Consider the following 72089-nt stretch of genomic DNA (forward strand, 5'->3'; position numbering starts at 1 on the left):
GATTATTCCTCTGACGGTTCATATGCAGCACATTGCAGATCCTTAACTGTAATGCCGAGAAGTCTTGTGTCCAACAATAGATGGTGGTCAAGACGGGCCTGTAAATTAAAGTACCAAAATATGATCAAGGACTGATTTTCAGACTTTATGTCTTCAATTGGTAAATTTTTTTCCCTGCTGATACCTTCTTGGATTCAGTATTCAAGATCTGTTCACATAAATAATATTAAAAACGAAGGAAAAAGTTTTAGTTCCGAGCAGGTATATTTGCCACTGTTTGGCCATGGTGGCCACCTAGAAGCCATCCTGTCGGTCTTATTTTCAGCCGGCTAAGGCCTCCGATGTAGCAAACTTCGACATGGGCATTTGTCGCTAAGTAACCACTCTTCCAGCAAAGTTATGTTTCAACAACATGGTTTGTAATAATTATATGAATTGAGAGCTTACCTTAGATTAAAGTGTCTTAAAAAAAAGGTGCGAAACAATGCGATATCCTGACTTCTTCAAATGACTATGCGGAACCGACGCAGTTTCCGTACGACTGTAGAAATGACAGGACTCAAAAATTCAAATGTCGTTTATGCCCACACTGGTCATTATATGCCAGTTTCTCCCCTACGTACATGTAGTAACAGACGATACTAAAATTGTTATCTTTTTCGTTTAGAGCTTACGACTATGAAGGTGTTACCTAAATTACTTAAACCGGTCCACATATGAAATGAACTTTAAACGTCTCCGTTATTCGCTATTTTAGGAACAGATAACTACGATGATGTGCGGATAGCACTAGGAAATCCAGAGGAAATTAATGCACGCATTCGTCTGTTCCTATAATAAAGCAATCATGTATGGGGCAACAGATATTCACCTGTGGTATAGGGGGATGTGTCTTTGATTCGTAATCAAATCACGCCCGATCCCGGGTTCAAATCCAACTGCTCCTTACATTTTGATTATTAATCAACTTCCAGCTTGAAGTCACCTCTCATTCTGCCAACGGCCTTGTCAAAGAGGGTGGTGGGGCGGACGTTGGTTCCGAGGACTCCTTTATCCTAGTGGTGGGAAACTGCCCCAAAAGGCAGAAGAATCAGCAATGATGAACAGCATGAGAATGCAGAAGGCAATGGAAACCACGGTATTAAAGACACGTCACGTGTATCCACAGGAAATGTGGCCTGTAATTGAAAGAAGTCTCATGATGATCTCTCCATTGGCAAAAGATTCTGGAACAGTCCCCCTTTCGGAACTCCGGGATGGGACTGCCAAAGGGGAGGTTACCATGACAAATAGATTGAATAATCAACGGAAGGATAACGTACTCTTGTAACGTTCTACGAGTCGGGGGGTGGAATGTCAGAAGCTTGAACTTGGTAGGGAAACTAGAAAATCTGAAAATGGAAATGCAAAGGATTTGTGGTCAGATGAGTATAGGGTAATATCAACAGCAGCAGAAAATGGTATAACGGGGGAAGAATTCGTTATGAATAAGAAGGTAGAAAAGAGAATGTGTTACTGTGAATCAGAATCAACAGCAAACCAACACCGACAACGATAGTTCAGGTATACATGCCGACGTCGCAAGCTGAAGATGAAGAGTTAGAGGAAGTGTATGAGGATATTGAAAGGGTAATGTAGCATGTAGAGCCGTATGAAAATCTAATAGTCATGGGGGCCTGGAATGCAGTTGTAGGGGAAGGTTACAGAATATGGGCTTGGGAAAAGGAGTGAGAGAGGAGAAATACTAATTCAGTTCTGTAACAAGTTTCAGCTAGTAATAGCGAAAACTCTGTTCAAGAATCACAAGAGGAAGAGGTATACTTGGAAAAGGCCGGGTGATACGGGAAAATTTCGGTTAAATTACATCACGGTCAGACAGAGATTCCGAAATCAGATACTGGATCGTAAGGCGTACCCAGGAGCTGACGTAGACTAAGATCACAATATAGTAGTGATGAAGAGTAGGCTGAAGTTTAAGACATTATTCAGGAAGAATCAATACGCAAAGAAGTGGGATACGGAAGTACTAAGGAATGACGAGATACTGTTGAAGATCTCTAGGGCTACGTGAGTCAGGTGACATACCATCCGACTTTCAGAAAAGCATCATCCACACAATTCCGAAGACGGCAAGAGCTGACAATTGCGAGCATTACCGCAGAATCAGCTTAACCTCTCATGTATCCAAGCTGCTTAACCCTGCGGCAGGCGCGCTGAAGATTGTTGCGCCAGCGGGCGCGCGCGGCACTCAGTGTCGCCTACATTTAAATACATAAAAAAGCATTTTTTAAAATTTTTTTGGTGGAATTAATTGTTTATTGTTTATAACATCATTCTTAACAGCAACTTTTAATATGATCTGTATACATATATCCAAGGTGCATGGGAAAATTAAAATTGTTACAGAATATCTGACATCCGTTTCCAGGATATTTCCTAAACGCTACTTTAATAACAAATTCTAATTAAATTATAACCACAAATATGATTCGATTGTTTACCATTGTTAAAGCAAGTTTTAAAAAAACGTGTAATATGTATAAAAACTTTGTAGTAATAATAAAGAATAAGGCAGTCAAGAATCACACTTTCTTACTCTGGAGAAGCTCTGCAATCATTACTTGTGACAACATCGTGGCAATGTTGCTTGCAAACGAATCTTTTGCAGCTATTGAAAGTGGCAGTAGTTTTATTATTTTTTGTACCACCACAAAGATGGCACCTCCCACACCTTCTTACAGTCTCATCGTGATTGACGGGAATTGATTGATGAGGTGACAGAAATCCTTGAATATTTCGTGGTAGAGTAGAGAGCTGAGCCCTTTCTTTCAAATGCCAGTCCATCAGAGCCAAGGCCAGGTTCGTTAGGTAGGTTCTTCTTCTGAATCTTTTCTCTGGATTGTTTGCAAGAAATAAGACCTGTGAATTTATCCCAGCAATATCCAGAAAACGAAAAAACAACGCTAAAGGCCATCTTCTTGTGGTCCTTTGTGTAGAGTAGGATGTACACATATAATCCACAGTATCGAATCCACCTTTCCTTGCATTGTAGTCCAAATTTACAATGGACATGCCTGTAGCGGTGTCGATTTCAGCAATTTCATGCATTGACGACAGGAAAAGCACAGCCTTGTTTCTTTTTGTTTGGCACGAAACAAGACAGAAGTCATCTTGAAATCGGAAAAGACGATTTCCAATTTCTCGCGATCTGTGGGGCAAAAATTCCGGAGGAATTTCCTTCTTGCTCTTTTTCAGTGTTCCAATGAACGTTAGCCTGTTTTCTAAAAGATGATGGGCTACAGGGTAACTACTGTAGTAGTTGTCCGTAGTTACATTCTTGTGAGTTCCCTTGATTGGCTCAACCAATCTCTTCACAATATCCATTGGCTGGTTAGATGCAACATATGGTCCAGGATTCTGTCTGACACAGTATACTTCAAAACTAAAAGTATAAATAGTCCTGCTATCGCACAACGCATACAACTTCAATCCATACTTAGCGTGCTTATTGGGCATGTACTGAACCAAACCACAACGTCCGCGAAATGGGACAAGCATTTCATCTATGGTTGTGAAGTCCCCTGGATTGTAGTTATTTCTGCAGTTGTTCAGAAATGCTGAGTGGAGATTGCGGATGGCAGCAAGTTTATCAGTTGCTAATCGTTCTTTTCTTATAGAAGTATCGCCAAACCTGAGTGACCAGAGCAAGAACAGAAAGCGCTTGTAGCTAAATGCTACCCTTAGAATAATCATTCCTGTTCCATTTGATTCCCACAGTTCTAATACATTTGTGCGTCCTTCTTTTTGTACAGCAATGAGAAACCGTGCTCCTAAAAGAGCCGTTATTTCAGAAGCAGAAGAAGTTTTGCAATCTCTAGCCCTTGAGTAATTCACAGATGATCTCTTGTTATGTACTTGTTTGTGTTTGCAACGACATGATCAATTATCTCAGGAACAAAGAATTTGAGAAAACTTTCAGTTTCAGTTTTTCTACCATTGCGTTTCGGGCCTGGTAGGAATTTGATTATATTCTTACGTTTTGATTTCCCTGGTAGGGCTAACTGATTATTTATCCACAAAGTTTCTTGGTCCTTGCCAATATAAAAATGGCAGTCATCATGTAGCATTCCTTTCACTTCATTGCCGTCAACGCATGACGGCTCAGATTCGCTGGAATGATCTGCGGTATCAATTATTTCTGCTTCCTCATGACTGCAGAAGAAGACGCTCGGATTCTTCTGGTGTTAGTCCTTTCATTTGTGCGGACCAGAGATACAATAAAATAATTATAATGCCAAAGCAGTGTTAATAACTAAATCACCATTCACCCACAGAGTTGTAAAACAAAGCTTCTAATCATCAAAACATTCGACAGTGGTATGGCTACAGTACTTACATTACTGGGCGCGTGCGGTACGCTGTGCTGTCTCGGTGCAGTCGTCCACTTCACGGGTGAGTCACAGCTGTTATGATGGGTATAATGACGGAGAAGTAATGCATTTCGGCGCCTGACTAAGTAATCGAAGCATATGTAGCATCACTGTTGTGTGCTCGGCGCGCTGACGTAATTATTGAACGAAAACAAAATTGGTAGCACTGTATGCCGCCACGCGCCCGCCGCAGGGTTAAAAGAATAATATACAGAAGAATGGAAAAAAGTGAAGATGCGATAGATGACGATCAGTTTGGCTTTAGGAAAAGTAAAGGCACGAGAGAGGCAATTCTGACGTTGCAGGTAATAATGGAAGCAAGACTGAAGAAAAATCAAGAGACGTTCATAGAATTTGTCGACCTGGATGAAGCGTTCGCAATGTAAAATGGTGCAAGATATTCAAAATTCTGAGAAACGTAGGGGTAAGCTATAGGGAGAGAGGGGTCATGTACAATATGTACAACAGCCAAGAGGGAATAATAAGAGTGGACGACCAAGAACGAAATGCTCGTATTATTAAAAAGGGTGTAACACAAGAATGTAGCCTTTCGCCCCTACTGTTTAATCTGTACATCGAGGAAGCAATGATGGAAAAAAAAACGTTCAGGAGTGGAACCAAAATTCAAGATGAAAGGATATCAATGATACGATTCGCTAATGACATTTATATCTTGAATGAAAGTGAAGAAGAATTACATGAACTGCTGACCGGAATGAACAGTCTAATGAGTGCAGAGTATGTACTGAGAGTAAATCGAAGAAAGATGAAGGTAATGAGAAGAAGTAGAAATGAGAACAGCGAGAAACTTAACATCAGGATCGATGGTCACGAAGTAGACGAAGTTAAATAATTCTGCTTCCTAGGTGGTAAAATAACTAATGAGGAACGGAGCAAGAAGGACATCAAAAGCAGACTAGCAATGGCAAAAAGGGTTTTCCTGGCAAAGAGAAGTCTACTAGTATCAAATATCGGCCTTAATTTGGGGAAGAAATTTCTGAGAATATACGTCTGGAGAACAGCATTGTATGGTAGTGAAATGTGGACTGTGGGAAAACCGGAACAGAGGAAAATCGAAGCTCTTGAGATGTGATGCTACAGACGAATGTTGAAAATTATGTGTACTGGTAAGATACTGAATGAGGAGATTCTGCGCAGGATCGGAAAGGAAAGGAATATGTGGAAAACACTGATAGGGAGGAGGCACAGGATGAAAGGATATCTGTTGAGACATGTAATGACTTCCATGGGACTAAAGGGAGCTGTAGAGGGCAAAAACTATAGAGGAATGCAGAGGGCGGTATACATCCAGCAAATAATTGAGGACGTAGGTTGCAAGTGCTACTCTCAGATGAAGACGTTAGCGCAGGAGACGAATTCGTGGCGGGCTGCATCAATACAGTCAGAAAGCTGATGATCAAAAAGAAAGAAAAAAAAGAAAAAAGTCATTCAATGTCTACGACATTCGTCTATCGTCCGTTATGTTAAGTCGTAATCTCCCTCCCGCATCTCTCATACGAAGTATGAGATCAGATTACACAGAATACGCCCCGCACACCTATTCCGTATTTCACCCTTAATGCACTGGAATGTAATATGAAAAGAAATAGCCATTATTTGTTATAATCATTCTATTAAATATTGTAAGGCTTTATGTGTATCCTCGAAAATCAGCACCGCATTATGGACATTGAGATACTGTCTTACGTGTCTATAGTTATTTCGGCCATATCTCGTAGGCATAACAATAGAATTGAAAAATGATAGATAGCACTGCAAGATAAGAGGAATTTATAAGAAACGTCCGTTGCGTGATCTGGAGCTGTTCTTCAGGAACGCTTCTGAGATAGTGGATCTCGAATGATTATAGACCCTGAAAAGTGGGCGGAAGCTATAGATACCGGAATCGGATTTTAGGAGCATAGAAATTCGAGATATCCCAAAAATATTTGAATGCTTCACGCTAAGGGGATTTCGACTGGCTGAGTGGCCGCGTCTCGCAACGAAGAACAGCCTTTTCAAAACGAGTCTGAAACATAAAAAAGACGCACAGCCTGCCAAATCTGGGGACGAGTATGTAACGGAATTTAAAATTTTAACAGAAAATGGGTGAGCACTTCACGACAACTAAGAAGAACACCAAGATTTTGTTGACCCACCAAAGGGAAATTGTACAGGCGCACTCTTGAGAACGTTTCGAAGACACTACTAAATCGACAGTGCGATATGCATCTGAGTACTGTCGACAGGATGCTCGAAATGTCAACAAATTGATGATTGGAGAATAGAGGGGCAAGGGAGAAACCTCCCAGGGAGCACTCTCGAAATGAAAAAGCAGAAAATAGAAAATTCCGACGTCCCCTGAAACGATATCCACAAAAGTCGACATAAAGAAAGTTCTTTCAGCACAGGAAACCTATCTTCAAGATAAATCAGAACCAAAATAGACATCTCCCTGAGCGAACTATGACGATTATAAACCTAACCATTGTGCTAATTACAATAAACCAGAGAGACATCGCCGGCAGGAGTGGCCGAGCGGTTAAAGGCGCTACAGTCTGGAACCGCACGACCGCTACGATCGCAGGTTCGAATCCTGCCTCGGGCATGGATGTGTGTGATGTCCTTAGGTTAGTTAGGTTTAAGTAGTTCTAAGTTCTAGGGGACTTATGACCACAGCAGTTGAGTCCCATAGTGCTCAGAGACATTTGAACCATTTGAGCCAGAGAGACATCTCATCGTCAGACTGCTGTGGATATAAATGCAATCAACAGAGAGAGAGACGGAAAAACACACGAAATTCGAGGTATGCGACTGGCTTTTGAAGCACCACAACCGCTAACACGGCGGTGCAACATTCCCTCGACCACATAGGATTGTGGCGCCTGTCGATAAAACCACAAATAATAACATGGAAATACTAACAGTCGAAAGTCGAAAGCTCACAGCCACTTCCATGTACAAATCTCCAAGAGAAAAATTCGCCGAAAGTCGAAAGCTCACAGCCACTTCCATGTACAAATCTCCAAGAGAAAAATTCGCTTTGTCATCGCCAAAAAATTTTAAGAAACAAATTTTCAAATTCGTAGTAGTAGATTTCAATTGCCAAGCGTCAACTGGGGTTACAACTAAAGAGATGAGAACGGATTCCTGCATTACGAGTCGACAGACACAAGTCTCTCTCTGGGCTTCATGACCCAAAACTACCTTGCTCCTTCACAAGTAGAATATCTAAGTGTGGCTGCAACCCCAGTAACTGTATCACTTGTTTTAACATACAAGTCTGCTGTATTAATACAGGATATCACCTCGTTCCTCGAATCCATCACATACAAGTCGGGTACAGGTGTACGCTGCAGTTAAGACCGCTACGGTGCCGTTCTACTGAGGATTTAACTTCAGGAAGCCAAATCGGAATCTTTCCAGGAGGAACTTAACAAAAACATTGTGAAATTCTTCCATATGGAGCGGAAAACTAGGAGGCATCTGTAAAATATCCGGCAAATTAAAATCTCCACCCAGAACTATAACATGGTGGGGAAATCTACACGAAATATTTTCCAAATTATCATTCAGGCGCTCAGCCACAACAGCTGCTGAGCCAGGGGGCGTATAGAGACATCCAATTACCATGTCTGAGCCTGCTTTAACCGTGACTTTCACCTAAATTATTTCACATTTCGGAACTCCGTCAATTTCCTTTGATACTATTACACTTCTTATCGCCATAAACATGCCTCCCCCTTCACTGTCCACCCTGTCTCTGCGATATACATTCCAATCTGAGTTTAGGATTTCATTGCTGTTTACGTCTGGTTTCAGCCAACTCTCTGTCCCTAGTACTACATGGGCATTATGACCGCTTATTAATGAGAGCAGTTCTGGGACCTTTCTATAGACGCTCCTGCAGTTTACTATTAGCACATTAATATTGTTATTCCCTGTTGCATTTCGCCTACTCCTACCTTGCCGCGTCGCAGGAGGCGTCTTGTCGGACCTAAGGAGGGAATTCTCTAACCTAAAAATCCCACATCTGCACTCCACACGTACTCCGCTACCCTTGTAGCCGCTTCCGGCGTGTAGTGCACGCCCGACCTATTCAGGAGGACCCTACATTTCTCCACCCGATAACGGATGTCGAGAAATTTGCACCCCAGATCTCCGCAGGATCGTCTGAGCCTCTAGTTTAAGCCTTCTACTCGGCTCCAAACCAGTTGTGTGTACTTATACGACGTTACACTTATTTTTATCAGGCAGCGTAAGATAACTCCTGCCATCAAAAGAATGTCATAATTGTGCAAAATACGCATTGCCAGAGTGAACTCTTGCGTTGTGCTGTGCGAAACAGCAGCGAGCCTTCTCGTTAGTACGTAGCTCTAAGAAATGTTCTAGTATATTGTTCGCAAAGGGAACTGAAATTAAGACTGTACGGGAAACAAAATCTGCTCAGTTATCCATGTCGCATTAATTGCACATCATACTATTATCTTCCTATCCTGTAGAAGCTCTTGTTGTAAAGAGGGTGTTCAGAACACCAACGCCAATAGCTCTACGAACTCATGTATCCAGATTGTGTAGCCCTGCATCATAAGAACAAAGGAGCATTTTAAGGCTAATCCCTGTATCGTCCACAGAGAACAGTAGCCAATAGCACTAATGATATAAGGCCCCAGTTTCAGTTTATGCACAACCTGGAAAGCAGATGCTGAAGACACACACATCTGAACTGCCAAATTTTCTCATACTTCTTTCTAAGGCCGTATTCTAGCTCTTTCTCGATTAAAATCGATATGTCACCTGTCAAATCCAAGGAACGGGTCGGCTCTCACGCGTTGGTAGGATTTACCATCCGCAGTATTGGTTCGAGCTGAAAGCCCATCTGTGTGCTTGCACAGTCCGTGAAACAACCTATACTACTCGTAAACATACCGTAGCACAAATGAAGTGATATCGGATTCTGGGGTGTACCCATATGACGAGGTTGTTATGAGGAGGTCATTGGAGGGCATTACACTAATCTGAAAAAAGTGCAACAACATTGTCAAATATCACTGTTGAATTGAGTTTTGTCTACATTCGACAAAATCCTCAACATTTTGAATCCTCAAGTAATGCAAGATAAGGATGCATCTCCTTAGAGAAGGAATTTCACAAAGTCTCTGTAGCATCCGGAACTTCATTAGCGTTATTCTCTGCTTGATCTGTCAGGCTCGTCCTTGGCACTGAGGATCCACTGCAAGAGTTGATAGCGAAGAAGTTACCAGGTTATAATGGACACAAGTGCGGTTTTTGCAGGGAGTACTCTTCGTTTTGCGTCCCTTGCATAGCTTGTATTTAACGTAATCCTCTCAGTCAGAACCAAGTCATAAGCGTTTGGAAGAAAGCGGAGTCAGCACATGTACAGGGTGAACGTTAATAAATCCGACAAACTACAGCGACAGATTCTTGCTTGGAAACGGAGGAAGAAAAGGACCTATGAACATGTATCCGGAAATCGATGGTATCTACGATAGCTGGAGCTGACGAGAGGAAGTTTCTCTGACCACGTACAGTGGGTTCCTTGAGTATGACTGGCGCAGCGTAATTTAAGCAGCAGAATAGTCCATGCTTCATGTCAGTAACAAGCCGAGATGGTGTTTGTGTACGGCCAAGCCGATGGAAACGGTCGAGAGGTAGCAGAACTACACCGAAACAAGTACATTGACAAACACCAACCACACCATGAAACATTTCAAGCCTTTTTGGGCGTTTGTGTGACCATGGGTCGTTTAAGACAGACGAACGTGAAGGGAGGTTGCGATCTGTGACTGTGTTCTACAGGATATTGGGACGAACACTAATACAAGCTCCAGGCAAGTGGCCCGCCAACTTGGGGTAAGCCGCAAGTATGATTATGTATATCCGTTCTGGCGCTTACAGCACGATGGGTCAATCACACAGCTTGCAACACACAAGGAACACACGGCACCTGGTCAGAGGAAATTTCATTCGTCAGCGCTATCCACCGATGCAATGATGCATTTACAAACACTTGTTCGTAGAACCAATTTTTCCTCCATTTCCAATCAGCAATTCATCCCTGTCAGTTTTTCTAAATTTCACCCTGCTTATAACAAGCATGCAAGAACGGACCTGTAAAGTTATAGACCAAAAATCATTGACATCAGTTTTCTGCCGAGTTCTTGAGTATATTTTAAATTGAAAAAAAATTAATTTCCTAAGACTGAACAGCATTTGTCCACGAACTAGCAAGGGTTTAAAAAGCATTGGTGCTGTGAAACTCAGTTTGCCCTTTCCTCTCATGGTATCATTTGATCCACGGAAGAAAGACAACAGCTGTACCCATATTCCTAGATTTCCAGAAAGCATTTGACACAGTGGCCCACTAAAGACTACTAACAAAGGTCCAAGCATAGGGAATAGACTCTCTGATATCTGAGTGGTTGCAAAAGTTGTTAAGTAACACAACCCAGTACAATGCCTGGATTGCGAGTTTTCTTCAGAGACAACACTAATGTCAGGAGTAACCCAGCGAAGTGTGATAGGACCGCTCTTTTTCGCTATATGCATAAACTATCCTATAGATTTGATGAGTACCTGAAGATAATGTAGCATGGGAGAAGTGACGTCGTTGAGTGGCTGTAGGAGAATACAGGATGAGTTACACAATTTTTACAAAAAATCTTAGTTAATGCTGGATGAATGGCAGTTTGCATTAAATAAAGAAAAATGTTATTTATAAAATGAAGGTAGATCAGGGAGAAAGGAAAGGAAAAGGAAGGGACTATTGATGTCTACAGCATGGGGACTTTACGCGGAATCATCGGCGACGAGTCAAAATAAGTGCTAGACTTTGGTTCGAACCCGGAATCTCCTGCTAAATCTCTTTTTGTTGTTGATCTAATTTTGTTCGTTATTGCTCGTTGCATTTTTTTGGAGCGGACGTCCCGTGACATCCGTTCAAGTTCATCGTAGATCGTAGGCAGCTAACGCTCTGACGGAACAAGTTGAGCTACTGTGCAGGATTACTAAGCAGCTGCGTTAACCACTGCGCCATCCAGACACAGTGTTTATCACAAATGTGCTGACCATCTCGGCACAGAACTCGGCCGACGCACGCTACCACCTAGTACCAACTATCCCCAGTCCTTGTTCATGTCCTCCGCGTGTGCTACTGTGAGATTCCCGACGGAGGTCAGATGCTGAAGAAGGTAGATTCGTTGCCCACCGACGCGAATCAATCTTATGAATGCTTGAAGTCTGTTCTTTTTGGCGTATTAACGCAAGTGTTTAATAAGCAGGAGATCCCTGGTTTGAATCCCGGTCTGGCACACATTTTCACTTTCTTTTCCTTTCCTTTCCTTTCGTTTCCTTTCCTTCCGTTTCCTTTCATTCCCTTTCCTTTCTGCTCCCCTCCACCTTCAGTTTCCGTATAATGTATCGTAGCTTGGGATTCGGTGTGATGTCTGTTCTTTTGGACATAACTAGGCGTAATGCTGCCAAAGGCCTTGTCTAAACGGGAGGTGAAGCAGACAGAGTTTCCGGGCTCTCTTTTGCCATTGGGGTGGAAAACTGACCATAACTGGCAGAAGATTCAGCAATCATCAACAGCATGTGGATGCAGGAGGCAATGGAAACCAGTGCATTAAAGACATGTGGCCTGAAATTGAGAAAGTGTCATGGTGATCTCTCCATTAGCAAAAGATTCCGGACTATCTCCCTATCCGTATCTCCGGAAGGGGACTGCCGAGGGGAAAATAACCATGAGAAGAAGACTGAATAATGAACGAAAGGATAACGTTCTACGAGTGGGGAGTAGAATGTAAAAAGCTTGAACATGCTAAGAAATCTACATAAGCTGAAAAGGGAAATGCTAAGGATCAATCTACTGGTCGATGATTATAGGATAATATCAACAGCACAAGATAAAGACGTAACGGTAGGAAAGTTCACGATGACAGGATGGCAGAACAGAGAGTGATTTATGTGAACAGTTCAGTAATAACATTGCACTCATCAGAATCGACAGCAAACCAACACCGAAATCCATAGTTCAGACACATAAGCCTTCGTTGCAGGCTGCAGATGGAGAGATAAAAAGAAATATATGAGGATATTAATAGGAAATGCAATACATAAAGGGATATATAAATCTAAGTGTCTTGGGGGATTGGAAAGCGATTGTATTGGAACGAGTAGAAATAAGGGTTACGGGACAATATAGGTTTGTTAGTATGAATGATAGAGGAGAAAGATTACTTGAGTTCTTCAATAAATTTCGGATGGCAATTCGTGGATATTCTGTTCAAGAATCACAAGAGCAGGAGGCACACTCCCAAAAGGCCAGGACATACAGCACGTTTTCACTTACGTTACATCCTGGCCAAACAGAGATTCCGAAATGAGATATTGGATTGTAAGGCCCACGCACAGGCAGATATGGGCTCAGGTCACAATTTGGTTATGATGAAGAATAGACACAAATTTAACAGAGTAGTTAGGAAGCATCAACGTGCAAAGAAATGGGATACGGAAGTTCGAACGAATGAAGGGGTATGCTTTGAGAACTTTAAGGCTAACGTACTATTATAAGGTATAGCTCAGCAGGCAGTTCAGTGGAAGAGTAATTGACATCTCTAAAACGGGCAGTCACAGACGTTGGAGACAAATATGCAGATACAAGGAAGGCAACTGTGAACAAATCATGGGTAACAGAAGAAATACTGCAGTTGGCCGACGAAACAAGGAAGTACTGAAACGTTCAGGGAAATTCAGTAATACAGAATTACAGGTCACTTAGGAGTGAAGTACGTAGGAATTGTGTGGAAGTTAAGTCGAAATGGCTGCAAGAAAAATATGAAGAAATCGAAAAAGAAATGATTGTCAGAAGGATTGACTCAGCATATTGAAAATTCAAAACACTCCTCACCACAATTAAAAGCGAGGGTCCAAACATTTAAAGCACATGGGAATTCCACTGTTCAGTGCAGAGAACAGAGCGGATAGGAGGAAAGAGTACACTGAGGGCCTCTATGAGGGGCACATCTTTTATGGTGACGTAATAGAAGAAGAAAAGTGAGTCGATAGGAAGGAAATAGTGGAGCCAGTATCAGAATCAGACTCTAGAGGAGCTTTGCAAGACATAAATCAAGTATGGCAGAATTAATGAGTAACATTCCCTCGAAATTTCTACTCGTAAAATCGTTGTGGGCACTTTCATAGTATCTGGCGACCTGAGAAAAGCGTTCAAAAACGTCAAATGCTGTAAGATGTTCGAAATTCTGAGAATAATGGGGGTAATCTGTAGGGGAAGACGGGTAATATACAGAATTGTACAACAACCAAGATAGAACATTACAATAAGATGGAAGACTAAGACCAAAGTTCACGGATTAAAAAGGGGGTAAGACGGGAATGTTGTCTTTCGACCCTGCTCTTCAAACTGTACGTTGAAGAAGCAATGACGGAAAAAAGAAAGTTTCAAGGGTGCGATAAAAGTCATTGCGAAAGAATATCAGTGTTGCAATTCGTTGATTATGTTGTTAGCCTTATTGAAAGTGAAGGAGAATTACAGGATTTGATAAATGGAATGAAAAGTTCGATGCGTACACAACAATGATTGAGAGTAAATGGAAGATAGACAAAAGTAATGAGAAGTATCAGAAAAGAGAATGGGGAGGTTCTCCGCAGAATTAGGGAGGAAAAGAATATACGGGAAGCACTGACAAGAATAAGGGACAGGATGACAGGGCATATGTTAAGACATCACGCATAAACTTCCATGGCCTAGAAAGAGATTAGAGGATGAAGACTGTAGAAGAAGAGAGACATTGGATGAAACTCAGCAAATAATTTAGGTTGTAGTTTGCAAGGGCTATTCTGAGATGAAAAAGTTCGCATTTGCGGCTGCCTACAAAACGAGTCTACTGGCAACAACTTACATTTCACGCAATGACCTCGAAGACTAGATTAGAGAAATTAGGGCTCGTACAGAAGTACGCAGACTGCTGATTTTCCCCTCGTTCCGTTAGCGAGTGGAACAGGAAATGCAATGGTTCAAATGGTTCAAATGGCTTTCGACTTAACTTCTGAGGTCATCAGTCGCCTAGAACTTAGAACTAATTAAACCTAACTAACCTAAGGACATCACACACATCCATGTCCGAGGCAGGATTCGAATCTGCGACCGGCCGGCGAAATGGAATGAGTAGTAGTATTACACGCACAGTGTGGTAACTTGCGCAGAACGTTCTCTCATGTAGATGAATTCTCATTGATTTGACAGTTAGATAATTGCAACAGCGGTTCTAGCCCACTATTGTTAGCACCTAAACAGGATACATTCGGCAGTTTCACTCTCTGCGGTATAGTGAAGCCAAGCAGTACCGTTAAAGAGTTATAGTTGGTCCATTACTAGTTCTTTATTAGATACAACTCCTTCAAGACGTGATGACTTGGATATTCTGTCTCTCGTGATCTGGCATTGATAGTTTAGGTGTAATGTGGTTTTATCACCCTCACCACACTACCTACAAATAGTTTACAGTTGGTCTGTCGTTAGTTTGTCGTTGGTCTGTTGTTAGTCCTACCATGAGTTCAGACTGTCTGTGGTTCAAGCCAAGAATTTCTCTTAAAACATGTCTTTGGCGTCATTAGCTTGTCGAGGCTTTGTTTTTGGATCATTTTGTAGTATTCGGTGAGATGCTTTCTGACACAGTGTCGTAGTTTGGGTTCAATATATGGAGTCGTTGCACCTGTCCTGGCCAGGCTATCGGCGTGTTCAGTATCACTGATCCCTCAGGTGGCAAGTAATTCACAGAAGAGTTATTCTATTAACTTCCCCTGATCTCACAAGGACTTTCTACCATTTTGCAACAATCTTACATCTCGTTGAAGGGCCTGGCAGAGATTTCATACCTGCTTGCTTGTCTGAATAAACGTAGACGCGATCCTTCCGGCGCCTACGCAGTTTCTCCTCCGCGCACAACCTGATAGTGGGTATTTCCGCCTAGAATACGGTGGGCAGCTTCCATTGTCTACGATGCATCCTGTGTACCCCAGTCTCAGCTCCTTCGTCTGTTTCCGACCCGTTAGTAAATCAGACAATGTGATGCTGTCGTGGTTCGTTCTTCCACCGATCCCTAGTCTCAACTGTTACATGGAAAAATTTATTGAAGCAGTTACTGTATAGTCAACGGCGTTTCCCCGACCATTCCTATAATTAACACATTCTCTACACTGGTTTTGGATTCACTATATCCTAAAGGTATTTCCAGTTTTTAGCCTGTATATCCCTGCTGCAGCCTCCATTTTAACCCACGGGTGTCATGGGGGCATGTCTACATGCTCTCCATCCCAGCAGCGGGTGTGCTGCTTATTCCGCCTGTTATGGCCAAGTAGGCCAGTCTCTGGACCTCACTAAGATCCTTGGCAGCCACCTTCTGTTCTGCTATATTCCACCAAGCTGTAGCCCCGTAATTTATCATCAGCGTTATTGCATTGGTGCATTTCCAGTACATGCTCTTGTGGCTAAGTGGTGCACGTAACAGTACCTGTTCTTTACGTTAGGAGTCAATGGTAATTTCACATCCACGGTTACGACCAGATACTTCACTACCCCCTGTATAGCTACGGTTTCATCGAGAAGCTTAAGATTCCTGCATGTGTTCCGACATGTGTGCTTGTAAGCAATGCTACAACTGTTTTCTTACAGCTGACCTTAAGCCGTGTATCCCGCCTCAGTTTTGCACAATGTTCAATGCACATTATGTCTTAGTGCTAACAGTCCTATAAAATTGGACAAATATTGCTAAGATTGAGTAATCTGCGTGTAACTCACAAAAATTGCCTCTAGTGTAAGCTCTTCAGTTTATTCACCACTAGGTTTCAGAGTAATGAGACACCCTTTCATGCTGTTGACTGCCATTTTTCTTTCATCATGGTAGCTTTCACGTTTATTCTTTTCGATATGGTCCTAATACACCTACGTATGGTGTCCTCAACATCACGCAGCTGCTCTAACCATGGATTCGAGGATTATATTTTTAAAAGCCCTCTACGTATAAAGGCAGATGCAGCGTGCGATTTCTTGAAGGCGTAGTGATTTTTTTCACATTCTCAACGAGATGAGCAGCTGCTGTTTCAATTGATTTGCCTAGTTGACATGAGAGCTGGTTTACTTGTAGTGGAACCTTACTTAGCCTCCTTTCCACAACGTGTATATTAACCAGTGTTCTGAACGTTTTTGAAAGAAAGGAAGACAATTTGATCGGTTTCATATCCGTAGCTTTGGTATGATTTCTCCTCCAAGCATTAGGAATGATTCCTGCTCCTAGCCTAAACCTAAAAAATCTACGTAACAGTCTAATAAAACTTTACCGTGCTCGTTGCAGTAAAGCTGCGAAGATTCCATCTTATCCTGGTGCCTACAACTGTTGAAACGTTCCCACAGCCTACTGGATTTTCTCTCTTTTTTCAACATTTTCTCTGGCATTTTCCTAGTTCTTCCTTTAATTACTTGGAAATCAGTGACTGAATCTTGATCAATGTTATCTGCCACACTGCACTGATGAAAGTGAGACTTGAGGAGCACATCCATCTCTCACCACTTCTTGTGAGGGAGTAGCACGTTCTTGTAATGAAGGTAAACTGAGGGTAATACAAGTTCCCAATTTCGTGCTTCCTCCTTCACTCTGTTTCATATGGATAGACATTAAGTCCATGGAACAAAAATACCCAATCTGCATGATTAAAATTCCATTTTTGACATAACTTCATGTTCTGGAGTTTCTTAGATTCCTAGCATAAGTCACTTTATCTCTGTTTCCTTCGAGGTCTGTAACGGCCCGCCCCCTCACTCAATATAGATAGGGTTCCTAGATCAGGACAAAATCCGCCTTGTGTCTTTGCAGAAGACGACTCGTGGCGGAACTTTTCCCTTTAGTGTGTTTCAGGTTCTGCCATGGTTGCTTCGAATATCTTTGATTTCTCTGACAGTAACTTTTGAAAGCCCTAAGAGCAATCTCAGGCCCCACTCCCACATTGTCCTTACGGATTGTTCACCGACTTCCACAACAAAGATTTGGCCGTCTGATGTAAGCTTTGGATGGATTTACCTCCACTCTTTCGATAAAGATGTGGTCGTCTGATGTAAGCTTTGGATGGATTTACCTCCACTCTTTCGATAAGACCTTTTGGTTCTGTGACCTTATTTTCTCGAACAAGGTCTTTACAGGAGTAGCTATAAGTGGTTTCGATAATCAAATTAATATCTTTGCACTCCTGAAGAGCTCAGCCACTGTCTTGACCAGCAGCTTCACCACCTCCCACAGAGGTATCTTGGACACCTTCTCATTCAGCAAGTTACTGTTCACATCACCCCACAGAGAGAGTTATGAGCGCCTTTGTCCATATATACCCTCCTAAGTTAGGATCCTGGACTGTCTGAACAAGTTACATCTGCTGCGAAGTGATGTTGACTGGTGGATATCAGTTATCAGTATCCACCATCCTAAGATCCGAGATTGCGATTATCCTGAGAGGTTGAAGTATTCGACTTCTCTGTTGTTACCTGTGTTAGAGGTGGATGAGGTCCGTTTATCCCTTTCACTGTGAGGCAGCCGTTTCTGGAAGTTCTCGTTTGAAGACCTTCTAGCTCCCTCCATTTCTGTTTGGGAAGCCGTTCTTTTCTTTTGTATGCGTTCTTTGAGATGCCCAGACAGAGATTTGAGCTTGACCTGATCCAGCTTCTCTGTTACACTTTCCGCATCTTGGACTGGTCTGTCACCCGATCCACTAACGAAAACAACTTCCATAGGTTCCAACCCCAATGCTTGGACGTTTGAGGGCACGTCTTGTCCCGGAATTTTGGCCTTTCCTTGTTGCGTGTTCTCCTTTCTGTCCCATGAGAACTGGAGATATATTCAGCTGATACCAGAAGGCCCCATGCAGTGCAAGGCTAATTACTCTGGGAGATCGACAGGTATCCCTGAAGCTTCGTTAATGATACATCTGCCGCGCGCCCCATGGCATGGATCACATCACACCTTGGGCTGGGTATTTGTGGACATGGGGAGGACCATGGGAATGTATACGAGAGTGATGGGGTGAAGCTAGGACACTCTTTGTCTGGTTCGTCCGTTGAGGCTTGTCTGGCATTGAAGACCCCACTGGCATAGGACTCAGCTACTTCTGAACACTAAATCGTCTACACACAGAAGTATACACACAGTTGATTTTCCCTCGTTCCTAGAACAGGAAAGAGAATGATCAGTAGTGGTACATACGCTGTGTGGTGGCTTGCAGAGTATGTATGTAGATGTACGAGTATAGCTGTAACTCATGACTTATTGACTGAGCAATGTGTCCCTTGCATTGGTAACGCAACTACAAAACTCTTTGTGTGGGATGGTGTTTTCGTGGAGGATTACTGATACAATAACACATATTGTGACATAAGGCCCTAAGTTCCTGTGAAGCAGAAGGTATAGCTGCTTGTTTATTAGGTTGTCCGTGTTTGCAGGGTGCTGATCCCGAAGGTGTTGTTTAGTTAATGAAAGGCCTCTCTAGTTGCTAAATTAGAAGTTTATAAAGTCCACATGACCGGTTTCGACTTTTGCATTAGGCTTTTACCATGTGCATCTGAGCCGGCCGGGTGGCCGAGCGGCTCTAGGCGCTACAGTCTGGAACCGGGCGACCGCTACGGTCGCAGGTTCGAATCCTGCCTCGGGCGTGGATGTGTGTGATGTCCTTAGGTTAGTTAGGTTTAAATAGTTCTAAGTTCTAGGGGACTGATGACCTCAGAAGTTCAGTCCCATAGTGCTGAGAGCCATTTGAACCATTTTGAACCATGTGCAACTGAAAGTTATGCTGTAGAGAAGCTACGTCAATGTTCATTGCCATTATCGCGGATATGTGAGAGCTAAGCTGTAGACAAGAAACATGAACGATCATTGACGTTAGTTCTCCGCTGTATCACTTCCCGATGCGAGTGATAATGGCCTAATATAATAACCGAAACCTGTCGTGCTAACTTAAAAAAATCTAATCAAGCAACTAGAGTGGCTTTTCATTGCATGTTGAAAAGAGAGGAAGTTCGGCTAAAAAGGAACAAAATTTACTTTTTTAGTTGTATCTCCAAAACTGGCCGTATTTTTTACCTGACATGTTCGTAAATGGGAACTGTCTGACAACAAAAATTTTTATTTCCTCTATAAAATACGAAATACCAACCACCAAAAAAAAAGTGTAAGAAGAGTTACACTCTAAGGTAAATGTGTAATAGTTGATAAATATGGAATAGGCTGGTAACAATGCTTATTATCGGGTAACTTTAAAAAAAATCATATTTAATGTCCATAAATCACAGTTCTTACATCGTTCTTAACTTAAACTCTTAAAAAGAATTATTTATCGACAACAGAGATAACAATTTGATCCGACAACAAATCTGTTAAGTTACTTTAAAACTACGTTTTGAAAGAAACATCAATCTGTGTAGTTGAAGTTTTATGTTCAGCTATTTGCCGAAATCGCAAATGTAATCTTCGCTCTCAGCTCCTGTAGAAAAAAAGTGTGACCGCATCTTACCAAGTATTCTACTGCTCTGCACACCATCTTGGACTTCGCAACAACACCAACTACATCCATAGCCAATAATTAGTAATACTTAAAATTTATTCCCCTTCAACTTAATTATTTATGTAGTTACCACAATTAGTATACATTTTCAATAAATATTGCATATTTTTGAAAACGTAAAAGCAAAATTTCTGTAAAACTTCGAAAACAATTTTTCTGCATCTTAGCTTACACGATGTCTGGAGATGAACTAGACTCGCTACAGAGCATCACGGAAACATTTTGACGTGGTTCAGGCAAGTCGTACTTCATACTGCCCGACTATTTCCTTATTACCCGTTATTCACGAAGTTCATTTACCAGCAATTCTTATGGAACGAAGATAAATAATACTCCGTCCACGATGTTTCTCATTTCTATAGACTCTCGCGCCTGTTTGGCCGTCAGTTCAGACGAGACTGGAACAGGACTCACTGCTAAAGGCGATTTGCTGTCAATCAGTAGGCCATTGTCTATCGATGAACCCATTGTAGTTGATGGTGTCTTTTGTTTGGCGTCAGGAGAGGAGTCTGGGCGCAAAGGAGCAAATGTTGGCGCCGCTCAGGGAGCCGCCAGCTATCTGCGCGGCGGACAATGGAGCACCTGTGACAAAGCCCTGCTGTTCCTCCCAGCGAATCCCCGTGGTCCGTTATTGCAGCGTCTGTCATCCCGCGCTGCCTTCACATTTTGGTGGAGCACCCCCACCTCACACGCGTAGCTGTAGATGCGACTGACGCAGTCTAAACTGTGATTTCGCGTTACGCGAGCCATGTCCATGAAGGTTGGTTACTCCCCTCCGTTTGAACGCCAAGATTATACCATACAGTGCACTTTCACCCATTTGAAAGGAAATATATAGCGGAAGAAATGAAACAAATCGTTCACTAGAGCACTTTAAAAGAGGAAATTATTGTTGTTGTTGTTGTGGTCTTCAGTCCTGAGACTGGTTTGATGCAGCTCTCCATGCTACTCTATCCTGTGCAAGCTTTTTCATCTCCCAGTACCTACTGCAACCTACATCCTTCTGAATCTGCTTAGTGTATTCATCTCTTGGTCTCCCTCTACGATTTTTACCATCCACGCTGCCCTCCGATACTAAATTGGTGATCCCTTGATGCCTCAGAACATGTCCTACCAACCGATCCCTTCTTCTGGTCAAGTTGTGCCACAAACTTCTCTTCTCCCCAATCCTATTCAATACTTCCTCATTAGTTATGTGATCTACCCATCTAATCTTCAGCATTCTTCTGTAGCACCACATTTCGAAAGCTTCTATTCTCTTCTTGTCCAAACTATTTATCGTCCATGTTTCACTTCCATACATGGCTACACTCCATACGAATACTTTCAGAAATGACTTCCTGACACTTAAATCAATACTGGATGTTAACAAATTTCTCTTCTTCAGAAACGCTTTCCTAGCCATTGCCAGCCTACATTTTATATCCTCTCTACTTCGACCATCATCAGTTATTTTGCTCCCCAAATAGCAAAACTCCTTTACTACTTTAAGTGCCTCATTTCCTAATCTAATTCCCTCAGCATCACCCGACTTAATTAGACTACATTCCATCATCCCTGTTTTGCTTTTGTTGATGTTCATCTTATATCCTCCTATTAAGACATTATCCATTCCGTTCAACTGCTCTTCCCAGACCTGTACTGTCTCTGACAGAATTACAATGTCATCGGCGAACCTCAAAGTTTTTATTTCTTCTCCATGGATTTTAATACGTACTTCGAATATTTCTTTTGTTTCCTTCACTGCTTGCTCAATATACAGATTTAATAACATCGGGGAGAGGCTACAAGCCAGTCTCACTCCCTTCCCAACCACTGCTTCCGTTTCATGTCCCTCGACTCTTATAACTGGCATCTGGTTTCTGTACAAATTGTAAATAGCCTTTCGCTCCCTGTATTTTACCCCTGCCACCTACAGAATTTGAAAGAGAGTATTTCGGTCATCATTGTCAAAAGCTTTCTCTAAGTCTATAAATATTAGAGACGTAGGTCTGCCTTTCCTTAATCTATTTTCTAAGATAAGACGTAGGGTCAGTATTGCCTCACGTGTTCCAGCATTTCTACGGAAATCAAACTGATCTTCCCCGAGGTCGGCTTCTATCAGTTTTTCCATTCGTCTGTAAAGAATTCGCGTTAGTATTTTCACATCTGTCAGCATCTGCTTTCTTTGTGATTGGAATTATTATATTCTTCTTGAAGTCTGAAATTATCAGGAAATTATTATGAAATTCATAGGAATAATCAGGCGAACACACAGGTGTTAGGGGTATAAGTGCAGATATTTTTATTATTGGCTGAAGACAGAGTACTAAACATCGTTATATCAGCTTATACTTCATTTTCAAACTATTAATTAAATTAAGAGCAGCATGTTTTTAGGTTAGTTACTACTTCCAAGTACATGTGGCAAGAGCTAGTCATTAATGCATATTTTCCCCTAGGCAGATGGTGACGTGTAGAAGTGTTAAATCGTTGGCACGAAACGGTAAATCTTTGCTGACAGACGCAGTCTAATTATTGCTCCAGTTACGACAATGCAGAAGCCATTAGGCAGTAAATTATTTGACGTGTTCGCGGAAAGACTCTTACACACGGAAAAAAAGCAACTAACACTCTGAAGTGGGTACTTATCAAGATATCTATTATCGCAATTTCAGCGCTTATACTCCTAACAACCTGTATATTCTGCTGAGAACGTACTGCAATAATGACTGAATGATGTAGCGCAATGGTTAGCACACTGGACTCCAACTTCGGAAGACGACGACTCAGACCCACGTCCGGTCACCCTGATTCCTCTAAATCGGCCCGGCAAAGCCGGGGTGCTTTCTTTGAAAGGGAACGGTGGAATTAGTTCCCCATCCTTCCCTAATCCTAGCTTCTGCTTCGTCTCTAATGACCGCGTTGTCGACGGGACGTTAAACACTACTTTCCTCCTCCTCCTAGATTCGTGAGAATTCCATCACCCCTGGACATAAATGCAAATGATAGTTGTATGTGCAGAACTTAGGTGCTGTTATCTATCTATCTATCCAAATTTTCCTCCATAAACATGTGAAATTAGGTTCTCCGCGGATTCGGCAAGGAGAGAAACATGAGACGAACAAAGGAGCGGAATGATAGGACATTAGTTTCACAGCAAGGAATAACTTCCACGGTAGTAGATGAAGCCACAGTAAAAACTGTAGGGACAAAAATTGGAATACATGCCTCAAATAATTGTGGACGTTCCTCGCAAATGCTACTGGGAAATGAAGACGCTTGCACAATAGAGTAATTCGTTACTAGCGGCAACAGAATACTCAGAGAACTGATGACAAAAAGAATAAAAAGTAGAAAGAAAAAGTTAAAAATATAGATTAACAACTTCTGTTGATCAACTGAAGTAATTCTTCTCCTTCACAAGGTTTCTTCACAGTTACCTTTGTTATACCTTCCTTCTCCCGTCACAATATTTTCTACTGTTGTTGATGTTACCCTATATTAGTCTGACCTGAAATTTTTATCTTCGTTCCATTTGATTTCTCCAGTCTCAGTATGTATAGATTGAAACTTTGCATTTTTCTTTTCAGATTTTCGAGCTTCGGTACCTCATGGTATGTCAGGAGAGCGAATCTGCCTACACACTTGTGGAGTGGGGAACGAATTCCTGACAAAAGCATTGCGTGAACTAATTATTTCCATGGAGGCAGTTGTGTGAGATACAATTTAGGAACTGAGACCAAGGAGGGAGACGTTACTCACGAGAATTTCCTAGAAAAGCCTAACAGTATGGTAGGAGCGCAGTTACATATAATGCATTATCGATAAAACAAATGAAGTATCGAAACCATTTTCCACCTCATGTCAGTTTAAAGGTATATCCAAGGTAAAATTCGTGTATACAACGCATTTTAGGCCGGAAATTGATTTGGGCATGATTAATTATTTCCACAAACCCCATTTTGTTTTCCATATATGAGCAGGAACAGGAAAGTAGGGGCTGCCGTTTGTTCAGTGCTCAAAAGTGACTCACAGTCGTCGTGTCTCGCAGCTCTTGGCCGCACACACAGAGAGACAGTCGGCCCAGATTTGTTCTGTTGTTTGGGGTCACTCTCAAACAGAGTAACGTTACAGACCAATGTTGTAGACAGCAGGCAAACCTCATTGCGACTTGCAAATTATGGCTCAAGCCAGTAGGTCATGGATTATTCAGTTTTATCTATCTTGGCACAATTACTGAGTATGACTTAATAATAGCTGGATGTTGGAAGTTCCACATCACAGTTTTCGAAGGAATTTACTTTCTTCGCCTTGAGGATGGATCGTTCACGGTTATAAAATGACGGTAAATATTAATAAGGAATGACATCTGACTGATAGATCCGTGGTCCTTACTCTCTCGGTTATGTATACCTAATCTGAACGGACTGTGTTGTTGAGGGTAAGCCTCTTTAAGCAGTTAGTTAGTTACGTTTTCCATTGATCAATCCAGCAGTAACCGGCATGTTGTGGAACGTTTCGAGTGCATAAGAAATGCACACATGAAGTAATTTTTTCTACTACCTCATTCCCTAAACGGAACAAAATGCATAAATTGTACTTATAGATATATTTATTACTATTCAGGAATTCATCTATGGTGTAGAAGGAGTTGTCAAAGAGATATGATTTCAATTGATTTTTAAAACTGTTACTGCTCTCTCTCAGACATTTTATTTCATCTGGTAATTCATCGAAAAGTTTTACAGCAGCATATTTTAACCCTTTCTGTGTCAAAGATGGATTAAGTAGGGCATAGTGTAAGTCTTTCTTTCTTCTTATAATCATGAATGTCACTGTTGTTTTTAAACCAGCCCATGTTTTTGAGAACAAATTTCATTATGGAGTAAATGTACTGTGAGGCTGTTGTAAGAACTCCTAACCTCTTAAACAGATGCCTACAAGACGTGCGACTATGAGTCCCACACATTATTCTAACCACTTTCGTTTGAGCAGAAAACCAGTTAATAAATTTTCCAAAGGCATTATTTGTATCATTTTCTATTGGAGTCCTTTTATTAGATTAATAATGATGCTTGTGTCATCAGCAAACAGTGTCAGTTCTGCTTTTTGTTTCAGATAAGAAGGGAGGTCATTCAAATACATCAGAAACAGAAGGGGCGCATGATCGAACCCTATGGAACACCTAATGTAATTTCACCCCAGTTATATGAACTGGCAAACCTCCTTAAATTACTTAACCATATGTAGAAACTTTATGCGATATGACTTAAACTACTTATGTGCTGTTCCATTTATACCCTAGAATTGCAATTTCTGCAACATAATGTCATGGTTCACACAATCAAATGTTTTGTATTACCCACAGAAAATTCCTATTGGTGACATTTTACTGTTTAAAGACTCTGTTATGTGGCAAAGATACTGTGTATTGCTGTCTTAGTGGAATAGCATTTTCGAAATCCGAACTGTGATTTACAAAGTATTCCTTTAGTATTGAGATGGCTAACCACTCTTGAGTCTATTACTTTTCTCGATGGTTTTTGGAAATGCTTTTAGCAAGGATACCTGTCGGCAATTCTTGACCTCTGTGGTGTCTTTTTTTTCTGTAGAGATGCCTGAGAATGGCATATTGTAAATTATTTGGGGAAATACCCCGAGTTAGTGATACATTACGTATGTGAATCAGAACATCAGCTGTAACTGCTCCACACTGTCTTGTTAGCTGTCATTTACTCCAAAGAATATTTATTTTTCAAAGATTTAATGTTTTTCCTTAGTTAACAAGAGGTTGTTAGGGGAAAATTAATTTGTCTAAGATTTCTCCAAATTTACTCTTTCTTGTACTCTATATACTCCAGTGGCAAGTTGGGACATGTACGTCCTTTGAGTTGCCGCTAACCATACATCTGTTCTCCACTCTAGTTTTCCCTTCCCTTTTCTTTGTAAGACAAATAGGTAAAATTTTTCTGTCTGTGATAAAAATAATTATCCTTTCATTAGTATTTCTAAATATTAACACTTAAGAAAGAATTAAAACCATAAGGTCGTGTAAAAAAACAAGCTTCTAATGAAATGTGATGCACTCCAGTGTTAATGTAGTGTTTTTATGTCACATGGTGTCATATTCAAAGTAGAGGTGGAAGCTACTCGCAGAAAAGACAAATATAGTCACATTCATGGGAAGCACAAAGGTCAAGTGCGTTTGCAGTATGACCTCAGTCCGTGATCTGCGTGGGATACGTATGCTTTGCGTGGACGAATCACACATTTCAGCTTCCAGTTACAAGGAACTTTTTTCCAGTATTGTGAGATAGCTAACTGTATGCTTCATAGGTTACACAGAAATTACGACGAAGTCAGTTGTTATACAGAGTAAAACCTACATGTAGATAAAGTAGGTGTCATTAAATTAGACATTGATAAACAAGCTGTAAACATTTAGCACGTCGTATTCTTTTCATAAGGCAGATTGTCATGCTGGAAACCAATTTTCTCTATCAAGACATGTATTCACATATTAATTAATTACGTGTAATTATTCGTCGAAATTTTTAAAAGTTTGTTATTCAGTGCCGTACCTTCATTTGTATACCATTTCAGCATCCGTGGAAATATTCTCAAGCGTAATTACCGTGAACAGAGCCCATTTTGCTAACCGTGGTAACTGTACATATTTTATACGTTGTGGATAAGGAGAATAATAGATTATTAAGCAAGAAACCATACGAGAGACTGCTATTTCACCATGGATAACGTCACCGGATTTTGTTACAAAGCTCGCCATCGGCAAAACAACCGGGACGTTATCTTTGTTTCTAAACCAATTTCATTTTTAGGATCCGTTCACTTGTGCAATACCATAGCCCTTCAGGATACACACTTGGTGAGGGAATTAAACGGGACATTTCTCTTTAATCTCTATCCTAAACTTAGATTCTAAGATCGTGACGAAGATGTTCATTTCACGACTAATGACGCACTTTGTGATTGATAACGGGAACTGAGACCATCAGAAGGTCAAACAGAACGACTCGTTTCACCTCTTAAAGGAACTCATTTGCTTTGACAGGTATAAATTTGCACTTTCAAAAAGGCCCAAAGTATTTGTGTGGTTCATTTCAATGACTGCACAAAAGTTATCCTAAGTGTTATGAAAATACGTTTTTTTATAACAATAACAAGTGCCTTGACTTAATGATGCGCAACGTAGCTGTGGCGTAATAAGGTGGACGTGCTGTACCAGAACAGTGGGACGAGCTTCACTCAGTACCAACAACAAGCCTACTATCGGTGGGAACACTAAGTGGCAAATTCTAACAGTCACACCTCTTTCACTGTGTTAAATTTTCACACAGTTGTTGTAAGATGATACAGAAACTGAATATTTACGTAAAGAAATAAACGCACAGTTTTTTCTGTCCTAGCCGCGCCAAGACGTCAACAGCGAGAATTATAACGCCCGAAGATCAAAAATACATCGAGAACAGAAAACAGGCCAGAACGTCAACCAAGCATGCAATCAACAGATCAACAAGGAGATATTCTCCTACACGCGCAAACGCTAAGACCGAATACCAGCAGGTCAGTCTGCTACGACAGTAAACACACAACTTAATTGAGTCGGCTGTGGTCTTAACTTAGCGTCTCGGAAACCAGAGTACGCACAGTACACACGGCGCAGGCACCCCCTGTCGATGGTCGTCATAGCCAGCTCAATAGCTCTAAATTTCTTTGGTTCCGCCTCCACCGTTGCCACAGCATTAACAGCAGGTGCAAATCCTCTCTCCTATAACGGAGACGTAAGGGCTTCTCAGGTCCACGTCTTAAACGTCTCGGGACGGGAGAAGGAGAATCCAGCAGCCCTGCCAGCGGTTCAAAATCCAACTGTTCTTCGTCATTTTCAACGGGATGTGGAGGCGATGTCGGAGGGAGCTACCTAACCACAATTTGTTGCTCCCCCCCCCCCCCCCCCCCCCGCCGCACTGTGGAAGAGGAAAACTTCCGTGATCCTAATGTAACTATTAGGGAGTGGAGATGGTGAATCCTGCTGCCTCATACGCTGTGGGAAAAGACTGAGATCGCCGTACAGGGTGACTACTCCGGAGGTGGTTCTTGAGTAGTGTCTGACACTGCTCCTGGTTTCTGTATCTTGTGTACCTAACGTCATTGGACGCCACCTCAAAACTTTGCTGAACCCTGCTCTGAACTGTCACTCACCCCTTCTGCCCGTCCCGGTTGAGGCCCAAACTTGTGGACCCAGACAGAAGCACCCACTGGAAATTGGGTATATAACAAGACTTATGGGAGAGGCGCTGGGATGATCTAAGAACGCATGGGACCGTCGTCCATCCAGGAGATCCTCTGGACTACACCCACTAACTGGGGCGATGCGCTACGTGTCTAAGACGTGCAAAAGAGTCTCTTTTATCGGTCTGTTTACACTGTTTTCCTCTTTTGGGTCTTAAAAGAAAACTTCGGATCATGCACTTCGCCTTTGATTTGGACGCTAGAAGGAGAGGAGCAGATTTCAGGGGCTGGATACCATTGTAGTGGCAGAACGCCTGAAATTCCATGCCATTATCACAGACTGAAAATCAGTCTTTGAAAAGTAATTTCGTATGTTAGGCAAATACTCGTGGGACACCACTTACAAGTTCTGAACTGAATGTAGTGTGTTTTTCAAAGTTTAGTGACAAAGAATTTGCTAGGAACCAGAGATTAATGTCCACAAATATTTTACTAGCCGATCTATCTCAGACTTCACTTGCATTGCTATTTATTGTAATGTTTGTATCATCGACAAACAAAACGAATTTGGCATCTGGTAATGTTACTGATGAAAGGTCATTGATGTACACAAGAAAAATGGAACCTCATGGGACCCCACATGCAATTAGTTCCCAGTTGGATGATGCCTCATAGCTTGATACATGTCTCTTTCCTAATAACACCCTTTGTTTCCTGCCAGAGATATAAGATTTGAACCGATTTGCAGCATTTCCTGTTACACCATAATGTTGTAATTTATTTAAAAGGATACTGTGATTTACACAGTCAAATGCCTTTGACAGATCACAAAATATACCAGTTGCCTGCAATTTTTTGTCTAATGAATTAACCACATTTTCACTATAAGTGTAGATAGACTTCTCAACACCAGGACCCTTTCGAAATCCGAACTGCGACTTTGACAGTACGTTATTTGAGATACGATGCTTATAAAACTGATTGTACATTACTTTTTCAAAAAGTTTTTAGAGTTTTTAGAATGCTGCAAAAGTGTAATTGAACGGAAATATGATGCTACATCTTTATCTCCCTTCTTAAACAGTGGCTTAACTTCAGCACATTTCAACCATTCAGGAAATATTCCACTGATAAACGACTGGTTACATATATAGCTTAATAAGTTACTTAACTCAAAATCACATTCTTTAATTATCTTTGTTGATATTTCATCATACCCACTAGATGTTTTTGATTTTAAAGATTTTATGATGGACGTTATTTCTGCTGGGGTAGTGAGGGTCAAATTCATAATGGAAGTTACTTGAAATGTCCGGTCTGCGGTATTTCATAGCAGCATCTACAGAACCTGACAACCCCATCTTTTCAGCAACAGTTATAAAATGTTTGTTACAAAGTTTTGCAACAGTGTACAAACCTGTCACCAATGTATCGTTTAGTCTTAATGCTATTTGTCCCTCTTCATGTCTGGTTCTACTGCTCTCCTCCTTCATATCAGATATTGACTCTATTTTGTTATCTGATATGACTATCTTTTCCTTGTAATATATTTGCTTTGATGTTCGTATTAGAGTCTTTAATCTTTTGCAGTATTTCTTGTAATGCGCTATAGCATCAACATCAGAACTGTTTCGGATTGACAGATACAGTTTTCTTTTTGTTTTACAAGATACCCCTGTTCCTTGAGCAATCCATGGCTTCTTTGTAGACTTTGCTCTAACCATCGTCAGTTTTGGGGGAAAACAGTGTTCAAATTAGGTAAGCACTTTATTATCAAAAGTGTTATATTTTTCATTCATGTCATGAGCACTGTAAACATCAGTCCAGTGAATATCTCTGAGGAGTGTCCTAAAATAATCAATTTTTGGCCTATTGATTACCTTCTTGAGCTCAGATTTAACAGACTTTATATCCTGTTCAGTATTAACATTTAACAGAAGGAACTGCATGTCATTGTCTGAGAAGACATTGACTATTGGTTTTCTAATAAAATTTTGTTCATTGGACTTTTCTATAAAAATATTATCAATGGCTGTTTGTGATCAATTGGCTACCCTAGTGGGCAACTTTACAGTGGGAATTAAGTTGAATGATTGTGTTACTAACTCAGATAATTTCTTATTGGGAGAGTCTTTAAGGAAATCTACATTGATATCACTAGCAACCACTATTTCCTTGTTTTTGATTGTTAAATGGGCCAGTACAGCTTCAAAGTGGTTTATGAACAGGTTAAAGGTACCTGCAGGTGCTCGATACACACTTAATATTATGAAGGATTTTTTGTGAAATTCTCCTTCTGTTGCACATGCTTCCATATGCTGTTGAAGGCAAAATTTATGAATGCCTATGTTCTTAAATTTATGACAGTTCCTGATGAATGGGGCAGCTCCTCCTCTCTCCATTTCTACTCTACAAAACTGAGATGCTAACCTAAAGCCTGCAACACTTAAAAGTTCTATACCAGTGGTCACATGATGTTCAGAGAGGCAGATTTTGTCAGCTGGGTTTGAGGACTCTATCTAATTCATCTATGCAGATAATTAATTCATTTAATTTATTTCTCAGTCCTCGAATATTTTGATGCAATAAAGACAGCTGACATTTCACATTGACTGAGTTAAAATTGGGTAGAGTCGAAATATCTGCTGATTGTTGAAAATTCTTAACCAATAGCTGTTTATGCTGATACAATAAGCTAGAATTACGTTTTTTGGTTTCTTTCTCAAACTGAAGGTTTGTCTCATTCCTAACCTCTCTTAAGATTTGGTTTCTTTCTGTCCTCCCTACACTAAAAAAGGGTCGTTTCTGAACCCTATAACCACTGGTATTTTATCGCTCACGACAGTGCCTCCCCCTTTTACTTTCTTGCTATTTCCCCAGACCCTGCACCTGACATAAGCAGTCGTTCCAACTCCAAATTAACTGTATTGACAGAAGAGTTCAAATGAGGTTGGTCATGGCACCCAATAACAGAAACGAACTCAACACTAGTATGCTTCGATGCTGATACAATATTTGCCAGGTCACACTCTATACTGTACCCAGGATCTCTGTCAGTACTATTACTTGGCCCACCTACTATAACCACTGTGTCTTCCTTGTGAAATCTTTGAAAAGTGGTCCTAAATCCTCTGTCACCTGCTCCAGACTAGCATTAGGTTTTAAAAAACTTGGTGACCTGGTATTCTGGTCATAGTTCATCCTGCAAAAGGTGGACAAAACCCCTTCCATGGGAACTGCCTAACAACAACACTTTCTTTCTCTTTATTGATTTCCCTACATTCTTACTTTTCAATTTGCTGTTGAAAGTATGTTGTGCCCTGTCTACACCTGCAACTGCTTGAGGCTCACCAGCTTCTAACTGAAGTAACCGGTCAAACCTATTTTCCACATTCACCACGAAGCTGTCAGACAAAGTTCTACGCCTGTTCCCCCTGTTGCCTGTTGCCACTTCCCACCTCTCTTTACCCTTCTCCCTCCTTAACCTGTCAAGATCTCCCCTGGCCTTGTCTAACTCAGCCTGAAGGACAGCATTTTCCCATCCTGTTCTAGTATATCCTACAAAACCACTGATGAGTCTCATTTACTTCCCCTATTCCCACAATCTATTGATTATAAACTGTAGATTAAAACCGAAGAAACTGCAAAAAGGTGGGAATTTAAGGAGATGGGATCTGGATAAACTGACAGAACATGAGGTTTTAGAGAGTTTCAGGGAGAGCATTAGGGAACGATTGAGAGGAATGTGGGAAAGAAACACATTAGAAGAAGAATGGGTAGCTTTGAGGGATGAAATTGTGAAGGCAGCAGAGGATCAAGTAGGTAAAAAGACGAGGGCTAGTAGAAATCCTTGGATAACAGAAGATATAATGAATTTAATTGATGAAAGGCGAAAATATAAAAATGCAGTAAATGAAGCAGGCAAAAAGGAATACAAACTTGTTAAAAATGAGGTCGACAGGAAGTGCAAAATGGCTAAGTAGGGATGGCTAGAGGACTAATGTAAGGATGCAGAGGCATATCTCACTAGGGGTAAGATAGATACCGCCTACAAGAAAATTAAAGAGACTTTTGGAGAAAAGAGAATCACTTGTATGATTATCAAGAGCTCAGATGGAAACCCAGTTCTAAGCAAAGAAGAGAAAGCAGAAAGGTGCAAGGAGTACATAGAGGTTCCGTACAAGGGTGATGTACTTGAGGACAATATTATGGAAATGGAAGAGGATGTAGATGAAGATGAAATGGGAGATAAGATACTGCGTGACGAGTTCGACAGAGCACTGAAAGACCTAAGTCGAAACAAGGCCCCAGGAGTAGACAACATTCCATTAGAACTACTGATAGCCTTGGGAGAGCCAGCTCTGACAAAACTCTACCATCTGGAGAGCAAAATGTATGAGACAGACGAAATAACCTCAGACTTCAAGAGGAATATAATAATTCCCATCCAAAAGAAAGCAGGTGTTGAAAGATGTGAAAATTACCGAACTATCAGTTTAATAAGCCACGGCTGCAAAATTCTAACACGAATTCTTAACAGACGAATGGAAAACCTGGTAGAAGCCGACCTCAGGGAAGATCAGTCTGGATTCCGTAGAAATGTTGGAACACGCGAGGCAATACTGACCCTACGACGTATCTTAGAAAATAGATTAACGGAAGGCAAACCGACGTTTCTAGCATTTCTAGACTTATAGAAAGCTTTTGGCACTTTTGAGGGGAATATTCTCTTTCAAATTCTGAAGGTGTCAGGGGTAAAATTCAGGAAGTGAAAGGCTATTTGCAATTTATACAGAAACCAGATGGCCGTTATAAGAGTGATAGGGCATGAAAGGGAAGCAGTGGTTGAGAAGGGAAACAGACAGGGTTGTAGCCTGTCGCCAATGTCATTCAATCTGTAAATTGAGCAAGCAGTAAAGGAAACAAAAGAAAAATTCGGAGTAGGTATTAAAATCCACGGAGAAGAAATAAAACTTTGTGCTTCGCCGATGACATTGAAATTCGGTCAGAGACATAAAAAAGGACCTGGAAGAGCAGCTGATCGGAATGGACAGTGTCTTAAGAGAAGGACATAAGATGAACAGCAAGGAAAGCAAAATGACGATAATGGAATGTAGTCGAATTAAATCGGGTGATGCTGAGGGTATTTGATTAGGAAATGAGACGCTTAAAGTAGTAAATGAGTTTTGATATTTGAGGAGCAAAATAACTGACGATGGTCGAATTAGTGAGGTTATAAAATTTAGACTGGCAATGGCAAGGAAAGAGTTTCTGAAGAAGAGAAATTTGTTAACATCGAGTATAGATTTGAGTGTCAGGAAGTCGTTCCTGAAAGTATTTGTATAGAATGTGGCCATGTATGGAAGTGAAACATGGACCATAAATAGTTTGGACACGAAGAGAATAGAAGCTTTCGGAATGTGGTGCTACAGTAGAATGCTGAAGATTAGTTTGGTAGATCACATAACTAATGAGGAGGTACTGAATAGAATTAGGGAGAAGAGAAATTTGTGGCACACCTTGACTAGAAGAAGGGATCGGTTTGTAGGACATGTTCTAAGGCATCAAGGAATCACCAATTTAGTATTGTAGGGCAGCGTGGAGGGCAAAAATCGTAGAGGGAGACCAAGAGATGAATACATGAAGCAGATTCAGAAGGATGTACATTGCAGTAGGTACTGGGAGACGAAGAAGCTTGCACAGCATAGGGTAGCATGAAGAGCTGCATCAAACCAGTCTCTGGACTGAAGGCCACCACAACATCAACATTCCCACGCCATTACAGTCACCCACATGGAAAAAACTACAGCACCCGTTACACTGAAGGCCCGACCTAACAATCCTACGCTAAGTCAGTCACTTTTCACTCATGATAAACTTAATAGTTTATTAATAATAAGTCAGTTAAATTACAGATAAGCACGTAAATATAGGTCCACAAATTTGGCCTATACGCAACTATGTGTACACAAAATCAAAAGTGCAAAGTTTCAACTTAATCTTTACGCTACTTTCCGAAAAATGTGAGTTAAATGATGAAGAGGTACGCTACAGTTAAATTGCTGCAGAGAGCAAAGAACAACTAAGCGAAATTTTATAGTTTTACTGCGGGAAAACGTAAACAGAAAATATGACTCTACGATCTTTCCGCATTTACTGCTATATTACGTAAAGAAAAATGAAATCTTTAATGGTACACTTAAAAGGCACACTAATACACGCATTTACCACGTAATCAGTACTAAACTATTTGTTTTTGTAATCTAAAATTACTTATCTTTAAGAGAACACCAAAACTCGCGCTAGTTGCCTGGCTGCAGGGCTGCCATTCTTCACGGAGTGCTGCACTGAGGAGAGGTATCTATATCGGTCGGTGAGGCCTGGCACCAAGTCGGCTTCCAAAACATCCCAAAGTTGTTCTATAGGAGTCAGGTCAGGACTCTGTGCAAGCCATTCCATTACAGGGATGTTATTTTCGTGTAACCACTCCGCCACAGGCCATGCATTATGAACAGGCCTCGATCGTGTTGAAAGATGCAATCGCCATCCCTGAATTGCTCTTCAGCAGTGGGAAGCAAGAAGGTGTTTGACACATCAGTGTAGGCGTGTGCTGTGATAGTGCCGCGAAAACTAACGAGGGGTGCAAGCCTCCTCCATGAAACACACGTCCACACCGTAACGCCACCGCCTCCAAATTTTACTGTCGTCACTACACACGATGGCAGATGACGTTCACCTCGCATTTGCCATACCCACACCCTGCCGTCGGATCACCACATTGTGTACCGTGATTCATCACTCCATACAACATTTTTCCACTGTTCAATCTTCCAACGTTTACGCTCCTTACACCAAGCGAGGCATCGTTTGGCAATTACCAGCTTGATATGTGGCTTATGAGCAGCCGCTCGACCATGGAATCCCAGTTTCCTCACGTCTCGCCTGTCTTAGTACATGCAGTGGATCCTGATGCTGTTTGGAATTCCTGTGTGATGGTCTGGATAGATGTCTGCCTACTACACATTACGACCCTCTTCAACTGTCGGCAGTCTCTGTTAGTTAACAGACGAGGTCGGCCTGTACGCTTTCCTGCTGTACATGTCCCTTCATGTTCCCACATCACTATCACATCGGAAACAGTACACCTTGGGATGTTTAGGAGTGTGTAAATCTCGCGTGCAGACGTATGACACAAGTGACACACAATCTCCTGACCACAGTCGAAGTCGGTGAGTTCCGCGGAGCGCCCCATTCTGCTCTCTCACGATGTCTAATGACTACTGAGGTCGCTGATATGGAGTACCTGGCAGCAGGTGGCAGCACAATGCACCTGATATGAGAAACGTATGTTTCTGGGGGTGTTGGATACTTTTGATCACATAGCGTATGTTGAAATACCGATAACCTAGTATTGTGGTTTGACAGTTCTCGGCCGACCCTCCCTTCACTTCAGCACAACTGTTCATTCTTCGCTTCCTACCGCAGTGTGACGCCGTGGTAGGTCTGCTGGCAGAGACACCAGTCAGCCTGGTGGGCTATGGAGGCTGCCGCACCTGGCATCTACCTGTGTATTGCGTCTCTGCCGGCAGCGAAGCCGCCGATAGGTTTCTGCATGCAGGATTGCCAGTCTGGCTGCTTTGGCACATAGTGGCTTGTGGCAGTACCCACATCTGGACGCCGCCAAACCTTCGAAGCGCTGCATGTGACTCACCCGTACCTAGTTATTGTCGCCCACGTGTGCGAGATGCATAGTTTTGACACAGTATATTTGACCTGCGGGATTCAGATGAGATCAGCTACTTGGGACACTCCACCTCTGTACTACTCAAAACGTGAACTAGAAAAAAAGCGTAGCGAACAATTAGCGTCAGAAATGAAGCCAAGTTAAAGCCCCGTGTAATCTGCTCCCTCCTTCCTACTTGCTGCTATTGCCCACATAAGTCTTTTATGAAGATTTGAGATGAGCGAAGATTACAATGAACTCTATAATTTACTTATCTTTTCACGTAGAGATGGCTCCAGTTCTTCTTGCATAGAGGTCTGATTCCTGAAGCTGAAATTCTCTCGTTTTAGATCCTGATGGCTGAATTTATCTGAAGATTGCTGTTCCAGAATTTTTTTGTTACGTTAATATAAGTTGTCACATTTTTGATTTTTCACATTAACAAAGCCAAAATTACATTGTTCACACAAAACACAAAAATACGTCCGATCACATCAGAGACATGCTTACAACTCCTTCATTCTGAGGTAATAACCATATTCCGAAGGGTTTACAATTTTTTCTTGATAAATGAATTTCTATTAGTTTCGATTATTATTCCATAAAGCAATCAGAAATGAACATAGTAAACAGTAATAGATTGCATAATTAATAAAACAAATTTTAAGTGTGCCAAATAATTCATAATTCCAAATGTTTCTGAAAATTTTTTTAACCTTATTTACAGAGCTAGTACTTATCGACTGTAACGTATAGTGTATAAAGTTATAAAAGATTTCAGAAAAGCAGCTGAGATAATACTGACTTGTCCAAAATTCAAAAACTAACACTGGACTCGACAGCTACTGTTGAGGAACAGTAATGCTAGAGGAGGATATACCGTTACAGCCTCCACGTTATAATCAATTTCAAACTATCTACAGTTAAGCACTTTCTGAACTCTCGCCGAATGGAGATCGTCGAAATTGTAGATCCTCAATTTCCTCACAACCCGTTGCTGATGCTCCGCACCAACCACAAGAACTTACTATCACAGACAAAGTACATTTTAGTGTCCAGATTGTAGAACTTTTCCTCAAAACCTATTTCCAGAGCGAAATAGCACAGCCTCACCTCCTGCTGCAGAGAGCGGTGCTAGTGGATCCAATACATCAGACACGCTTGAATTATTTTAGGATATAAGTAAACAGATGATGCAGGTTTCCTACTTTTGCCCAAAACATTTATGAAGTGAATTCACATCACAATAACGTACTTTACAAATAAAAATTGAAGAATCACTTCTATCCGCACTTCGCAGTTACAATCAAAGCCGTAAATATAACTACAGAGAAATAACTATTTTCCGATTAGACAGGTCACGAAAATCTTTTGCTAAAGCAGTGTCATTTAATCTCGGAAGATCTTCAGTAACTGATCAAATGAACGTACTGACGCTCCAAGAAACTGGAAAATTTAGCACTGTAATATTTGTAAGTATTGTACAGCGTGTGAAATAACTCTTTTATGTCACCATCAGAAATGAAGGCAAATGCCCAGAACTTATCTCCATTCTCTTTTTATTTCAAACTTGCACTCAGGGCTACCAGCCCTTACACTGAGTGCAGACTGAAGGGACTCCTCTGACGTATCTGCTGGCGTCTCGTACTGCGAGACCTAAGCGCTGCCAACAGAGCGGTCAGCAGATGTGCCCTGGCGTCCCAGTGCGGTAGGGCCCTTCGCTATTTGTTCGTGGTACGGAGGACGTTCACGCGTCCAGTAGATGTTTGCAAAAAACGCGGAGTCTAGCGATCTGTCTTCAAAAGCCTTCAAAAATGAAAGTCAGGAAAGAAGGAAGGGAGGAGAAGTCTCGATATCTGTTATGCAGGTGCTTGGTGCAGATTTGCGGTCAAACGACATTGTAATACTTTGCAGAAGGAATTCAAATACCTACTTGACCATGGAAGATCCAAATATTAGAGCTATCGACAGATGGAGTTCATTGTTCAATACATCAAGGAGCAGCAATTTCTAAATTTTCAGGACGTAACACGTAAAGAAATTGGTGATATGAATACTAAAATTTATGAAGTGAGATGCACTATTCTACAGTCGTTTATAAGAGTTTCAGTCAACTGCCTTGCCGCAATGGTAAAACCGGTTCCCGTCAAATCACCGAAGTAAAGCACTGTCGGTCTGGGCTAGCAGTTGGATGGGTGACCGTCCGGTTTGTCGAGCGCTGTTGGCGAGCGGGGTGCGCTCACCTCTTCTGAGGCAAACAGCGGAGCTACGTGACTAAAAGTAGCGGCTCTGGTCTCCTAAACTGACATACGGCCAGGAGAGCGGCGTGCTGACCACATGTCCCTTCATATCCGTATCCAGTGACAACTGCGAGCTGAGTATGACACGGCGGCCGGTCGGTACCGTATTGCCTTCAGGGCCATTCCGAGCAAGTTTAGTTTGTAATAGTTTTCGATGGAATTAAACGAAGAGTGTGGAGCCCCTATGTATTATTAAAAAGTAGGTTGGTTAAGCCAAGCTGCACGCTCAAAACGAATTTTCGGTTTGAAGTTTCCTATACTCGAATTTATGAAGGAATAATATGTGCAGGAACGTTAATTAGAACACTCTGGATGGATTGCAGACGTCACGTTGTAAGTGTACTTGGCTACATACTACCCACGGTAAGATATTGCATGATGAGATACATTTCTTTTTGCTCTGATGGGTATGCATTTAAAAAGAAAATCGCACTATAGAAGGGACACAACCCAACAAAAGTGTTCTACTTTCCTAAGCTCACTGCTGTTAAGGAAAACGAGAGGTTTGAAGAATTCATTGTGGCCTTGAGTGAATTTCAGTGATAGTTTCTTAAAGGTAAGGACACTGTCAATCTTATATCGATTTTCCACCTGTTTTCGAGGCCGTTTGCTGATTCAGTTGAAAGCGACTCTCTGTGTGTGCAGATGTAATTGACCTGCAAGATAATTCCAGTTTTCCATAAATATTTTTACGTTAAAACTGTCCAGGGCATCAACATTGCTTTCCTCAGGAACAATTTCCACGTCTCCATAATGAGAATGCAATAGTGAAATGAAGTAAGTCACAATTACATGCCAGTTTGAGTGGGGAAAATCTGTAAAACATTATATGTCTGTTCGGGTGCCGACAATTCAAAGAAGATGATAATTATGTCTCCAGAGAGCCAAAAATAATTTAGTAATACTGAAAATTTGTTTTGGTCGTGATCTATGCTGTTAAAAAATGTGAAATATATAACCATGGCGACTACAGTGCTACTGCATTGCCATTTAAATGCTGCAGGTACACCGTTTTTTGTTCTTCCCCTCCTTGCTCTCAGTGTGGCGTGGCGGTGAGGGAAATGTGCAGCAGCAGCGATGTTGAGCGCTTTGGCACTCGTGCCGGATCGTGGTCCGTAAGCCAAAAGTTTGGGTGTCAATTGCGTAAAGCACCCCGTCATCGGTTTCAAGAGTGTAGCATGCATGGAAAAGCGTGGATATCAGGTAGATGATCTTTTCGCCTTTGGGAAATACACCGGAGTGGCAGTTCTGATATTGCTCTTGATGATGGAAGCAAGACTAAAGAAAATTCAAGACACAGTCATAGTATTCATCAAGCTATAAAATGGTGCAAGGTGTTCAAAATTCTGAGAAAAATTGGACTAAGTTATAGGGAAAGACGTATTTTTACAATATGTTCAACAACTGGAGGGAAAAATAAGACGGGAAGACGAACAACTAAGTGGTCGAATTAAAAACGGTGTATAACAAGATGCAATCTTTCACCCCTACTGTTCAATCTACTCATCACAAAATCAGTGATAGAAATAAAAGAAAGGTTGAGCAGAGGAATTAAAATTCGAGGTGGAATTACATCCATTCGCATTAGAAAAGTGTACGTATTGCACCAGATCTCTAATATGTCGCCACAGAAAAAAGTCACACGGAGAGGGACCTGGTGTTTTTGTCAAACTCCAACACACAGAAGGCTCGCTCCGCACCTGAACTCGCCCACGCCATGTTTGCGACTAGCGCTGACCATCGGCAAATTACCAAACTACGCTGTAGTGCTATACATGAAAAAAGCTTTCATGGTTTATCTTCAGAATGTGTGTGTGTGTGTGTGTGTGTGTGTGTGTGTGTGTGTATTTTGTCCACATCTCTTACTCCTAATCCACTATTTGAAGTAAGCTCGGTACATACATCCCCTATTGGCAAAATACAATCGCTGATGTGGTAAGAGCCGCATATCTATCACAATACAGGAGACATAATGTCGTAAATAGTGAGATGTGTCAAGGACTGTCACATCATGCTTCACGTTTAAATTTATTCCTCCTTTTTATTCGCAATATATTTCGCAAACAGTTTCCACACAGACTGCTATATCATTGTAAGCCGCACGTGATTAGCCGAGCAGTCATGGACTGTGCGGCTGGTCCCGGCGGAGGTTCGAGTCCACCATCGGACATAGGTGTGTGTGTTTGTCCTTAGGATAATTTAGGTTAAATAGTGTGTAAGCTTAGGGACGGATTACCTTAGCAGTTAAGTCCCATAAGGATTCCCACACATTTGAACATATCATTGTACGACATATAGTTCAATATATGTGACGTCATAAACAGTGACAGTGAGATGCGTAAAAAGTGCTAAATCTTGCATGAAGTTTTAAAAGATTTATTCTTTACTGCTAAGTAGTCTTGCAGTTGAGTCAACTTCACGAAATCCCTAACGTATGGCAGCACTTTTGACAGCTTTTAATTTCCAAAGTGTAAACAGCTGTAGGCGAAAACAATAGCTGTCTACAGAGCTATGAAGAGACGTATATAAAACTGCATAGTAAGCATGCGAAGCTGAGCGCAAACTATACACTATAACAGTTCATTTTTTGTTTCCTTTTCTAATAGAAGATTGGCAAAATGAATACATGGGAAATGCCGGATTTCTCAGTTACTCAATGTTAAAATTCACTGACTACATTGCAGTCATTAGTGAAACGAAGAGGAGGAGGAGGAGATTGGTGTTTAACGTCCCGTCGACAACGAGGTCATTAGAGACGGAGCACAAGCTCGGATTAGGGAAGGATGGGAAGGGAAATCTGCAATGCCCTTTCAGAGGAACCATCCCGGCATTTGCCTGAAGTGATTTAGGGAAATCACGGAAAACCTAAATCAGGATAGCCGGACGCTGGTTGGAACCGTCGTCCTCCCGAATGCTAGTTCAGTATGCTAACCACCGCGCTACCTCGCTCGGTTGAAACGAAGAATTACAGGGTCTATGGAAAGAATAAACATTCTAAGGAGTACAGCATATGGACTGAGATTGAAGTGGAAAATGACAAAGATAATTAGATGTAGTGAAATGAGATTAACAAAAAATTTAACATCAGAACTAGTGGGCATGAAGGACGCGAGTTAAGGAATTGTTCTACCTTGGAAACATACCAACACATGGCAAACGAAGGAAGGACGACACTGGAATCATACTAGCACAGGCAAAGGACCATTCGTAGCAAAGAGAAGTCTAGAGGTGTGAAACATAGGTTTAATTTGAGGAAAAAATTTCTGAGAATGTATGTTTGGAACTCAACATTGTATGGTAGTGAATCGGGGACAGTGGTAAAACTGAAACAAAAAAGAATCGAAGCATCTGAGATGTGGCACTACAGAAGAATATTGACAGTCCGGTGGAGTGATAAGTAATGAGGAGGTTCTCCGCAAAACTGGCAGAAGGAAGGAGCACATGGAAAGCACTGGCAAGAAGAAGGGACAAGGTGATAGGACATGTGTTAGAGCATCAGGGAATAACCTTGCTGTTACTGGAGCGAAGTGCACAGGTTACAAACTGTAGGGAGAAGACAAATATTTGAATACATCCAACAAATCATTGAGGACCTAAGGTCAAGTGCTACTCTGGGATGAAAGGGTCAGTGCAGGAGAGGAATTCGTGACCGGTATCCAACCAATCAGAAGACTGATTACTAAGATCACAAAAGCGTATGTCTGCATGTTGCTGACCCCTGTGGATCTTATAACGAACCAGCTTTGTCTACATTTTATGTATGCACATTCACGAAAACCTGTCTCACCGGATTCTCTCATGCCTTTTTCCATTTCGCTCAAACGACAACACATAATATTGTGGCTATAAACTGTTCAGTTCTTATCTAGCATTGCCAACATAAATTATTGTCTGCGTCATGCACACTGTAGTAGTACTTTGGAATCAGAGGTATATTATCGGTTTTATCTAATCCTCAAGACACAGACTGTGTCGTAGTAATGATGTCAGTGAAGTGTTGGAATAGGCCATAATTGTACGTGTGGTGCACTTAATTTCCGTTCTTTATGTTTGGATTCTAGTTTAATTATAAACTTTACAACTGTCAAAAGACATAATTGGCGCTAGCCTGTATGTGTAAACATTGTGAATTAATACTTGTTTTGTAAATAAAACCGCCTTTTCCTGCTGCCACTTAGTGGCAGCAAGGAAAAGCGGTTTTATTTAAAAAACAAGTATTTCTATACGTGCTGCGGAGGATAGCCACAGAAACAAACTTGTCATTGTGAATTAACATTAATAATTTATATAATTCTAAATATTAATTACTATTCTAAACATATAGCTGGTACACTCATTTTTCATAGGAAATATAGGATTCCCTAACTTGATTAAAAGACAAGTCCGCTGATGAGGTGAAGAAGCTGTCGAATAGAGATGTAAAATTTGAGATGTCTCAGAGGTATGGAACTTTAGAAATGAAAGCCAAGTGTTTTTTAAAAAAATGTATGAAAGTCTTTACGAAAATGAAAGCAGAAACCAGTAAATACAATTTGGATGACGATGAGATGTATATCAAAGGAGTGAAAGAAAAACTGGATAGTGACTTAGATCCTGATGAGATAAAAGAAAATGCTCGGAAATATACTGCTGCTAAAATATGCCGCAATTATTTATAGGGAAAATCTGGACAATGTCAAGATTTGAGGTAAATATAATATGTTACAGATTTATAGAATTGGTATGATGTACCATTAGATGATCGATTAGGTAACACAGATATAAATTTTAGTAACCACAGTATGGTCCAAATGAAATAGAGTTTAAAGAAATATTGTGTGAGAAATATCATGGCTACAAATATTTTTATAGCAGCATTCACTACATCAAATGCAAGGCATAGGTGGCATGACATTATATAAACAAGCAGAAGCTGGTGTATATTTTGATGCAGACAGTGTATTATATACTGATTATGATCAAAGCTTATATTCCATTACCTACAGCTTTTTATCTTTAATTACTTCTGGTAATTTACTATAAGAAGAACCAAAAATTGGATTGTGTTAATTACCATTTCATTTTAAAGTATCTATACAAAATAAAAAAGGAATACAAGAATTTAATTTTAATAATATTAAGATCAGAATAATTTTTAAAGTTTCTAGTATTACAGTTTTTACTAAGATCAGTTAAAGATTTTTTAATGAATTGGTATTATTATTAATTTTAACTTCTGATTTTTGGATAAGATCAATTAATTGTGTTTTTCTTTATTTAGAATAATTTTTTATCTTTTCCTTTTACAGATTTGATGAAGTTATTTTAAAGATTTTTTGTTCAATTTATTATCATTATCATTGTTATTAATATTGCAAATAGGAGTTACAATAAGACTGATTAATTACTCTTTATTAAGTTTGGAATAATTCTTCAAATTTTCTGTTGTAGCAACTGCTCGAAGTTTGTTTAAAGTTTTATATTTTATTACTGTCTTCTTTATTTCTTTATTGTTTTCATTCCTATTAAAATAATTAATAGAATTCAACAGATCTTCTTTACTAAGAGTTGTATAGTCATTTTTTCTACAATAATTTTCTAAATGATGATAACTCAATCCATACTTTCATTTAAGATTTGAAATAACTCTAATCTGTTGTTCTTTTTGTTTTCATTGTATTATATAGAATGAAATTCGATTTTTATTTTCGTTACAACGTTTATGTTTAAATATCCTTTGTTAGATTTTAGGTATGATGGTTCTCATTCATAAAGAATAAAATTTATTATATTTCATTATTTTTAAATGAGAAAATGAGGATTTAGTTTTTCCAAAACAAGAAAATAAGATTTTCTGGATGGGGAAAACAGAAAAATTACATTCTTCCTTTGCAGCCTGGAATATTACTCGAAAATGGTCGGTGGCCCAGAAACCCCACAAATATATAACTTGTGCATTTCGGTATCTCATGCGTTTGTCACCTCATTGTAGTTCTATATTAGTACTATAACCTGTGCAACTTCCTAGAAGACAGTAGCGTAGTGTGCCGATTCAAAATAAATATCGCACTTTATTCAAACACATGTAACTCTGACTCCTAGGAAACGTCCAGATGGCCCTAAACGTTTGTAATTAGGCATAGCAGTTTCCTTAGAGAGACCAATACAGAGGACATGTAGCACAATGGGCTGTCATTGTCAGTGCAGTCCAGGGAACAACTCCACGGATGTCAAGATAACAGCGGCCCGGCCTGTCCTTCACGCATTCGACGCTGCTATCTGTGTGCTGTCAGCAGCGAACAGCCAATCGACTTCCCAGGCGCCCACAGCAAGGTACGGTGCAAGACTCGCCACGGTCGCCTCTTGTGGACAGGGAGACGCAATGTACAGATCCGACTTACTCACAACTGACGTCAAAATGACGTTTATCCGTCCTGCAGCACATCTTTCTCCCATAGATAAGTGGACTTACGGAAATAGCAGAAACGACAGCTAAATATTTTAGATGTTTCACTCTCTGCATTGCAAGCTGTCCTCTTAGGTTTCTGTCTAACCGAAACCTCGGATAATGCGATATATTAGGAAGTAAGCAATCAAATATTTGTGACAACCAAGGAATCCAGATGTCATAGGTGCTCGTTTCACCCACAGCAGTTTCAGTTGTAGTCGTAGGCTCCTGCCTAAACACACTCTCGTAAACTGCGACATGAAAAAATAAAAGTTATCGTTGCTGGTCGTTTCACTCGCTGCGATTTCGTCGATCGATTTGTAATCGGACAAAAATTACAAAACTCAGATCTGACGGAGTGTGGTCTTATCTGTAAATAACATCAAATATTGCAGAACATTGTTGTGTTCCATTTGCAGCAAAGTCCCAGAATATATTGAAAATGCTGAGATGAAAAATTGATACTAAACATAGCAGGGGACGGACATACATCCTTCGATTACTTAACATACAGCCCTCACCACTATGCCACTTCTAAGACATGCAATTGTCAAGTTCACTGTTGTTTATCCAAGTGTCTCGTCAATCCTTTTACTGCCCATGCGTCATCAACTGATATTTACTTGTAGGAAATCACACCGAGAATGAAGTCTCTGAGGTAACTCTTCAATGTGAAACGATTTACTCCAATTTACACTCCTGGAAATTGAAATAAGAACACCGTGAATTCATTGTCCCAGGAAGGGGAAACTTTATTTACACATTCCTGGGGTCAGATACATCACATGATCACACTGACAGAACCACAGTCACATAGACACAGGCAACAGAGCATGCACAATGTCGGCACTTGTACAGTGTATATCGCCCTTTCGCAGCAACGCAGGCTGCTATTCTCCCATGGAGACGATCGTAGAGATGCTGGATGTAGTCCTGTGGAACGGCTTGCCATGCCATTTCCACCTGGCGCCTCAGTTGGACCAGCGTTCGTGCTGGACGTGCAGACCGCGTGAGACGACGCTTCATCCAGTCCCAAACATGCTCAATGGGGGACAGATCCGGAGATCTTGCTGGCCAGGGTAGTTGACTTACACCTTCTAGAGCACGTTGGGTGGCACTGGATACATGCGGACGTGCACTGTCCTGTTGGAACAGCAAGTTCCCTTGCCGGTCTAGGAACGGTAGAACGATGGGTTCGATGACGGTTTGGATGTACCGTGCACTATTCAGTGTCCCCTCGACGATCACCAGTGGTGTACGGCCAGTGTAGGAGATCGCTCCCCACACCATGGTGCCAGGTGTCGGCCCTGTGTGCCTCGGTCGTATGCAGTCCTGATTGTGGCGCTCACCTGCACGGCGCCAAACACGCATACGACCATCATTGGCACCAAGGCAGAAGCGACTCTCATCGCTGAAGACGACACGTCTCCATTCGTCCCTCCATTCACGCCTGTCGCGACACTACTGGAGGCGGGCTGCACGATGTTGGGGCGTGAGCGGAAGACGGCCTAACGGTGTGCGGGACCGTAGCCCAGCTTCAAGGAGACGGTTGCGAATGGTCCTCGCCGATACCCCAGGAGCAACAGTGTCCCTAATTTGCTGGGAAGTGGCGGTGCGGTCCCCTACGGCACTGCGTAGGATCCTACGGTCTTGGCGTGCATCCGTGCGTCGCTGTGGTCCGGTCCCAGGTCGACGGGCACGTGCACCTTCCGCCGACCACTGGCGACAACATCGATGTACTGTGGAGACCTCACGCCCCACGTGTTGAGCAATTCGGCGGTACGTCCACCCGGCCTCCCGCATGCCCACTATACGCCCTCGCTCAAAGTCCGTCAACTGCACATACGGTTCACGTCCACGCTGTCGCGGCATGCTACCAGTGTTAAAGACTGCGATGGAGCTCCGTATGCCACGGCAAACTGGCTGACACTGACGGCGGCGGTGCACAAATGCTGCGCAGCTAGCGCCATTCGACGGCCAACACCGCGGTTTCTGGTGTGTCCGCTGTGCCGTGCGTGTGATCATTGCTTGTACAGCCCTCTCGCAGTGTCCGGAGCAAGTATGGTGGGTCTGACACACCGGTGTCAATGTGTTCTTTTTTCCATTTCCAGGAGTGTATAATGCAAAAACAGGAAAATAAGAGGAAATCAACATGGAATTTGCCGCATCTAGTGACCTGTCTTTTTGATGTGAAGTAACAGTGAACCGAGCATGTCGCTAGTTTTCCCAGTTGTAGAAATGCGTGGTGCTGGCGCAGATGTCTCCTTGGCTCCACGCGCCCTCGTGGCAAAGCGGGAAAACTGCTCCAGCCTTTGTGTCACCAAAGGTGGTTTCATAATTTCAACTATACCGTTGTAACAGTGGAGAAGAGAAAAACCATTCCTCAAGACTCTCATACAGTTTCAAATTTGACTCGTCCAATTTATGGTATGATGTTGTACAATTAAGATATTTTGTTTGGTAATACAACTAGTTATTTAGTATATCAGATAATGAGTTGTTAGTTAACTATAAGTACCTTCTATAGTGTTGCTTCTCTAATGAATACAGATAGTCTGAAATTTTCACTTAATCTACAACAGCATTAAGTTGACCAAAACTGTATTTACAATAAACAGTTCAAACGTTCTCTCCAGTACCCACATAACAATTCAAGGACACGACACCAACCTAAATTTCGGAGAAAATTACGATATCCTCCAGGGAACAAAAGTTTAAAGGTGTGGTGGTAAGCTATGGTTTAACGCCTCGTCGATAACGAGGTCATTGGAACTGGAGAAAAACTCGTATTGGAGAAAAACAGCCATTGGCCTTATGCGAGAATCTACAGAAAAACTGAATATTAATGATCCGATGGTGAATTGGGTTTCGCCACCTCCTGAGCCCCACAATGGGAAGTAGAACTTAGCAGTACTATAGGTAGAGAAGGTTCGGCAGTGGAGGCGCTGATTAGTTAAAGAAATAAATACGCGTGTGATTAGACCTTTTAATAGATCTTCTACTGACCAGGATGCTGATTATTCATGCAGTAATTAACCGTTATGTGCTTTGTGTCTTACAATTAGCCATTTTCTTTTTCTCTATGTGGCTTCGTCTTGCGAAAAATTTTGACCGCTTTGTCTGTGGTGTACTGATAGACTTTCACGGCTGCTTCGACTACACGCTGTACCTACCTGTATACTAATCACTGCATGGTACACAAACTTCATATAAATATTTAGAGCGTTCCTGTTAGAATTTTTTTGTAGCTTCAGTAGATGTCTAGCAAGGGCGTAGTAGCCACGTATGTCTTGCTTACTTTGAAGGATAACAAGGTGTTCTGTTTGAGTCCATCCTGCTTGGGACGCTTTGCAATGCACTCTGGTTTCGCTGGTGTGTAATATTGTGTGGTAAGCAGCGTGGTTGCATTAAGCCACACTGAGATAAATAAAGGGAGCATGGTTGAAAGCCGGAATGGGCTAGTTTTGAGGAACAGATAATAACTATACATCCTCTCTGGCGCCTGCAACACAAAATACGAGTAATGTTCCTTTGTGTCACTGCCTGCCGAGCTACAAATGGTTCAAATGGCTCTGAGCACTATGGGACTTAACATCTTAGGTCATCAGCCCCTGCAACTTAGAAATACTTAAACCTAACTAACCTAAAGACATCACACACATCCATGCCCGAGGCAGGATTCGAACCTGCGACCGTAGCGGTCCCGCGGTTCCAGACTGTAGCGCCTAGAACCGCTCGGCCACTCCGGCCGGCGCCTAGCTACATCAGAACATTGTCGTTGCTTAGGCATTGGTCTCGAATGACTACAAGATTGACACTCATTCATGGTGAAGATCAATGTGGAGCAGATTCCGTTCTGTTTAAGTGCTGCTTCTGATTCATGATCAGATGTAGCAACCCAATAGTTCATCCACTAAAAGGTTTTTCATCGCATAAAGTTTTCAACTATACTCTGATCAGTGGAACTTTGTATGCCACTAAACCACGTGCCATTAATCTGATTGTTCTGTGTAGAATCCTCGTGCTTTCTGGGATCAAATAATACCTTTGAAGTTAAAAAGAGTTATGTTTTTATTGTTATTGCATTTCTTTCGCAAATTTATTTAAATGAGGAACGATTTTTCAAGAATGTACTGTTGAGTAACCATGATGCTTGCACCAATGCCTTATGCAGAGGTAACTACAAATATGTGCTCATTCTTTAATTCGATAAATAGTTTAGAAACAGCTATTTCTACACCGAGCTCTTGATTAGATATCAAACACTTCATAGCAAAAGCAATCTAGTTTTAGATTATGGAAGGTAAGTTTGCCTAGAGGGTTTCTTGACAGCAACTGTTTCGTCGTCTCGTTGTTATGTTCCTTTACAACGTCATACCACTAAGTCAAAATCATTTCAGATGCGAAAAGAGTTTCCCTCACTTTAAGCATGCGTAATTGTGAAGAAATTATCCTTGAGGATAGTCTGATTGCGTAATAATATTAATTCTGTTGCATAGACGGCATCTTTAATCAAGGCAATATCTAGTGGAACTTTACTTTACACCGCTACCAGCGAAGTCACATCCAGTTTAACAGGCAATGTACAAAGTACACTCTTTAGGTAACCACATATTAGTAATTTCAAGCACGGGAAACCAACACGAGTGCTTTATATAGGTAGGTAGCACCAAAGATCTTAAATTTTTCAAAAAAATTCTAACAGGAACGCTCTAAATATTTATATGAAGTTTGTTTACCATGCAGTGATTAGTATACAATAAATCTAAGCAATGATATTCACTTAGAGGTCCTTGGATATGATGAGACAGGGATGATTTCTACCTCTAAATCTGTATTCCACAGGACTCCATATGCTGTTGGGCGGAGGGTACTTTGTGCTGCCACTTACCCGCTTTCTTGTTCCAGTCGCAAGTAGTAAGCGGGAAGAGCTATTGCTGGTAACTTCCTTATCTTCATCTACTCTCCGCACATATGCTTAAGAACGAGTAATAATACTGACTTTGAAGTATCTGGAGGAGGGGGAGGGGATACAGATGCTCTGCGCGAGGTGAATATGTGGTTGGTTTCCAGCGCCATATGATGCTAAAAGGCTTTTGTCTCCATTGAAACTATGCTTCTCGATGGTCTATCGTCCCATCTGTAAATTGTGCCACGCCCTCTCTAACACCGTATCATATCTTTGCTAACAGAATGATTCAAGACAGAAACGAGGCCTAGTTTATTGACAGCAGGGTGGCTCTAAGAGAAAGTAATTCTAACAGAAAGCTAAATTACAGTTCTAAACATGGCTGACTCGCAACAACTGTATATAATTTTCAAACTTAAGAATTGTTCAGCCAGCCAGTTTTATAACTCTTATGTTTGAAAAAAAAAGAGAGTTAAATTTTACTTCTTCTGAAGATAGAACACGAATGCTGCAAGGGTGCATAAAGATACAAGGTGTGTTACTGACGGAGAAGGAGCACCATGTTTCGGTGCCAAAGAGCCGACTGGGGGACCATTAAATGTTTTCCATGGAAAGTCTGTGTGCCAACAGGTGAAGCTGGTTTTTCCTTTTGTTGCCTGACCCAGTACCGCTCCATGGACCAAAAGTGTAGCAGTGACGTATCCATCTATGGCAATAGACAAGAAAGTAGTTTTGAATCAACAGGTGTGAATAGACATGACTTCTTAGTTTGAAATTGAGATGTTATCAGTTACCCAATAAAACGTCTGTGGTATTGTCAAGTGATCACGCTGCCGTACCAATGTCAGCCACGTAAGTCTATACTACAGACCTCATCGACGTCTCACTGCAGTCGGCAACAGCGTGTGGGAAGCGTTGCTGGAGACCAAGCGTCCACCCTCAGCACAGCAGCGCCCTCACACAGGAGATCAATGTAGTGTCGAGCATGCAATAGCTCTGCCCCAGTACATGGAATCAGCGACAGCAGTCAACATCATCACGTAGGAGAGTAACAGTTAAGGTTTCTGAGAAAATGTATTTTCGTAAGTGTTTCATTTTGTAGTGCAAGAGAACAGTTTGTTGTGCATCAAGCAATTCTTTCGAAGTCAGTGGCAACTACAAATCATCAAGCAGTCCTATGGCAACGTTAAGTAATTCTTTTATTCATTTCTGTAATATTTAATGCGTTAGAGTTTGAAGAGCTATCTACCAGAGCAATCAAGGAACACACAGTTATGGTTGGAAGAAAGTAATTTCGTCACGTTACAACAAATTCGAAACACACTGCTGGCCATCAAAATTACATTATCATTGAAGTGGCATGCTGCTAAATTTATTTATTCGCATATTATATTGTAGATTATTAGCATTGTCTTCATTCTTAGTCGAATTAGTGCTATTAACAGTAAACTACATTTTTGCTATAGACCGCCAACTAATGATACGCAGTGCACTACTGCATCCAGCACACTACCACTTCTCATCTCTCTAACTATTGCTACCATTAAAGACGATTATTTCTTATAAATGGCCATGTTTTGTTATTAAATTCGGAATATTTGTGATTACGCCTATTGAAAATTGCCATGATTAAGATACAGATTACAATTTACAAATATTGACTTATGAACATTTTATTTAACACTATCTAATAGTTTATGAAGAATAAGTTAAGACAGTGAACACACTTCCCACAAGGGTAATATAAGGACATATAGTGGTCAAATTTCCTTTCAGCGAGTTCATCATCTGGTTTAAAAATGTGAAAATGCCCTATATTACAGACAAAACAAATGCAATGAGCGTATCTGTCTCGTAATTGTGGCCCAAATACTTTTCAACACTATGATTCAAATTATGGACTAATAGAATAACCACTAAATGGATCTTGACATACCGCTAGCTTGCAGGATGAGCTCAATGCAAAGCTAACCTTCAAAAAACCTGAAAGACTGATGAAGAGACACTATAATAATAATAGTTTTGCTGAATAAGTAAGTATCGATTGCGCAACAAACTAGCAGTGAGATTACCTGTCAGCTGAAGGCAAATGATACTGCCAAAATATCTATTGCAGTTAAAATTTGCGAAGTCCCAGAGAACATGACCACATGGCATGCTAAACAGAATCCTTAAATTCCAGCGATCAGTGTAATGACGACTATAAATGTAAATATATTCATTTAGTTCAAATTACTGATTATTTCAACTCTAAACATAGTTCACAATATATGGGAGAACACAGTTACTTACCGAGCGGGGTGGCGCAGTGGTTAGACACTGGACTCGCATTCGGGAGGACGATGGTTCAATCCCGCGTCCGGCCATCCTGATTTAGGTTTTCCGTGATTTCCCTAAATCGCTCCAGGCACATGCCGGGATGGTTCCTCTGAAAGGGCACGGCCGACTTCCTTCCCAATCCTTCCCTAATCCGATGAGACCGATGACCACGCTGTCTGGTCTCCTTCCCCAAACCAACCAACCAACCACAGTTACTTCCACGTAAACCATATGGCATTATATGCAAATACTTAACAAATAATTTACCCACAAAGAACTCAAGCGAACTACAAAAATATCAAGAATCGTTAAATGAATGATGGAATGCTCGAGGCTGACTACGTCGCAATACAGAGCATGTTGAATCTTAACACTCGTAGCGGCTCGACACAGACTGTTTATAGTGAAATAATACGCCTAGTTGCGCTGTGCAATGTGTTACCATAATAATTTGTAGCGCATAACTAGGGAATGTAGGAATCAAATCTCGCTGCAAGTTTGCGCATCAGTCTTCTCCACAAGGAGAACATTCGTTCTCCTAGAAGCGTCCGCATACTAATACGTCCATGGTGACCTACAAACCGAAGCAACCGCCACCCAACCTCTGTGTTGTGATTTCCACACTATGAGACACATTTCCCGACAAGACTGGTTGAAGACGCCTTTGCCTCCATTCAAAAGCTGACTACGCCATCCTGACAATTGCCGCACTGGTCTCCTATTCACTGAAATTATGCTCGCCAAAGCAAGCGACCCATCTCGACTTAACAAAGACTGTCTTCACGTCGGACATCGATTAGTGGGCACAGAATATGGTAGCAAAAGTGCTCGCAGGCTATCAAATGTGAAATAAGTAAAAGCTGAGGTTGCCGTATAAGAGCGGCAGTTTTGTCTTACATACATTTACTATATTGCTCTACGAATTGTGTCCTTCCTATCTTCCACTGGTATACGGAGTAGCTAGTTGAAACAGACTACAAAGAGTAATAACAACAGTTGCAGTCTGCCTCATTTCACAAGGCGTTCAATCACATCCCATTGGTATGTTGTTTCTTTGTGGAATGATCGTATTACATAGCATGTAATAAAGAGCGTAATGTTTACCAGCACACGGCGGAATTCGACAGCAGACTGCAGTTTATCTTACTGCTACAGTGCAGAAAGCGTTGCTCGTGATCGCACTATTGTCATGTGGGTATGGTAAAAATATGTCAAGAGAACCACCCTCTGTGCGTGCAATGCAGGGTCTCAAGTGCCACACTGGGTTACTCTCGTGTGGAAAAATGCTATTCGCTTAGACGTGCAGGCTGTTCAGCCAAGTTACGTGGCTTCAGTCAGGAGATGGGCTTGTTTACCACAGGAAAGGCATTTACAAGAACAGTGTGACGACGGCTGGATCTCGAAACTGACATCACCGAGAGCATTGTGCAGCTTCACTTGACGCGGCAAGAGGTGGTGAAGCAACAGTGGTGCACCAAATAAAACACTGGACACATAAGTAGCAGCAGGTCGTCTTTCCAGACGAGTCCTAATTCTACCACCATGGACGTGTTCATATGTGGAGGCTTCTAGGATAACGAATATTCTCAGATTACTCTTCGGCATTCGAGCCGAGCACCTGGAGTAGTGGTGTGTGATGCCATTGGGTATAACATACAGTGACATCGGGTTCAGCAGCTGTTCACTTTGGACAGCGACTGTAACATTTCTGAGCATACCATATTTACAAGTTCTCCATGATGTTATCAACAACATAATGAAAGAGCAGCTTTCCCGTTATGTCCTGACGCATAGGTATCGTCAAATATTATGTGGTGACCGTTTTCTAACGTATGCCCAGCCTCTGTCGCGGCTCGCGCTAACGGCTTCTGGGACAGTTTAACAAAGGATGCTATTGAAATAAAAATTACAGCAAACACCCTGAATAGAGACGATGGCCTACAACTCAGCGCTGCGTGGGATCCAGCAATCACGCGGTTGAAGAGGGCACATCGAACGCCAACTCAAAACATGCCCATATATGGCAATATCACGGGCACCAGTGACGTCACAGCCGGCAGCTAGCTTATATAAGGGCGCACCAACAGCCCACTGGCAGTCATACCACTTGACAATGGCCAAGAAGTGCCTGGCCGAAAGCTCGCGTAGTTTTAAGCAATTGACGCTATTGGAAACACCAGAACATTTTATTCAATGTTATCGCCGCGAGACTCTGCATTCATACACTAAGTAGTGGCTTCAGGATGACGGCGATAAAATAGCACATCATTTGTAAGGGATCCGTGATCACACGAACATAGATGCTAGTATCCGACGCCCAGGTCGATAGTTGACAGGAGTCGATTGTCGAGCGCTGCAGGAGGCAGTGAGACGAGTGTTGTTAGTGGGCAGTAGTGTGAGAGAGTGTCGAGTGAGCTGTAGTGCGGGAAAGACGGGTAATAATGGGGGCAGCTTTCAATCATTCCACTATTCAGTTGCAAAACAGCCGCACTCGGTTGAAATACCCCCGAAACCACAGCAGAAAAACGGATAGCCTTTCATCCATTTAGCACAGGGTCATATAATCATAATAATTAACTGTTTGGCGGCGTCGATAAATTACACAAAACCCAACAAGGAATTTTAATTAGGGGTGTTTCATCTTGGCTCCCGTGAAAAGGACAGTGCAATATTCGGATCCGAACAATGATTTATTAAGCAGCATTTTTGGTTTCAGTGGAATGACATTTGCAATTATCGGACAATTTTAGTGCAAGAGCAATCCGGTATTGTCGTTACCGTGACTAAAATTATAGTATTCCAACTAGAAACAGTGTAATATAACATCTACGGTGAAATTAGAAATCTCGGGAACGAAGCCCATCATTTAGTCAATACTGTGCAAAAGTGACTGAGGAACAGTAAACAATTTCTTTTTACAAGTTCAAGTGACAAAAGCAGTGTTAATAAACAATATATTGAAGTATGGACACGAAAACCCACGTGAATTGCTGTAAAATTCATATTCTAAGAAAAGGCGCATTTGTGCATAATCGCGAGTGAACCAGCCAAAATTCCCTTACGAAAGTATGAGGAGCATGTTCTGAAGTGACTTTGCATCCGAAATTATCTTTTGAACGGTGTAAATCGCTCAAGTTGATGTGGACCCATAAACTGTTACCACAGTCTAATATAACAGTCGCGACACTCACTTCTGTAAAAGTTGTTGCCGTTTGACAGATGGAGCGACACTAGCGCTCCAAGTGGCAGGTAAGGTGAACGTCAGACGCGTCGTAAGCATAATGTTTGTTTGCATCTATTTCCTACTTAATTTCCGAATTATTTGAGTTTTTTCTTGTCTCCAAGGGTTTGTGTGGTACCAGAAGGCATGTATGTTTCTAAAAATGATTCTAAAAAAAGCGCAAGTAAGGACAAAAATCACGAATAGAGTGGCAAGCTACAACACATTCGTGAAGAAACACTTGTGACATTGGACAGATTTGCAGCTTACCACGTTGATATCAAAAGAATATAAACACACAGAATCACATGTATGAAGCACAGACATGTACCTCTACATGCAAAAACGACCGACAGCTCGTTTATCGTTCTGTAGGCCTACTGCGTTTGTCATTTTCGCCTGTTGCCACAAGTACGACCTTCATCTTTATATTATTCTAAGTGGGACAAGCAACTGCAAAATAGTGGGAGAAACATGCTAAAAACATTATAATGAGCTGATTACACTACATTTCAAGAAAAACCAAATATTTGAATAATTTTCAATCAATCTGTCAGTGCACAAGGTGCTGACAAAATAATGTCATCACACGAAAGAAGCAAGGAAAATTAAGTGACTAACAACAGAAGTGAACGAAATACATACCAAAGAAATCAGCAGCCCAAATGAGCGAACTTCTTCAGTTACTTATTTGCTTTCTTGTTGTTAGAAACTAAGTCTTGATTCCAATATTTGAGCCGGTAAACGAGTCTCACTTTAACAAATATCTTGATTAACAGCAGCTTAGTTTCTTCACAACATCCAGGGGGAAAACTTGGGACAGCCATCAACAAGTTTACATATAATTCACCACAGTTTTTCTTGTGAGAATGTTCATCAAAAACTGAAGCCATCTGATTTTCACAATCCCTCAAAAATAAACAAATATTTTCACTGCAAATAACCAAGCTTCCAAAATTATCTTCGTAACTTTTGAAATGGTAATAAAATTTGTCATTTGCATCTAAGTCCTGGCTGTTGTCTACAACTAGATTCCTGCACTTGACACAATTATGTAAAGAAAAAAGTTTCTTCAATATGTAACCAAACACATATCTCATACTGTTTTGTTCTCCAAGGTCTGCTGGAACTTCCACATTTGGTAGCTTTGTTGCAGAACTTGTATCACTACTGCATAACAACTGTGAGACCTTTTATGTTTGAGCAGATTTCATGTCCAGTATTGCCTGACCCCAGTCAATTCCTTCACAATTACTGCTTGCCACATTAGAAGAATTTATCAGTTTGCTTAGTGTACAGTTGTTAAATGCAGCACAAAACTGCCTTGGAGATGGGTTGCTGCAAAAACCACCTCTCTGCCTTATAGTTGAAAAAAAGTTTTCCAACGTGTCTTGGTTAATTTTACGTGAGAATAAGTACAATTTTGTTCCAGTCAGTACCTCGGCAGCAAGCATTTCCAAAGCACATATATTGCTTAGAAGCCCCTTTACACATTTTATCCTCAGGGAGTAATCTTTTCCATCAGAGCCTACAAATTTCCAAGAGTGAATCCATGGCTTCATCACATGTAGAACATCCAGATGCTCTGAATCACTCCTAATACAGTTCCTTAGATGCACAGGCCCTTTCACAATGTATGTATTAAAGATATCAAAAATGTCATTAACTTTCTGACAAAAGTGTGAAGTGCCAGTTGCAGATAATGGCATAGTACCACAAAATACAAGTGTGTCAATACCAGCTGCCACTGTGTGGCTTAACACACGAACTGCAGTACCCACTTTCATTTTTGAAAAAGCTGGCAGTTCGACAGCTTTTTTAGTCGGCTTCGGAGCTAACTTGTATTTCCTGTGCAAGTCATTTGAATAGAGCTGAGAAATGTCCTTCCAAGAAGCAGTACCAACCAAACCATCATTTGATGTATGAATTATGTCATACCTAAATAGGTTGTTTCTGATGCTCTTAAATGTGAGGTGTCATTGAAGAAATAGATCTTCTGCTCCTCATATACCAAACTTGGATTGTCTTGTGTAATTCCCAGTCTCTTTCTCCAGTCCACAAAATTTGAACCCTGATCAGTCACACAGGTCTTTACAACCAAGCCAATTTCCTTAAGTCTTTTGACTACTTCATAAAATATAGCAGTCAAATGCATAGCTCCCACTGTTCCTTTACAAAAACAGTACAGCAATGGTTGTTTGAAACATGAAAAAATGCCACTAATCATTATCACCAACACACTGTTCGCAATTTTAGCTGTGCGTGTAAACCCCAAGTCCTTAAAACCAATAACAGTGTCAGAAGTGCTGTCATATGTCAAATTTGCCATTAAGAGACATTTCATCCAATGACATATTCACAAGTTTATCATTATAAGAAAAATGTTGCACCTTTTGCTTTAAAAGATGGAATATATTGTCACTTATACCACATTTTATTTGTATGCCTTCCACATACCTTTGTAATGTACGCACTGATGGAAGCATAAAACATTCTGACAAAAACCTGTATGCCTGAGTGCTGTAATATAATAAATTTAGAGCAAACAGCTTATTTTCGTCTTTCCATCTTGCAGCACGTTTCTCTTTCAATGGCATGCTAATCTGGCTTAACAACAAGTCAAGGGCACCTTTTTTTAAATATTGGGATCCTATAGTCTTTAACATTCGTTTGTCCTTGTTCACTTGCTCCTTCTCATACAGTTTCTGTCGCTGTCTGTAGACACTTTCCTTGTCCCGTAATAGTTTCGCTCGAAGTCTAGCGATATGCACATTCTGACACTTCACACGCTTTTGTAAGACACGAACAGCTGCACTTAATCTAACCACTTCATCGTCAAAGCAAGTCTGTGTTGACGATTCACACGAATCTGGCACTGATACATGCAGAGTTGAACTGGCTGCTTCTGTGTCATAGGACTGTTTTACTGCTTTAGATTGACTGTCGAATCTTTGTGGCAGTTTCCTCTTCATCGTCAGCTGAGGTGGCTTATTTGGAATGTCAAACAGTGTGGATACTGCATTCCACACGAGTTTGTTGTTGTCTGCGTTCATGAACTGGTTTTGTTCGAAATGTAGCGAACAAAACCTAATATTATTATACAGGTACACTGGGTCTTTCTTCATGAGGTCTTCTCGCCTGCTATCAACAAGCCATTTTCTGCTCCTAAAACCAAACATTCATCATTTATACACATATAGTTTGCAAGTGAATCCTGACGATACAGTTTAGTAACATGATGGTATATACCTCTCAGGATCCTTAGGAAACCTAAAAAAAGACAGCTGTGGTGTCTTCTTCCTGTTGTTGGTGCAATTTATTGCGCTACAAACGCTCCCGCCAGTAAAAGCCATTGTATAAATCAAAATAAACAACCACTATTCTCTTTCACGATCGTGCCGAATTCACAGTGTAACCTACCAGCCGCTTGGGGCGCTGCTGGCGCTGTAGGCAACAAAATCGAGGCGAAGTGTCGCGACTGTTATATTAGACTGTGCTGTTATTGCATTTGCGAGTGTTGACTGTGGCATAATTGTTGGATGACGTCACCCAGAACGTGAGCGGCTAGCCAAAGAATCTGAAGCAGTGAAGAAGTTCCACACGCCGCTACAGCAAGGATTTGGATAGCGGAGATGTACCACACTGACCAGCGACGATAGCGGAGCCAAGTGGCTGAAGTAGAAACAACGACGACGTGGAGTTCGACATCTAGTGGCGTACCCCCGAAGTATACGACGCCTGCGCCACCTACCCGCCGAACAACGAAATACGTGACAGCACCTCCATCCCGTCGCCAACCACGGAACTACGAGACTGCGTCAGCGCAATTCGCCGCGGACGTAAACAGTGCACACGGCACCGCACCAGCTACAACGACGCTTCTCCTGACAGTTGCCGCGCCGGAAGAGCCAACGCCAACACGACTAGCAGTGCGACTTCAAACGTCAAAACATCGCGACTTCGACGAGCGTCGAGGGGTGAGTGAGGACGATTTGATGGCGCGAGACTAATTAATATTGCACTATCTTCAGAGCGCGGAAGGAACTTTAAATTAAATTTGAAAATCGCAGAAATTATAAAAACAATATTTTTTAACATTTCTTTGCAAATTTTCTCTGAAGCATGGTATGCTAGTATGCATATGTTTTCATGCTGTACAGCACAGAATAGTGTCTCATTTGCATTATTCATTGTAAACTAACTGTTTATTGTCTTCTAAGTTATGTGTATGTTACTTCGAAATTTTGTGTATAAATGCAGTCATTGATGTTTGATGTGGATAGGCTTCTGTAATTAATGGTGTTCAACGGATAGGTCTATTTTGCCAGTCTCGGTTAACCGAATACAGTGAAGGATTATTTCGTTATTAGCTAATTAGTGAGTGTTTGGGTTACTAGGAGGTTATTTCTTTTATTTTCTTGTTTGTGCATAGTGAATAGTTAGAATGGATCCTGAATTGAAAGAGAAGGTTGTGGAGGAGGTAGTTAGAAAAATGGAGATAGGGCAGGAGGACAAGCATGAGTCAGGAATTGGTAGTAGTGCAATGTCAAGGGACAGCCCATTGGGTCATTCAACCGGTTACCCTGAGACACCAGTAAAACCTATTGGAAAATAACTGAGAATAGAGGATGGAGAATCACAGTCAATAATATTCAAGATGTTCCAAGAAATCAAGAAAGGGAATGAAGAAGCCAACAAATGTATAGAAGAGATGTTCAAATGGTTTAAATGGCTCTGAGCACTATGAGACTTAACATCTATGGTCATCAGTCCCCTGAAACTTAGAACTACTTAAACCTAAATAACCTAAGGACATCACACAACACCCAGCCGTCACGAGGCAGAGAAAATTCCTGACCCGGCCGGGAATCGAACCCGGGAACCCGCGCGTGGGAAGCGAGAACGCTACCGCACGACCACGAGCTGCGGGCAGAAGAGATGTCTCAAGGAAATAAAGAAATCAAGAAAGAGAACAAAGAAATCAAGAAAAGTATAGCAGAGATGTTGCAAGAAAGCTTAAGGAAAGGACTGCAGGAATTCCGGGAACAGATGACAATAACTCTTCAGGAGAGAGATGAGAAGCTTCAGGTGAAGGTAGATGGACTCCAAGAAGAGATGAACAATATGAGAGTAGAGATAATTGGAAAAGCTGGGGGAGATGTCAAGGACGTCAAAACTGAATTGGAAGGGACAATGCAAGACATTGAAACACACCAAAACCAACAGACTAAGGACATGGTACAAATACAACAGCAGTGCCAAGTCAATATTAGTAAATTGGGAAATAGGCAAGTGAAATTGGAGAAGGCTGTAGAACAGATAGTCACAAATGAGATCAAACAGCTGCAGGAGGGAGTCCAACAGCTAGAAACTAAAACCGAAGAGATTGATAAGAAGATAAATAGTGCCACCTTAACAGTAGGAGAGGGCAAGCTCTTTACATTAGTAAATGCTGATAATAGGTATACCCAGACCAACATGGGGCAAAAATATAAACCTAAAGGGGCATTGCATCCAATGATATTTACTAAATGGTTACGGGGAATTTTCCCAGCACACTTACGAGATGCAGATAAAATTCAGTTCGCAATAGACAGAATGGAAGGTGAAGCTTTCACCTGGGGAGTTAGGAAGACAGAAGAAGTTACCGGCAACAGTCAATTTGAGGAAGAGTTTTTAAAGAAATACTGGTCTAAAAGTCACCAGTTTGCAACACTTGAAGATTTACTGTATCGCAAGTCCCTTAATACCTGGAGAGGTACCTTGAGAGAATTTGCTGAGCATCTATTGGAGTTGAACGAAACATTGCAGCAGCCATTGAATGACGACATAATGATATCAGCAATTAAAAGGAGATTAAGTCGTAGGATGCAAGAAAACTTATCCAGAAGCCTGATTAAAGATAAAGATACTTTAATAGAAGAATTGGAGCAATTAGAAACTATTTGTGCACAGGAAAACAATCAGCTGCGTGATTCGAACCAAGGTGGAAATAATTACCATCAAAGTCAGTTTAATGGCTCACCGAATTACAGAGGTAGAGCTGGGGGTAATGGACATTGGAACCATGGCAATGGTCCACAGTTTTACCACAATCATAGGAGAGATGATGATGACAGGAATTATGAGAGAAGGGAAGATAGACGAAGGGATCATGAGCTACGGATTGAAGAAAGTAAGGTGTAGGGAGCCAGCAACTCTTTTGCTGGTATACCAAGTGGCGACTGGTGCAGTCCCAGCTGGGTGAGACTTTATTTCTTATTTCAGGTTTCACTCCTCTTCCATCTTTCTCTATCCTTAGGTTAAGAAAGTTAGTGTGTAGTAGTTAGGATTGGTAGTGGTCATCAAAGTAATTCAGTCAGGTCCCATGTAGCAGATTTATAGTTGACTTAAAATAAGGATAAGTAGTTACTGTTGATGTAGAGTACGAGATGTCAAGGAATCATTAAGTTAAAAATCAGCTTAGTGTCAGTACATTGCAAAATTATTAGCGCCAGAAGTAATAAAATGAGAACCAGATCAGAAAGCTAATGTTTATAAAATGTGGTGGGATACTAATTGGTCAAACAAGAGTTTGTGTAATCTTATAGAGCTGTTTTGTGAGGCATGAAAAACTCAAACTGTTGTAAGAAAATTGAAGTAATGTATCAGCTTGTAATTAGGATGGCATATAAAGAAACAAATACATGATGAGATAGTTGTTCGAATAAATGATGTGAAATATGATGAACAGAGAGGCCAAGGAGCCTGGAGTAGTATTTTTATGTAGTTATTGCAGCGAATATGAAGGGTTGATGTAGGTTGAAGATATATATTTATTTGCAGTTGAAGTTGCTGTTAAGTTGAGGAGGTTATGCATAATGAAGTATATTGAGTATGAGATGTTTGAAGTATTGAAATATATGGAGGATTCATGTAAGTTGAAGATAGATATACATTTATTTGCAGTTGAAGTTGCTGTTAAATTGAGGGAGTTATGTGTAATGAAGTGTATTGAGTATGATATGTTTGAAGTATTGAAGTACATCATTTAGCACATGAGCAACATCAGTTTGCAAGTTATTTGTAGGTATAGATGTTGATCTAAAGTATGCTGATAAAACAGAAAGTGTAACTCATGAGTAATGATTAATTCATATATCCAGTTACATTTCAGAGTCAAATATGGTTATACTTTGGTCAAGCTTTGGAAGCAGAATTCTGGCACTGTGTAATGAATAACAAATATCCATAAAGCACATTTGAATTAATGTGAATATAACAGGGTATACTGAACCTCTCCTCTGAGCATTAGTGGTAAGAATTGACATGTGGCAGTATAAATGTTTGGCAAACTGAAAGGATCAGTAATTTAAAATTTTCATTGGGCGACCGCAGTAGTTATAGCGATGCAAATAGTTATATAAGACATATTTAGTGCCATAATGGAGCATTTAATATTATGGAAACAATCTGTAGAGGTATAAGGGATTGTAAAATAATTGCATAAGTCAAGGTGTAAATGCTACATTCTGTTTTGATATTAAATTTTGCTAGTGTTAAAGACTCAGATGAATAAGTTGTGAATTTCTTCCTTAACTTTAATGTGTGTTGACCAAGTGAGTTACGAGTTAGAGTGATAGTAGTATGGACGACACGAACACTGCTGAAAGGACGGCATACCAAAGGGGTAGCAGGCATTCTACTAATTTGTTTTTTTTTTTTTGTCTTTGCTGTAGCAAGTTATACAAATATGTAGTTAATGGCTCGTAGAAACCTTTGAATGTGAAGATTTTTGGTAACTGGATGTAAGACAAAGTTTTATAAAAATATTTACCATGCTATGTTAATTAAGATATATTGATGTTGTATAATGTTTTTGTAGGGGCACTTTGCTACCGGTGTCAATAAGGTATTATTTGTGATACGATGTAATTTACGGTATTTGAACCAGAACTTATGTTCCTCGTTTTCATTTATATACTATGCGATAATTTTTGCCTATTATTCTTTTTCGCCTGTGGCTACAAAGCAGGTTTTTAGGGCGGGGATGTAAGTGATCCGTGATCCCATGAACACAGATGCTAGTATCCGACGCCCTGGTCGATAGTAGACAGGAGTCGATTGTCGAGCGCTGCAGGAAGCAGTGAGACAAGTGTTGAGTGGGCAGTAGTATGAGAGAGTGTTGAGTGAGCTGTAGTGCGGGAAAGACGGGCAAGAATGGTGGTTGAGTGAGTTGTAAACTGTAAAATTCACCGGAGTGTGACGAGTGAGCACGTCCCCCTGATCGTCGTGGGGTTGACCCTCACTAATACCGATTCGCGAGTGATATGAAACAGAAAGTGACAAGTGCCGAATTACGTGTTTCGCGTCGGCCAGCAACAACCATGGATTGCAGTGAGGATTGTTGTGAATGTTAACCATCAGCATTGCGTGTGATGAAGTACTGAAAATCAACAACCAATAAAAAGATACAACTGGGATTAGACGTGTAAGGCGATGGTAGCAACTGCCTCAGCATTTGTGTGTTAGTAGGAAATATATATCAGTTTGTACATCGCAACCTGTATTGTCCTTAATAATAGACAGCTCTCAATCATTCGACTATTCAGTTGCAAAGCAGCCGCACTCGGTTGAAATATCCCCGAAACCACAGCAGGAAAACCGACAGCCTTTCATGCATTTAGCACAGGGTCATATAATCATAATAATTAACTGTTTGGCGGCTTCGATAAATTACACAAAACCCAATAAGGAATTTTAATAGGGGGTGTTTCACATTATGCATAAAATATCGGTTGGACAGAGGATGGTCTGGTTGGTTTGTGAGTAAAACTCTTACCTTATTCCACTGAGGATCAGATTTCTGAAACGTTGACATATTTCTACGTAATTGAATATAATACTGGTGATAGAGCTTTCCTGCGTAAGAAGTATTTGGTAAACATTCACATTCTCCAGGTCAGAGTCACACTCATTCAAGCCTTGAGGGAGACGAGACAAATCGTCGGCAGTGATGTTGCCGTTAGCCTTAATGCATACAATTTCAAAGGAATAGTTTTGCAAAGCTAAAGCCCAGCGTGATAATCTGGATTGTACAAGCTTACAAGTTAACAGAAATGTGAGATCTCGGTAGTCAGTATGAATTTCAGTGTGCTTACAATAAAAATAAAAACTGAATTTCTTGGAGGCCGACACAATAGAGTGTTGGTTGGTTGGTTGTTTCGGGGAAGGAGACCAGACAGCGAGGTCATCGGTCTCATCGGATTAGGGAAGGACGGGGAAGGAAGTCGGCCGTGCCCTTTGAAAGGAAGCATCCCGGAATTTGCCTGGAGCGATTTAGGGAAATCACGGAAAACCTAAATCAGGATGGCCGGACGCGGGATTGAACCGTCGTCCTCCCGAATGCGAGTCCAGTGTCTAACCACTGCGCCACCTCGCTCGGTCACAATAGAGTGTGTTTCAAGTTCTATGGCAGAGTAAGTGCATTCACATTCACTAAGTGTGCGGCACGCAGAACTAATAATTTTCACATGTTCTTGTTCTGCATTCTTTACAACTTGAAACAAACAATAGCATAAGCCACAGGATGAGGCGTCACATGTCATACAAAAATCCAAATTAAAATCAGGGTGCAGTCACGGACTGTGCGGCTGGTCCCGGTGGAGGTTCGAGTCCTCCCTCGGGCATGGGTGTGTGTGTTTGTCCTTAGGATAATTTCGGTTAAGTAGTGTATAAGCTTACAGACTGATGACCTTAGCAGTTAAGTCCCATAATATTTCACACACATTTGAATATTTTAAAATCAGGGTTATCCTAAATGTTTGCGTTAACCAAAGCATGCTTAATACTATCAAAGTCTTTCTGACACTTGTCAGACCATATCCTTATCTGATCCTTTTTGAGTAGATCCCATTTATGTTTTCTTTTTAAAAATTGATGTGGTAAAAATAGTCGAAAGAAAGAAGAAAGTCCAAGGAAAGATTTCAATTGCTTTCTAGCCCGTGGATTAGGAAACTTCCTGATTGCGTCTAACTTAACTGGGTCAGGTCGTATACCTTCAGCATTAATGATATGTCCAAGACACTTAATTTAGCTGCAAGCAAATTTCGACTTTTTGTGATTAACTGTCACTCCAGGTTGTGTCAATTTATGCAGAATTTTTTGAAGTATCGTTGTGTTCAGACCAAATCTTACTAACTATGAGCAGGTCATCCATGTAGTGAGTAAGTGATTCAACCAATTCATCACCAAGTACAGTATCCAATGCTGTGATAAACACGCCTGAACTGACGTTCAGACCGAAGGGAAAGACAAAATTGATAGATTTGCCACATTATAGGTTTTGTAGAAGAAAATATGGTGAGGCTTAACTTTTACATTATGCACATATGTGTTGACCACACCTGGTCGTTTGCTAAATACCTGTATATACTTGGAAAAAACATCATCAAGTTCATTACGTTCATCATTTGTGAAGCTGTGGTTTCTGATAAATTATACTAATTAAAAATTTCAAGTCCTTAAACTCGGCATCAGGTGTGTGAGTCTGTGTGTCAACATCATCAGTGTCCTGTATTGACTGAATCTAGTACCCTGTACAATATTTATCGTTCCTCAGAGTCCTGGTATCCAGGTCAGTTGAGATTTCACTGCCCTTATCTTTAAGTACAAATTTACGTTGTGAGAAGTCAATAGTGCTGTCCTTCTCGCACAATATATCTAAACCTAAAGTCCAACAATTAGTTACCATGTTTTGGACGACGAGGAATGCCCGTCGAACGATTAGATTACCTATCTTGTCTGTCACAAATACCTGTTTCTTAACCCTAGAAGACTTATTGCCTATGGCAGCTAAAATTGTACAGTTCTGAAATCACTAATTTTCTTGTAAAAATTATAGGAGAAGATACTAACAGCCGCACCTGTCTGCACAATAATAGTAGTGATACCACCCACAACACCAGTAGTTGAGGCCAAAACGATTTCATTGGTCGATGAACGACATTGTGTGTTCTCTTGTAACAGTTCATCAGACAAGTTTTCGTCATGATTATACCTTATGAATAATAATGGTAGCTGTATACAACTGTTTGAACTCACCTGCGGATTTGTAGATGCATTCCAGTTTTGAGTTTGTATTTGCGGCGGCGACAATTGCCACTGGCATGTATTCTTGATTTGCTTCGCTGGTGTCGTGGGCTGTGTCACAACGCACGAGTTACATTCGCCCCTACTAGCGCTGAGCAACTTACACGATAACTTAATAATAACACCTGGTGGTTACTGTAAATATACGTGTACGATATATTTAAGAAAAAAAAATGTTGTAGATGAGCCGCGAACGTCGACGAAAAAACAGGCGGTGAGCGCGCGCGACTTCAGCGGTGCAACTCGCCATCGCTGGCTCCAGAGATGGTGCCTGAGCGACGCGCAGCAGCCGGCCGCTGTCGTAGAGAACCGACAGTAGCAACGAATAATTAATTAATAGTCAAAAGTTGGCGTGGCGCTGCGTGTTTGTTCGTTTTAAATGGTTCCTATGGTATGACATAAAGAGTTAGTTAGTTCCCATGTAGACCTCTCACCGACTAAGTGGATACATCGGTGTGCGTCTAGGTCCGATAGTAGAGCGACCCACTGCGTGGTGTAGTGAGGCACCGAAGCTGGCGGTTAAGGCTTGGGAGAGGGAAAGGAGTTTGGATTGGTAGTACGAGTACTTTAATTTGGGGACACTTCGCGGAGGCAGTGTGGCTATTTAGTCTGTTTGGCCCCTCCTCATATACGTGGCTGTGAGGGTTGTTTCCCCCCAAAGTTGAGAAACGGAATATACCGAGATTCTGTGGGATTTTCTGAATAGTCGCTGGTGATACACTGGTTTTGGAGAATTTAGGCGCACGAGCTATCAATTGATTGTCGTCTTCCGAACAGTTTCGGTCGTAAAGTTTGCTGTAGTAAATCAATCCTGAGCCTGGTTAGAAAGAGAAGTAGATTTGTAGGTGCTGAGTTTTTGGGAATCGATGGAACCAATATCCAGTCCGTGTTGTACGATTAGTGGTCGCGGCTCGACCAGAGGTAATTGGGTTGTTAGCCGTTTTGTTGAAATGGTTTGGTAGTGGTTGGTGTGTGTGTGTCGAGAATGGAAAGTCTCAAACACATGTTCGTAGTTGCTGTTTAAATACCACTATCTGGCAGCGGACCGAGAATTGGCTGGAATAAATACGAACTGTTTCACTATATTGTGATAGAGTGCACCAGTAGTTGAGTGGATAAGCGACGACAAAGTAGAGGAACCATTTTACAAGCAGCACGGAGATAAACAAAAACTTGATTAGCCAAAGTGACGAGTGGCCGAATTCAAGTAGGGAACTTAGCTGGTCGCGTATTGTCAACGCCTGACGAGTTTCATAATTGTTTTAAATTGTCACTTAAGGTTAGAATTCAAGTGGCTGTAGCACTTAGGGTTTTTGCTTAATTTTTTTATTACTGAATTTCCGTGTAGTGGTGTGTAGTCTTTGATGGCACTCGCTCACTTACGTGAATGAAATTGTATTGAAATACCTAGAGAAAATAAATTCAAGTTTTCTTGGGTTAACATAAACCTTACGTGTATTTAATTAGTATCTTATATATATATATATATATATATATATATATATATATATATATATATATATATATATATATATAGGGTGAATTCCAGAGATCTTAATACCGCGTTGCAGGACACAAGTATACGCTTGTATTTGTAATTTTGCCTAACCAAAATTTCATTGATTGAGTGGAAGCACGATAAATCTACAGAGGGAAGATATTCTAAAAAGTTAAAACGATTTCATTGATGGAAAGAGTGTCTAAGTAAATGCGAGTATAATTGAATTTGTTGTAATTTACTACGGAAAGGTCAACGATTACACCTAGGACAAGATTATTAAGTCTGTGAAGTACGTGACGTCGTAATATTTACATAGCAACGCTGGGCTAATTGGAAAGAGATTTAGTGATAGCATCAGCTATTTCAATTCTTATCGATATTGGTGGAAGCGTCTTAATACAAGCTGGTCATAACACGACGGTATGTGGAATAGGAATTTTGTAAGTAACTAAAAAGTTTCGAGTCTTTTCCATAGATACTGTACTGCATTGTGAGAATTTCGTTGTGTGGGAGAACAATTGCAAGCTAGTTGGGGCATTAATCTCGACATAATATAAACAGGTACTGTATTTAAAGAGTTTTGACGCTTGGATTCGACCAGTAGCTTAGATAACAAGAGTTGTTATTGTAAATCGGCCTATCTCGTAATTACTGCTTGATATTGATGATCATTGTCATTAGAATGTTTGGATGTGTCTATTAGTAGTGTAACCGTGTCATTGTTCGATCACGACATTGTGTAAAGTACGGGCGCTGTCTTTCATTATTCGATATTCGAGCCGGCTGCATAGTCAGCGGTTGAGGTTGTCGCAGTAGTAACTATACTAAGGGTGATCTGTGTTCTGTTTGTTCCTTGAGAGTACGATTACGGTACGAGCTAGACTTCGAGTAGTTGCCAGACGCTCCATTACGACTGGAATCTACTAAAATCAGCTAGCGATCCGCAGTCATAACATCATCTGTGAAATTAAAAACTGTACCTAATTAAAGCTGTAGTGGTTGATTGGTTCGCCCAAGTATTTTGCGCGGCAGGAAACCATACATTAACGGCATAGCGACGTTGGTATAGTACTATCCATTGTCGTTGTAAGTTCGATCTTGGGTACCGCCAGTCGGCGCGTTGCAGTCCTAGTGTTTTAATACTGAGCAGCGTATTTGCCGTTACATCAGCTCTGATGCTGGTGTGGTGGGGCCTGATAGTTACTTTTGTTTCTTTTAAAATTTTTGTTACCATTCTGCTAATTATTATTACCGCTGTAGTTGTTGTTGCTGCTGTTGCGCTTTCTCTTATTTGGATTGCCGCCAGTAGAAAAAGAAGTGTTAAAATTGCTGCTTGTGCTGTGTTGAGCCGGTTGGCTCTGTTGTGTATATACATTTGCCATTTGAAGCGGTTGATTCTGTTGGCTTGCTTGTCCGACAGCAGCCGGCGCACCGGAGTTGGGTTGGGTACCCTGCGTATTTTGCATGGCGCTGGTGTAAACATTGTAGCAATTGTTTAGCCGTACGGAACGCTGCTCCTTGTAAAGCATATCAACAGAATCGAGCACTGTGAGAAAATACTCCGCATCGTTGTCTGGGATGTGCTGAAGTTTTTCTTTCATATTAAACGACAGTCTTGCCTTCAGTGTCCGTAGGATGTGGCGCGTTGCAACCGGCTCGTCAAGGAAATGTCCCATATTTAAATATTTCTCAAAATACCGGCGCAAATTGCCATGCTTAGGTTTGAATAGTTCAGGATCCACAATCTGCCTACGAATCCGTCCCTTTACAGATTATGACCAAATTTAGATAAAAGGGCTCTCTCAAATTTATCGTACGTGACGCAGTTCGACTCCATTATACGCCCATATAGCTGCGTCGCCTTGGTTATAACCGACTACATGATATATCCTCTTACGGTCACTCCACGTACGAAGAAATGCATTTTTGACGGTTTTAAGGAAGATGACAGGATGTACAGTTCTTTTTTCAGGTATAAATGGCTGAAATCGTCTTTGAGTTATGAGGCTCTCCTCTTCTTTGGCATTATAGTAGTGTTTAGTTTCAGAATGTTTAATGTAAGGTTCAACGGGCGAGTGGCACGGAAAATATCGTTGATGATTATCATGACTGCAATGCAATGTGCCATGTCGATGTGCGTAATGTTGTTGTGAGTACGTAGTGTGCGGTGTGTACGCGTCGTAAATGTACTTTTATTCATTGCCAAAGCATGTGTTTTGGTTGCTATTGCCGTCAGTGCACACTTGTTGTACGTAATTGTCAAACTGTTTCGGTTGCACAGCGGCAGATTGTGCTGCTTGACTGATTACGTGTTTGTTGTTATTTATAGATTCTGCGACATTGTCTCGCACAACAACAGGCAGTTTTTGTTGTAAGCACTCGTCAAAATATTTGTCTTTTTGCTGTATCCAACTGTGAAATTTGCTATTGATGCATGAGAAATGATTGTCAGTGCGTAGTCTTACTTTATCAGAAAGCTGTTAGTCAATTGTGTTAACCTCGTTTCCGACATCGGCAATACGCGTTTTTATATGATCATGCACTGCTGGATAAGATTTAATCTGAGTAACTAGAGAGTCTCATGCTTAATGAGATTGTTTACTTGTGCCTGGATATCTGTCACATCTTTATTTGCGTATTCTTGTAAAGAAACTGAAAATTTCACGTTGAGTTCGGACACTTGTCCAGTCTGTCTGTTATTTATTATCTCAACACGGCTGCACACAGTGTCGTATGACGTTTTTAGTGCAGCTAAATCTGATTAATTTCATCATGTCGTGTTTTTATCTCGTCGTGAGCTGTTTTCAAAGTGGCGCGTATAGACGTCATCTGTTGGTCGGTACATGCATCAACTTCATGTTTATGTTGGGTCATTTCATTATGAATTAATTCCATCTGATCTTTGTTGTCAATCATCATGTGTTTTTGTTTGTTCATCTGTTTCAAAAAAATGGTTCAAATGGCTCTGAGCACTATGGGACTCAACATCTGAGGTCATCAGTCTCCTAGACTTAGAACTACTTAGACATAAGGACATCACACACATCTATGCCCGAGGCAGGATTCGAACTTGCGACCGTAGCAGCAGCGCGGTTCCGGACTGGAGCGCCTAGAACTGGAGCACCTAGAACCGCTCGGCCACCACGGCCGGCCATCTGTTTCATAATAGCATCGAGCATACTGGCAATACTATTAATGTGCAACTGTTCCGCCCCCGCCACGTCGTTAGACATGACGTCAGACATCAAAATGAGTTCGGAACTAGATTTACGCATATTTCTGGTGCATGGTCCATTTTCTAAATTTACGTCATCAGAATAGTCAATAATATGTTGCTCGTTAGTATTCGAGTCAACTGTAACTCATTTTCATTATTTAATGGTATGTCAGAGTCGGATTACATTTGTGTTAGCCGTCTCTGGTTCTCAATATTTGCTAATTGTTTTCTTGTGAATACCATGCCACACGTTATGTGTGACACAATAGAAATTTAAACATGTGTGTGTAATCAGAATAAATGTAAAAATTATTCTCGCTGTGCGACAATGTCTGAACAGGAAAATTATTGTTGTAAGTAATGATGGAATTTTGAACACTAATGTTTGCATGCCATATTACGTCGCAGAGAACTAAAGTCGGCCATATTGCGAACTGATAAAACTGTATTGTAGCACAGTATGAAAAATGAAAGTAATGTTCTAAACCAAGGCGATGTAGCTTAAAATCACTGCTTCGGAAACGGAAAATTATGATACTTCTACTCACGAAGGCTGCGACAATATAATGTGCTTGGGCAAGTTTGCTGATGTAAAGATGCGGTGCCTTACCTTGTATCTCCGATCACAGCGTAATTTCGGGTGTCGACATAGAATTCGTCTTACTTCAATGTGTTCCGGTCTCGTACCCAGTGTGTGGTATCCTATGAAAATGTAACAAAAGGAAAAGAATATAATATATATAATAATGCTTCGACACGTGAAGTTGTCAGTTTTATTTCTTTTCTGGCTCATTTGTTTCTCGATCGAGGCCATACAATGAACTATAGAAGGAATATTGAATTTCGTACAAATTCTCGGCGCTTGAAGATGGATTTTTTTTGTTAAGGGACCGTTCATGTATTTTGTAACCGCGTTTCTTCTCTACGTGTTTATAATCGTTCTTCATAATAACACAGCACCCAAAGACGACGGTGGATCGAGCTGGACTACTTTTTTCTTATAATTACGGAACCTTTTGCCATGCCAAGGCACCCAACAATC

This window comes from Schistocerca serialis, chromosome 1 (assembly GCF_023864345.2).
Source record: "Schistocerca serialis cubense isolate TAMUIC-IGC-003099 chromosome 1, iqSchSeri2.2, whole genome shotgun sequence".
Classification (NCBI taxonomy): Eukaryota; Metazoa; Arthropoda; class Insecta; order Orthoptera; family Acrididae; genus Schistocerca; species Schistocerca serialis.